Source organism: Melospiza georgiana, chromosome 15, assembly GCF_028018845.1.
Source record: "Melospiza georgiana isolate bMelGeo1 chromosome 15, bMelGeo1.pri, whole genome shotgun sequence".
Classification (NCBI taxonomy): domain Eukaryota; kingdom Metazoa; phylum Chordata; class Aves; order Passeriformes; family Passerellidae; genus Melospiza; species Melospiza georgiana.
Window position 1 is genome coordinate 3,769,785 of NC_080444.1, and position 69,271 is coordinate 3,839,055.

The window sequence follows — 69,271 nt, forward strand, 5'->3', positions numbered from 1 at the left end:
ACTTCAGCTCCAGGCAGAGGAAAGAGCACCTTACTTTAAAAACTGGCTTGTTTGGTGGCCACTGGCAAATCTCTCATTTTTCTGTATCCCAGCTGATAAAAACCAGACACTGCTCCAGGTCAGCCTCTTCAGGCTATGAGGAAATTGGTTCAGTCGGTGTAAAATCTCTGGGAATTGATGGCCAGATACCCAAATGCTACATCTTTGCATGCCCTGATGGAAGGGCAGCACCAGGGGATCTGGGTGCAGTTTGGTGGAAGCTGAGCAGGCAGCACCTCCTCAGCCAGATTTGTAAGGGTGGCTTAATTCCCAAGGTAAGTCCTAAATCAGAAGGAAGACAGTGATAAAACCATGCTTTGGGGGATGTGAGATCCTGGGCTAGGACAGAGAAGCCTGCTGATAAAGGACAAGTTTGTGGCAAGAAAACAAATTCTTGTTTTCTTGCCACAAAAATTCTCATCCCTTGCTTGCTGAGTGTGCTCTGTTGTCTACAACACAAATGACCCAGTTTGAATGGGCTACTTAAACCTTTGAGCTATGCTGATGAAACACTCAAAAAATATAAAGTCTTAAACCATGCAAAGCATCTTTTCATTTAGTTTCATTTAATTTGTGGAGGGCTGGGGTTAAAAGTGAAAAATGAAACTCATGCTTGAGAAGCCAAGTTCATGGATGTCCTGAAGTTATTCAAGCACCTTGAGAGTTCTTTATCCAGAGCAGGGGCAAGATGTTTCCACATCCCTTTGTTCTTGTAGGTTTTTTGTGCTTTTGAGAGCTGTCTTTAGTGTTAGTTTATTAATCCTGCTTGGTGCAGTGGTGCCACGGGAGGCACAGCCGCTGGCGTGAGGAGCTTCAGCCTAATTTGAAACAAGATGTAACAAGGGAGCACAACCCAGAGTGGGAGGCACAGGGTGTAATGAGATCCCAGGTTTGATAACCTCTGTGTTGCTCAATGCGATGTGCTTGGGCACCTTGTTTGCAAACTTGGGCCCCTTTTATAAATTTTGGGGAAAAATATCAACCCGAAGATCAGGATCAATATGTGGAGAGTGAGTGTTAGTTCCAGCTGTGTCTGAACTATTGATTTTAACTTCTAAAGCATTATCACAAGTAATTGATGAGGCAGTAATTTTGGAGATGGATTAGTCCAGAAGAATGTTGTTTTTTGGTTTTTTTTTTTTTTTTTTTTTTTTTTTTTTTTTTCCACAAGGAGTTCTGTGGTGCTGCCTGAGGAGAAAAGTTACAAAAAGAAAAGAACTTCAGAGAGTGCTGGTGCTGTTGAAGCAGTAACACCACATGATACAAAACAGAGTAAGAGCATCCAAGTAGGGAACTACAGCTCGGGGTAAATTTAAAGGTGAGGAGGGCAATGCACTGGTTTTAATGGGAACATGGGGAGTTATTAAAGGAAGGATGAGGGATCAGCATGGATGGAGCTCATCAGCTGCCTTTAAAATGTAGGATGTGGGAAAACTGGGGGAAATGTGCTGGCATCTATCCCAGGCTGTTCTGATTTATTTTTAAATGAGGAATCTATCATTATGAGATGTAAAGACATACAGCAGCTGTTCTCTGGGCAGGGATGTGAAAGTCCTTGGACATCCTGGGAGCCAAGTGAAACTGAATCTTCCCTCTCACTCCCTATTTCTCCAGAGTAAAAGTTGACCAGCCCCTCCCTGCCAAAAGTGAAGTGCCAAGTGTTTCCCCTTGATTTCTTCCTTTTAGGATGAGCTTCCCTCTGTCCTTGCAGCACAATCTGGTTCAAAATGTCTGCAATTACCCTGGTGCTGGGGCTTTGGCATTGGGATTTGGTGACTCACGCAGTTCCTGAGCCCAAGGCAGCCTGCAAGCCAAAGGACTTTGTTAGCCTGGCCTGTGTTAATCTGGGAGCAGGGCTGGCTTTGGGAGCTGGGTTCCTCTGTTGCATGAGATTCTTTGAGCTTCTTCAGCTCACAAAGCTCTAAAGGTAGGAGTGAAACTGCAGGAGGAGGAAAAGTAAAGGATCCTTTGTTAGAAGAACTGGGCTTTGGGGTCAGATCTGAGTATTTCTTCCCAGTCTTGGTGAAGCTGGAGCTCAGAAAAAAGCCAAGTGTGTGATTGTTGGCTGGCTACAGAGAGAAGGGGCTTTGTGGGGAGGAAAGACCATTGCTGGCTCTGCTTTGGCTCCCAGGTGCTGCTCCATCAGCAGCTCCTGTGCATGTCAGGGTTCAGCTCTCCCAGGCACCAGAAAAAGGGATTATTTCCACCACGCATAAAAAGATTGCAGAGTTTGGCATCTGCTTTGAGGTTCCCGCTGCCAGGCTTAGCAAAGAGGCTTAGGAGTGCTCAAACCAGAGAAATAAATCTGCTGCACCTCTTATCAAAAATAATGGATAGTAGGCTTCAAAGGAAGAGGAAGAGTCTTTGTTTTGTAGCCTGCTTAAGTGTCCGGGCTGATCCTCACCCTTTGCACCGGTGTAAGAGTCAGTGTGGAAAGCAAACAGAGCTGATATGTCTAGGAATGGCCTCGGTGAGTGGGTGGGACACCTCAGTGCTGGGGAGGCTCTTCAGAGAGGGAAGGAAGGCTGCCTCCACCTGGGCTGCTGCTGGGGCTGGCCGGGATTGCACGCACTGCCCCAGGGGGATTTCTATGGAGCAATCACGGTCATTAGCAAGCACGAGTTTTTCCACGTACCAAACATTGTCGAGGGCAGTAACTCAGCCCCGTGCTTGTTGTTGTAGTGAGTGTTGGGCAGGAGTGTCCTGGGAATTTGTCGCGTCCCAAGTGGGGGGAGCCCATCAAAGTGTCCTCGGGCTGCTGATGTTGGCTTGCCACCCTGAAACAAAGGGCTGATGAAATAGTGTTAGCCAAGCTGGTCGCTAATGAGGGCAAAAGAACATCTGGAGTCAGACTTTGTTTATAGCTCTTTGTTTTGTCATTGTCAGGGAGACAGAGGAGGAAGTGTCACTCATAGTATAAATCATGACATCCAAACAAAGGGCTGACATCTGGGTGTGATTTTGGATTTCATGTCCTTGGAACCTCCTGAGCTTTAAAGCCCAAAATTTTAGCCTAAGATGTTGGCAATCCACCCTGTGTTCAAAAGATTAATGTCACTTCAGGACAGGGACAAAGAGGAAGTCTAGAACTCCAGACCAGAGCTGGCATGTGCTGAGACCTGAAAATGCTCACTTCAACTCTGGGAGCCAGCCCCAGCTTGGAATAACTTGGAATAAGCCAGAACCTGGGTCCATGGTTGGCTGTGGATGTTGAGGGGAACAAACAGGGCAAGCACAAAGTAAATCCTCCTGTGATAAAGTTTTGTGTGGTTCAGAGACTTGTCAGCCAGAGGCTGCATCTCCATCATCATGTTTAATAGCCACTGCTGGACCTGTCCATGAATTTGTTTAATTGACTTTTGACTCTCTTGAGGTGTTTAGCACCCACAACATCCTGGGGCGATGAGTTCCACAATGCAATTACATCTTGTGGGGAGGGAAAAAAAACACCAAAACCCTTCGCTTTGTTTGTTTAAACCTACTATATTATAATTTATTTAGTATCCATTAATTCTAGTGCTGTGAGTAATCCTGAACAGCAGCCACTCTTTATTTTCTGTGGGTTCCTCCTGATTTTGTGGACTGTCATGAGCATATTCCCTCTATAGCCTGTTTTCCACCGTGGGAGTTGCTGTGAGTTTAGACCAAAGCCCTTCCCATTTCTTCTCCTTTCTGTGGCCAGGAGAGGTGTTCCCTGTGCCCTTTTCCTCTCTAAATCCCTGTTATGATGATGAGGAAGGCCACTGTGCAGCTGGGCAGGCCCAGCAATCATAAGGCACTATGACAGAAGAAATTTGTTTTATCCTTTCCACGTTTCCTAACAGTTCCTATCAGGTGCTAAGCCTTCCTGATTGCTCCTCTGGCAGTGATGTGACATTTATTTGTGACCTTAGCCACAGAACTCCTTAATACACCCCTGACAGTGATGGTTATTGTGGAGCTGTAATGTGCAGGTAGAGCACAGCAAGTTTTTCTCCTCTCCCTCCATTTTTCAACACTGAAATTTTTCTGCTGCTTTCTTGTCCAGCCACTGAGTCCTGAGTGACTTGTGGTTTTCTCTCAGTTGACTTGAAGCTTTGAACTCTCTTGAATCATTCAATTTGTCCCTTTGCTAATTGCCTTTTCATAGTCATTCACAAAAAGCTGAGCTGAAGAGATGCCTGTCAGGTCTCACCTCCACTGGGAGTGCTGACCTCTTATTATTGCTTCCATTTTTAACCATTTTTGACTCAAAGGAACTCTTCCTTCACTTGGCACCTTACTTTCTTGTAACTGGTTCATTAGAAGGAGAAGTTCATGGTGTCAAGCAGTGCCCACCTGCCCACACTTCAGAGGACTCAGATGGAGGATGAGGCAGCACTTGTCTCCCAGAAACCTGCAATGAGTCCTCCCCAGTCTGTCACTCCTCTCTGTGTGCTTTGTTACTCTGTTTTTATGAGCTTTCCTCCCTTTCCCCCAAAGTGCTCTATGGACTGAGCTGGGTGATTGCACATTTGAGCACCTTCAGTGGTGCTGAGAGGGGGATTTAATCCCTGACTGTGGCTGTGTGTTATCAGGATTTATCTGCTTATTGTGAATAAGTTAATTTAGCTTTTCTACTCTGCTGTTATCTTCCTTGGAGGCTCCCTTAGCCCTGTGATCAAGGACTCTTCAATGTGCTTTGTTATTACTGCTGTGGCTTGGAAAATTCTTCTCAGTCTTTGGAGTATTTTGGCACAGTTGTAACTTTATATTTTAGTCTTGGTTTTTACATTTTTGCTATTTGGACAGTGCTTCTCCTTAGTTTCATTTTACTGTTAATTGTCTCACTTAAAGCACACTAGCATTTATTCTGATTTTTTTTTCCCTTAAGCAATACACGTTTACTCTAATGACTTCTTCACATGGTCTTCCCACCTCCTGGGTGTGTTTTTCCTTAAGGGCTTTTCCTTTTTAATTTTCTTTGAACAAGTGCCTGTGTGTTTAGGCAGTAGCCTCTCCAAGCTAAGTCACAGCAGCAGGTTTTCAAGGCTGCCCTCAAGATTTGTCAGTTTTAAGGTGCAAAGAGCCCTTGGCCATATACTTGAAATCAAATCCGCTGGTTCCTGGGTGCTGCTCAGGATGTGCTGGAGAGGCTTTTGTGTCAGAGGTCATAAATTACTGCTGGAGGGAGCAGTAACTTTCCATTTTCAATGTAAACATGTTCCCTCCTGTCAGTGATCCCATCTGTACAGGGACATCTCCTGTTTGTGTTTGTCTCTGCTCATATCCATCACAGCCTCGCTCGTCTCCCTTAAGGTTTTGCTGTTGTTGGTCTGTTCTGGGTGGGTGGAGGATGGAATAACTCCAACACTATAATGTCTGGGCATGGGACTGCAATCCTAACAGCATCAACTATTTGTTGATACAGTTATGTTGGTTGAGCTCTTTGATGAGCTCTCTTTGATGCTCAGCTCCTCCACCTGCACAGCCCACTCTCATTCCTGTTTGGTTTGTACCCACTCATTACCATGTTCTGCTGCTTATCTTGCCCCCACCAGGTTTCCAAGGTGCTGGTTATGTTAATAGCCCCATCTGAAACCAGGGCACTGCTGTTCACTCCCCTGCCCTTTTACACTTGTCTGGGTAGCAATGCACACCTGGTGTCCTGTGCTGTTCCCTCTCTGCAGCCCTGACAGGGCTGTCAGCTGGGCCTGCTGTTTTCCCCTGACTGTTTTTGGCTTCTCTCCTCTCCTTTTCTTCAAGGATACTAAATTTTCATGACTTCTCCACTGGAGACTGCATTTTCCCAAGCCACATGACTTGTCAAATAGCTGGCATCCCCACAATATTTAGTTTAAAATGTGCCAGTAGCCTTGTTCTGTTTTCATTTGGATTTAATATTTGTATCTTTACTGTGCAGGTCCTTACCTATTCAAGCCTATCCTCAGGGTACTACACTCTGCACCTTGGGGTGACCCTGGATTTCATTAAATGGCACTTGGGGAAGCATTTCTGAGCATTTTATTGAGCTGGTCTTGGCCTGAAGCTGAATCTTGCCTTCAGGATTGTTCTCTCCATCCTGCTTTGGTGGTGACCTATATAGACCTCTCCAGGAGTTGTTCCCCAGCTCAGAGAAGTGAGAGATGAGAGATCACCACATCAGCATTCAGCACACAACTGATGTTTTGGTCCTCAGTTGTCTGTCCCCATTGCACTGAGTAGGATGTTTGGAAAAGGCCTTTGGATGTCCACTAAATGTGGAAAGTTTGAGTAAATTACTCCCTTGGACAGTGCCATAACCATGTATAAATACTTAGACTTGTTTCTTCTTATACAAGTTTTGCGTTTTGATGGGTCTGTTGCATTTTGAGGGGTCCCACAAATCTCCAATGAGAAGCTGCAGGGATGTCTTCATCCCTGAGCAGGACTGAGCTGTTTGTCCTATTGCTCAGTGCAAGGTGAATTCATGTCCTGTTACTTAGGGATTCAAAATCCTCTCCATTACATTCTTAACACAAATTCGTGATCCCTTGTGTAGAATGTGCTGTCATTGCTGGGTAATTCCACTAAATCACATAGTCTAAGCATCCCACACATAGCTGAAACATAGCCCCATGGAATGAAAATGTTTATTTTTGTGTGTGTCTGGGATATTGCAGTGATTTGCAGTTGCTGTTGCAGTGATTTGCATCATTTAAGTGAGGTATTTTGGGTTTATGTGAAATGTGGAATATAGAAAACCTCAAGAATGAAGCAAAGCATCTTATTTTGCCTGAAAAATAATTTAACTCCCTTCAAGTCTTTGGGTTTTTCTGGTAAATTTTTTTTTCTGGAACTGATAATGATCAGGAAGTGAATCTTAGCACTATAGCCATGGTGCAGTGTATACATGTTTGCTTACGAGAAATTATTAGAACAGAGGTTGCCCAGGCTTTTTAGTGAGTATGAGGGACTTATTGTTTGTTTGTTATTCATTAAATCTCCAGCCTGAAGATATGCTAATTATCTTAGGTGTCAGTCTAATCTGCGAGAGGGCATCTTCAAAAGCATGTGAGAAAAGGGCACATGCATATGGTAATTTTTTGTTCATTATTTGATGCAATACCTTGAAAACAAATAATAAATTCCATTTAACTCCTTGCTTTTGTAAACCTGGTGATGGGCATAGCACTTAGGGTGGGTTTTAAAGCTGCAGAGGATTCTTTAGAATTAGTTCTTGTTTTGCTCAGAGTAGTGATTATTTTTTTTCTTTTTCTTTCCTTTTTGAACCTCCTCTTTCAGCTTGTTGATTTCTTTAGTGCTGCCCAGGGAAGCTGCAATTCCTTAAAAGATAACCAAACCAAAACCCAACCAAACTTCAGTAACTGTATTGTTACACAGCTGATGGAAACTGCTTTTCTTTGTTGCTGCTCACCAACCATGGAACTGCTGTCCAGACATTCCCAGACTCAGTTTTGGAGCAGAAAACCATGGATAAAATGGTCCTGGCACAGCATTCAGGCTAGACTGAAAATCTGTGGGTGCCCTGGGCAGACCCAGGCACCGTTAAATGGTCACCCCTTGTTTCCAGCCTGGCATCACCTCTGGATCCTGTTATTCCTCTGCCAGATGGAGGAGCCCATTAGCTGTGATAGGCCAATCAAACAGCTCTAATTGATCTAGTGATGTGGTTACTGGTGATGACAAGGAGATGAACTTGATGACCCAGGAGGTCCTTTCCACTTTTGTGCTCTGTGGAGGCTAATGCCAGAGTGAATCACAGATATTTCTGTCCTGCATCTTTGGAACCAGGCTCCATGGCATCTCCAGCTGTGCTTGGCAAGGCTAAGTGTGTTCCCTAAAATCAGCACTCCAGCCAACAGCACATGGACAAAACATGTCCATGATGGATACAAGACAAAAATAGCATTTGGGCCCTGAGTGTTGTTTGCTGTGTCTAATCCTGAACCAGTGACAAGAGGACAGACCTGGACAGGCAATAACTGAGCCAAGGATGAACCTCTGCACTGAGGTGGGACAGGCAGCAGCAGGGATTAAGTGAATGTGCAACAGGTTTAGAAAAAAAAAGGGCTCTGTAAGTACAGGAGACTTACCTTGCTACAAGCAAGGACTGGAGGAAGTGAGATGGAATTCCTGCTCCCATCCCCAGGGCTGTCTGTCACTAAATCAATGCTGCAAAGGGGAGGTATCTCATTATTTTTTTTTTTATTTTTATTCATGCTGTATGTGGAGTGTGCTCCCATTTGTACAGATGTGCTCCTGTGCAACAGCTGGTGTGCAGCATCCTCAGCTCCCTAAAAAACTACAAATACAAGCTTTATGCAAATTTCCTCAATCCTATTCAGAAGGCTCTGTTCCTGCAGCTGAAATGTTGCATTGTGGTTTATTTTCAGTTGGGAAACAAAGGCTAAATGCAATCCCATCCCTGGAAGGGACCACAGACTGGCAGATTACAATGGTCTGTCAGGAAAGACTATTTAGTGGTTCTTGTAGCATTATGGGCAAACACCTGGAATATGTTCAGCCAAAACATTAGATGCTTTGGGACAAATTGATCAAAAGGAGCTGAGCACCTCTGCTGCCTATTTGAAATTTTAGTGGTTTGACCAGTCTGCCAGGCACTACCTGGTGATGAAAAGAGCTGGACCATGATCTGGATGTTCCTTAAAAAAATTGAAATAGCACCAATTCAGGTCTTTCCTTGCTTCAGCTCTAGGATGCTGTTGCCTACCATGTGCCTCTCCTGGTAGCCAATTTCCAAATCACTCAGTGCTGGTGGACATGTTGATTCCTACCAGTCATCAATTATTTGTTAGCTGATCTCCACCATTATCCTGGTGATTCAGCTGCAGTGGGAAATGGGATGTGTATTGGGCTGGATATGGGTGCTCAGGCTACTGTGCTGTGGGAAATGGTTTTTAAATGGAAGCCAAAAGCCCCAGGTAGCTAAATGTACCAAGGTAACCCCTGGGACTTCCCAGGGTGAGCACATTCCTGCTGCAGGGATGAGCTCTGTCACGAGTGTCACGTTTGTGTGCAGGGGGAGCTGTCCTGGCTGGAATCTGTCATGGTGTCCTTGTGCTGCTGCCAGAAAGGGCCTGGCCAACACTCCCTCGTGAGCACAGGGATTATTAGCTCAGTAGTGAGTGTACCAGCTGAAAATCAGTACAAACCTGCAGGGGCTGGGTGGCTGCAGACACGTCCTCTGGGGTGTTTGACTGCAGCACAGGGGAGAAGATTCCAGGTTCATGTTTGCATGAAATTCGGGTTTTTGTGTGTGAGTGAGGACTGAATGGAGATGCTTTAAGTGCATTAGACCTCAAGTGACTCCCCCAAATACTGGTGCATTTCTGGTGATTTCTATCTGCAGCATCAAGGGCTGTGCCATTATTTTTGATAAGGCTGAACTGCTCCTTCAGCAGCCAGAGTGATGCCATTGAATGTACTGATGCTGTTTGGAAAAATGCCACCCATCCACAAAACGTGTGTTTAAAGCTTTTTACATCTTCTGTATAAAAGGAGCAACTGTCCTGTTTCCCAGGTACTGCTGCATCACCAGCACACTGGAGAAAGGTTGTACAGTGACTGAAAAGTGATAATTTTGGATGCCTTTAACAGATTCTGCAGCTTTCAAATTAAAAATAGTGTGTTTGGATCAAATGCAAATATTTATTAGTTCTATGCTCTCCCCTAAATTTGGGGGATATGGAAGGAGGCACAGGTGATCATAGAATGGTTTGGAATGGAAAGGACCTTGAATAGAATCCAGTTCCACCCTCTGCCATGGGCAGGGACTCTTGCCACTCTCCCAGGTTGCTCCAAGCCCCTTCTAACCTGGCCTTGGACACTGCCAGGGATGGGGCAGCCGCAGCTGCTCTGGGCAACCTGTGCCAGGGCCTTGCCACTCTTATGGCAAAGTTTCTTCCCAATATCTGACCAAAACCTACCCTATTTCAGTGTAAAGCCATTCCTCCTTTGTCCCATCACTGCACTGTCCTAAGCTGTTGTAAAAAGTCTCTCTCCAGCTTTCTTATAGTCCTGCTTTAGGTACTGGAAAATCTAACGTATGGAAAATCCATACTTGTCACACAATCTCATTCAACTTCCAGTTGCTGTTGCCTTTTTTTATTTTTCCTGTGAGAAAAGTTGATAGTTTTCTTTGGAAACTCTCCCTTTTGGCTGGCAGCTCCAGTCACAATCCATGGCAGCAGATGCCTCAAGTAATGACACTGTGGTTTTCTATCTTGACCTGAAATGCCTCATTCTCAGTTACCTTCTACAGGGCAAGGGGATTTGGGATCTCATCTTGCTGTGGGCTCTCCTGGAGGAGTACCTGGAGCTTTGGGGGCTGCCATGGGTGGCTCAGGGCCCAGCCACGGGGCTGGCTGTGGCATGGGGCAGAGATCAGAGTTTCACAGCGCAATTAGGAGAGTGGGGCGTGGTGATACTTCAATCTGAGAGCAACCACCACCCACACGGGGCATGTTTTTGGCCTCCTGCTGTCACTGCAGCCATGGGTGCTGGCACTTAGGCCACCACACCCCTTTGGCCAGTTCTGGCACAATGGAGGCTTTGCTGCTGATAAAACATAAATAATAATTTTGCAGAGGGGAAAAAACACTGTGTTCTTGTGGGTTGCTGTTCAGGTGAGGTGGGTGGGGGTGAGGGTTGTTGGGGGCATGGAAGGGCTCAGCCCTCAATGAGCGGGGTAGGTGGTTGGTACCACTCACTGGGGCAGCACTTAGAGGGTCCAGTGGCTGCACAGGATGGGGCAGAGCTACAAAAGTGCAATCCTCAGCGCTCTCCCCTCACTGTCCACAGGAAAATGATCTCAGGACAGATTTTTCTTCCTCTGTTGAAATTCTGCTGTTTCAGTAGCCTAGTGACAGTCATTGTCTTTCATTTCCATGTGTGAGTTGAATCCAGAGTCAGAAAAATTTCTGCTTTGTTCCCAAACAATAGGGCTGTGTTGTTTTGCATGATGGCTCTGGCTTTTCAGCCGGTGTGCTGTGCTGTGCTCTTTGCTGTGGTCCCGCCTGGTGCTCAGCAGAGGCTGGAGAATACCCACAGTGAACAGTTGTGCAATGCTCCACACGGAGCAAAACTCCTTTCTAACCCCTGCAGGCGATCAGTTTACACCCTGAATCATGGGATTTTGATTACCCTTATCTAAGCTACAAATACTGCAAGGGAGGTGAAATCAGCTGGCTCTGGGCAGGACTATCCCAGCACAGATCTTGGTGGCCTTGGAGGCTCCGAGTGCTGGGCAGCTCCAGGGGATGTCGTGGTGCTTTGCCGTGGGAAGTCCTTTCAGTGTGCAGATGTTACTTGCTGAGGCCTTGTAGATCAAACCCCAGCTCCTGCCATCCCCAGCCACCAGTTTTCAATGAGCCAAACCCGCCCAGGAGAGTGTTGACAGCAGGAATGGCAGCTGCTTCCTCAGAGTCGGCAGGAAGAGCCTGCTGCCTCAATGCTGGATCTCCCTCTGGATGCAGAGACAGTCCCAGCATCCCCAGCCCCACATGGCAGCAGTTGCAGCTCGGGGAGGAGCTCTGCTCTCCCAGCAAGACCAGTTTCCCAGGGCAGCTTTATTCTTCTGTGAACAAAAGCTGTTGAGCTGCAGGGAAGCTCCTGGCTGGAAGGTGGGTCCTTTCTACAGCCAGGCTGAGACTGAGGGGTGGAACGAGACTGGGCTGTGTGCTGAACACTCAGATGCATCTCTCCTCTGGGCTCCTCTGTCTTATATTTCTCATCTAGAAGAAAAGTACATTTAAAAAAATTCAATCCAGCTTTAAGCCAGAGCTGCTTGTACTCCTCAGGCTGATTGGAGGGAAGGAGAACTGATAAGTTAATCAGTTTTCAAGGTCAGGAGAGATCAATAGGACCAGTCAGTCTGGTGTGCTGTGCAAATCAGACCCCAGACACAGCAGTGGTTCCTGGAGCAGGCCTGCCTGGGAGACAGCAGAGTTGTTTTTCCTTGTGGGAGGATCCCTTGCACTGCAGGGATGTGCTCCACTATAAGACCAGGGATGAATAGACTGAATTAGGTGTGACCCAGAGGATAATGCAGCATTCTGCATCTTAATGTATCCATCTGTGAAATGCAAATAATAATAGGGGAACCCTGCAGGGATTCATTATTCCTTTGAAGATGGCATGTGTTACATGCTATTATTGTGATCTTCCGAAGTTGGCCTCATCCCTGCCTTTTGGACCTACACCTCTCACTGTTGCTCACTTCCTGATTCATTTCCCCCTCCTCCCTGGCACTGTCAAACCAAATCAGCAGTGGCAAAGGGCTGTCCAGGCCAGTCAGCCACATGTCATGGTGGCTCATGGCCTGGGAAGGGTTGCAAAGAGGAGTCCCATGCTCTGGTTTCCAGCACAGGGGGCTGGAAATTGCTGCCATGGCCTTGATGGTGTGACAAGGACACCTGGGAGATTTCTGTGCTGGAGGATGTTAAAGGGGCATGTGCTCAGTCCATAACCCCAGATGACTTCTGTGACTTTCAGATGAGAGTTAAAAAGGTGGATTTGGGTGTGAAAGGATGCCTGGTGACAGGGAGGGGTGTGACTCATGAGACGCTGGGTTCAGAGGAGGTTGCAGCAGATGCTGGATTTAGGGAAAATTCTTAAATGCTCTCAGTGCACAGACATTTGCAAAGCAATTATTCCAAATTAAGCTTATCCACTTTGTCTCCTTTTGGTAGAGTGAGTTTGCTTGACACAGATTTTTTTTTTTTTAATTTTTTGAATTTTTTTTATTCTTCAGTAAGGACTTGCTGTGCTCTGGGTGTGTTTCTGGAATGTATTTTACTGAGGCTTGGTGGATGCATAGCATTCACTGTGCACTTGACTCTCAGAAGTGGATGAAATCAGGAAATTCCCATCATTCCTGTCCTGGCCTCCAGCAACTCCCCCTCCTTGGTGAGCAGCCAGAGTAGGAGTGCTCCAGGATGAAGGGAGTTAACCTGCAGCGTTTTCAGGGATGCAGCCAGCAATTGTGACCAGCCAGCAGCTGCACACCCATCACCATGCTGGGAGCTCAGCAGCCTCTAGGGAAAGACTTTTTACTGTGTCAGACTGCTGGAGCCCTGCTTTGGGCTCAGGAAACTTGCCTCGCTGAAGGGAAGGGACTGTGGTGGCCTTGGGTACCAAGTGACAGTGGGACTGCCCAGAAACTCAAACTCACTTCCATCAGCTTGGGGTTCACTGGCTTCTTGGCTGATCAGCACCTGGACTTTGGTTTTGCAAGGGCCAGAAAAGCTTTGTCCAGCATCATAAATAATGTTTTTGCATGGGATGTGTGGTGAGGAACCTCCTAAGCTGTTGTGGGATGGGTGAGACTTGTAGCTCCTCTTGCAGAGAGTCTGACCCAGGGTGGGTGCATCAACGAGTGTCTTGGACAGGGAACCACCCTGTGGCTCTCAAATCCTTTTTTTTGGAATGCCTCACTCTGGAGGTATAAGAGGGTAGGTTTGGGTTGGGTATTAGGAAGAAAATCATCTCTGTAAGGGTGATAAGGCTCTGGTAGAGGTTGCCCAGAGGAGCTATGGCTGTCCCTGAATCCCTGGAAGTGTCCAAGGCCAGGCTGGAAGGGGCTTGGAGAAGCCTGGTCTGGTGGATGGTGTCTCAGACCATGGCAGGGGACTGAAATTAGATGATCTCTAAGGTCCCTTCCAGCCCAAACCATTCAGTGGTTCTATGAACTCATGAAACTGCTGAAGTTGAGAGCTCTAAATTCAGCTTTGGCCATGAAGCAAAACAGCATTTAGTCTGTGCTTCCTAAATATGCCAAACAATTCTGTCTCTTTCCTTTTCTCCCTGAGGATCTCTGGATTGGAGAGGGACACAGTGGTCAGCTGGAAAATAAAGCAGTTTCAATATTTTATAGAAATTAGGTGTTGAGCAGTGGTGCTGATGGGGTTCCTCAGAAGAAGAGAGATGGTGGGAGGTAAAAATTGCATCAATCAGGACAGAAAAGTACATCTATGGTGAGAATAGAGGCACGTCTGTAGTTTTATGAGGACAAATGGTGCTGTGGAAGAGACTGGCACTGCTGCCAGGGAAAAAGTGGGCAAAACATGGGCTGCAGATCCTCATCAGGGCTTTTTGTCCCACTGTGTGGTGGCTTTGGTGGCCTGACCCAAAACACTGCCTTGCTTTGGGGTGAGAATGGGACAGCTCATGTCCTCAAGCATTTAGGGCAACTTCAGAGCTGTCTGGGCTGGAGCCTGGCATTCAAACAGTGAAGAGCTACCAAAGCACAGATGGTTTAACAAAACCCACAAACCTAACCAAAAAAATCCCCAAGCAAACCCTCCCTCCACTGCCGTAAAAAGAAATCCCAAACCAAAACACCCTAAAAAACCCCAAACCAAACAGCACCCCCAGCATCACCATCCCAGCCAATTATGCTGGTAAAAGCTGGTACCAGCTTTTCCCTGGTAAAAATATCCCTAAGTGATGCTAAACCCATTAGGAAGGAGGTGATACTGCCTGCAAAACCGTGCCATGTCACTAATGGGAAGAAAAACAACTTCCTGAGTGGACAAGGCATCTCAATTATTTTTCTCTGTCTGTGGATATATTTTTGTGCAGGCACAGGTTGTGAGGGAAAGAAATATGGGAACATCAAAAAAGGGGAGAATGGCTGTAGGAAAAGTGTGATGTTCATCACTAATTAGGGTATAAATCATTTGGCTGCTTATTGGACTCCCTTCCCATTCTCCTTGGAGCCCTGGAGAGGGAAGAGGTGAATGCCCACTGTGGCTGTGTCCTGCCTGCCACAGTGCTGGCCCAGCTTGCTGGCTGCAGGGTGTTGTTTTTGGGTTTTCAGCTGCCTAGGGGTTCCCTACATTTCATGTTATGCTTCTATTTTCTCCTGCATTTTCCTAGTTGCTCCTTCATGATTATTTTTATCCTGATTCCTGTTTTCATAGCAGAATGTGGTGAAAAATAGACCCAGTGAGAGCTGTCCTACCAGGCACAGCATCATTATATGCTGTTTACTTTCCCAAATTTTTTAACTGAGACATGAACAAAAGATACCTTTGCAATATCTCTTCTTGCCCTCACCTGCTTTTCTCTGTGGCATTTTGCACTCTGGCTGTTTGGCATTTATTTGTAAATTAAGATCAGCTAGGTGCTGTGCTAAAAATATATTAATAAAGCATCAGGATCATCTCTCTTCCAGATTAAATCCTATGGGATATAAATTTCTATGGAAATTAATGGGCTGTCTGGTTTCCAGTGCAGGATTGAGACTTCATGGTGTAGATGGATCAATACGGTGTAAATCGATCAATACAGGCAATCAAGGGAGTCAGGCAAGGTTTATGCTTAATACACTCCTGCTGTCATCCCTCATTGTGCCCAGGTTTGTGTAACACAAATAATCCTGCAAACCATGAGGCATTGCTGGGCCTCTCCTTCCCTTCACGTTTCATTCTATTACTGGGTTTTTTTAGGAGGTTGTTGTTGTCCAGTAGTAATTAGGCTAAAAATCCTTTTTATTTTTTTCCACTCTTGACTTTTGTTACTGAGTGTGGATCTGGTTTTGGTATCAAGGTGTGTTTGGGCAATTCTGGGCTTCTCCCACATGTTGGTGTGGGTGTGATTGGTGGAGAGGGGGCTGCATGGTGGGAATATGGGAGAGCAGGGTGGTGACAAGGCCAGTGTGGGGTCAGGATCTGTCTCTCCTTTTCCATGTCACTCCGCACTTCCAGGCTGGGAGCTGCTCTCACCTGGCCAGTCTGACCTGATCTGGCACCCACTCTGCTTCCTTCAGGAACAGGGCAGTCAGCCAGCTGTCTTAAAACGGGGAATTGTTTCGTTTCTCTGTCAGAATAGAACTTTTGGAGGAAAAGAAAATTTTAAGGACAAAACCCTTTTCAAAAATGCGCTTCCCGTTCCCAAACCCTCCCACCTCATGGCTGACTCATGGGCAGACGCCTCAGGAACAAATAGCATCTTTTGTTTTTTGTCCTTCAGATAGGTTTCCAAGCTCTAACCACTTTTAAACTACCATACACTTTATTTTTCTCTTTGTTTCTTCTCTTCAAGGATTTATTGACACATGCTCTGTCAGCTTAGTTTTCCTCTCTTCCTGTTGGCCTTCCCTCCAATTCCACGCCCAAATACGCATACAGGAATTATCTCATGATTCAGGACAATACACAGCTCTTCAGCTCTGCCATGAACCATCTGCATGGCCTTGGGCACTTTGCTACTGTATTGCAAACTCTCCACTGTGAACCTGCACACAGATTTCAGTTTGACTTGAAGAGAAATGTTGGGGTGACCATCCTCCAAATGAGGGCTGTGCTGGCTTGGCTTTGGCTCCAGTTGTGAACATGAGCAACTGTTCTGATCTGAGAAATGTGTGGCAGCAGTTTATTACAAGGATTTATACTGAGCTCTGCTGGCCTGTCTGGCCAGGCACATATGTCATGCAGAAGTATGTTTTCTTCCTCAGATGGTGCTGATCTGCCTCCCTGCACAGCCACAGCCTGTGCTCGAGCCCCTCATTGCTCTGGTTTGCTTGACTGACTCATTTATCCACCCCTTTCAAACCTTGCAAATGACTTTTCTCTCCAAATTCTTCTCTTTTCACTGGAGACAAGGCACACAGCTTCTTCCCACGTAAATCACATTCCAAAACTTTGTTGTCATCTTTATTTTCCTCTCTTGGGACTCCTGAGAAATCCTGCACAGGATGATTACTTTCATCCTATCTTTTCTTTGGGAAAGCCCAGAGCAGGGCTGCTTTGCTGGACCCTTTAGCATCAATAACAACACACCTCAAAGAGCAGCATCTGTAATGGCCTGCCAGGTCCCACCTGGGCTGAAGAATGGTTTTCACTAATAACACTGCCTTTTTATTTTTTTTTTTCTGAAGACAACAGGGAGAAACTAGGAAAACATGAGGATTTGGCAGTATGGTGTTATCATTAACACAGCTGCTATGAGAACTGTAGCATCAAACCTAAAGAATTTCAACAAAGCCTCAAATTTGATGTTTTTCAATGTTTCCTGAATGTTTACTCTTCAGGTTCATACTGAGGTGCTTTAATAAAAGCAGACTGACTTCCAGAGGTTGGAGTGACCTGGCCTTCCTGTCTCTTCTGCAGCCAAGTTATTAAAATCCTTTCAGCTATTTGGTTGAGATATGAAAGGGTGTTTGTAGTGTGGTGGCTGGACTCCCACTGTCTTATGAACCACCCTGAGGGTGGCAAGAATCCCTCTGGTTGTGTGGGGGATCTGAAGTGATCTATTTATAATTTTCTTACCTTGACAAAATGCAGGGAGTGACTCAAATATGTCCCATCCTTATGGAAATTAATTGTGTTAATGGGATCATTAGAATTTAGAGTAGTGTCAAACTGGTTTTTTCAGCTAATGATGGTTCTTGGGAAGGTTATGTCATAAGGAAGGCGGAGAACCTGGTCACCTATATATACCTGATCAGCCCTGAGCCCTTTCTTTGGGTTTCATTGAGCAATGCTCTAGTAGAGTCAACGTAGGCAAACAGCTGCCAGCACCCTCACCATGAAAATAGGAGGTGCCTCGGTGGTCCTTGCTCTGGCATCTTTCTGCTTCTTCTCAGGTCAGTAACTTGTGATGTTCTCTGTGCTGGAATCTGGGACTGGCAGAGGACGCAGCCTGGGAGTGCCCATAAGGACAGAGAGAGGATTAGAGAGCCCTTGCTTTGTAAAAAGCCTGGTGGTATAGCAGAAGACCACAATTTTCTTTGTTGTTCTACATGTATTAGGTTGATATAACCTGTCTTGTTAACTACTCTTTCTTTTTCATGTAGAAATAGTGAAGTTGTATTGATAGATGAAAGCATCTATTTTTAATGGAATTAAAAATCCAAACCCCCATTTAACTTCCATCCTAAGTGGAAGAATACCAATTTCCAACCAGACTGAATTCTTCTGTAAAAAGCCCAACTTTGAACAAAAATGTAATACAATTTTCTGTAAATTCAGAAAAATGGTAATGTCTTGTCAACACTTGCTAAGGAAGGCATTTTCACATGGCTGCAGTAATTTGGCTACAATAGATAGACTTCAGCAGGAGTTAGGTTTGAAGCAATGGTCTTGCAATTTCCTGCCAGTTTCTATTGAAAAAGTGCTAATGGAAGATTTCTTGACAGTTCCTTGCAATGCCACTGATGATACAAAGGAGGATGAAACATAATATACCAGCTTTAAGTGGCTTAGTAAAAAGAAATGGGTATCAGCTACTCACCTGCTGACTCATTATTAATTCGATAATTTGTGTGAAGTACTGCAGATGGAATGGGCCTTGAAAAGGAATTTGTCATTTTGGACAAACAACAATGGCCTAGTATCTGGTATCCCAGTTTTAAGGAGTGGTGAAGAATGCCAAAAATGTTTATGTGGGTTTGATGCAGCTACCCAGGCAGGGGTATAGAATAATGGATAAACAGTTACTGGGCCATCCTTGGAACTTGGATTTTAAGCCTGAGAAAAGTAACGCAGTAAAGAAGGGCACAAAGACACTCAAAAAAAAAAAAGGATGTGATTTTGCATTTGAATGACAAAAAGTGCAATGTTCCAGAAAGGACTGGGCATTAGAGAATTTCTATCAGTGTGAAATAATGCATTGGATTAGCTTTTATCAAGAGGTATTTGGGTGGATTAGGAAACTGCATCAAGTATTTTAATTAAATGCCTTTTGCTTTAAAATTTCCCTTCAAAGATTTTTGTATGGTTTCATTGTTGGTTTTTCTGTCACAGATGTTGCCAGTCAAGCTTCGATTAAGGCGAGTCCAACCTTTTCTATTCTGCTTCTCCCTTTGTTTTGCCAATTTACACTGCTTTAATGCACGCTTTGAGCAAAGTCCATTTAGATGCACTATACTTAGATATTATAAAGCTTTTTCAGTGGTGGAAAAAGCAGTGAATCTCTCCATATTTAGAGACAACACTTAGGTAATATGGCAATGGCTCCAGCTGACAGTGTGTGTTTGGTGCATGATGATGAGAACATATCCAAACAGCTCTGGGCTGGAAATCTCATGAAATGATGTTAGAAATGGCATGAATTATAGTTTTAATGATATTTTAGAATGTAGCTTCTAATCCAGCAGAAACCCCTGCTTCTGATAATTCCTGACTTTCATAATTAAAAGAATTAAGGCAAGTCCTTTGAGTCTCAGAAAATAATGATTCAATGACGTAGAAGTCAGTTCCATTCATGTTTTAATCAAGCAAGCTTGTCTCCTTGGTAAAGATCCTTTCGGGAAACACAGTAGCCAAAAATAACTAAACGGTTCATTGCTTCTCCCTGGTCTGCATCTCAGTTACCCAGCAGAAGATGCAATGGGCTGCTGCAACATTGCACAATATTACTGCTCTCTTCCTGAGAGGGTTGTGCTTTTCTGTGCTTCTCTTGCATGTGAATCACTCTTCAGTCACGCTGGCCCGTTCATTCCTCTTGCATCCCTCTGGCACTTGCAGGACTGTATTTTCTGCTCTTGGCTAACTTTATAACGTGCAGTCCTATGCTGTAGCGGGCAGCAATTTGCAGCTGTATGTAAATTAAACTTGTTCCTTAAATATATATTCCTTTCCCCGCGATTAATGGTTCTTGCAATGGGTTTTGAACTTTCTCATTGTCTTTTCTGCCTCGGGAGGCGCGAGCAGGGCTCTGGGTGCAGCCTGTGCCACGTGTGGTGTGTGGCCCGGGATGGGCAGGAGGAGCGTGGTTTGTGTGAGCAAACTGGTGCTGCTGAGAGCCTGCAGCACACCCAAAAAAGATTCAGTGTGAACAAACAGTTCTCAGGATCTTGCTGGGAGCCTCCACTGATTGCCCTCCTCTGTGCTTTTCAGAACGAATGCAGGAAAATTTGGTCACTCCTGCGCAGCGGGAAGTATTCCTGTCCCATCACCAGGGAGACCTTCAGCAGCCCAAATAAAAAAGGAGACCTCAACAAGTGCATGATGTGCCAAAGGCTGCTGTGAGTATCAGCTGCCTGCTGGCTCCAGTGGCAGCCCTGCCCACCCACAGCATGTCCTCTCCTCCCGTAGCAGGGAGCCAGCTCTCTAGAGGCCCTGTGCTATAAAGTTGTTGTCCCTGGCCAGCCAGACCAGTTTGTAGCTCTTCAGCAAACCTGTGAACCCAGTAGGTCTCCCCAGCTCATCACGTGGTGGGGACTCACCACAGGGCGTGAGGAACAAATGCAGAGTGAAAACTTGCACAGATTAATCTCTTGTTTCCATAGATGGTGTTTCTTAGGGTGGGGAGAGCTGGATGTTGGGCAGGGAGAAAGGGTGGCACAGTGATCGCAGAGCAGAGATGTGTTCAACATCTGGACTGTGTCAGGGAGATGAGCCCTGCTGCTGGTCTGTGCTGCTGCCTTGTGCAATGGGGAGGTGGGGTTGGCTGGACTGGCCTTTAATCACCCCCTGTTTTGGCTTTGTGTCCAAGCACTGCACGCTGCCCCGTCACTCACTCCTCCTTTTCTTGCAGGGAAAGAGACTCAACTACCCAGGGGAGTGGTGGAGAGCTGGACAGGAATGTGAACTCCTTGGGAAAGGTGAGGTGAAGCATGGCTGCTAAAGCCAGTTTTATTGGCGTTGGCATCTCGTCTGCTGCCTCTGACCTGCTGCCCAGGGCACTTCCTTGTCTGCAGCGTGAGAAAGGGCCCTGCAAAAGGGGAGTAGGGCAAACGTGCCCAGCCTTGGGAAGAGTCTGAGGCTTTGTGTCATCCTCCAGCATAAAAGAAACCAAAATTCCTGGCGGCTCCTCCCAGGCAATCATGGCATGTGCCGTGTGTGCCTGACCCAGAGCCTGGCTGAGGAGCATGCCTGCCTGTTTATAAGGCACCCCTGGAATCTGGCAAATATTTAATAGCAAGGTTGGCACATGTGAGCTCTGACTAGGGCAGGGTGTGGGAATAGGCTAGCTCTAATTGTCCCTTGTTTATCTTGTTGATGCACCTGTGGTTTCTTTTAGCCATAGCTGTTTTTCTAGATAGCAGGTCTTTACGTGGAGGGAGCTGTCCTTTTAGCCTTGGGTTTTTATTCTAGATGGAAGCAAATTGGTTTCCATCAGATAGTGTTGGTTGTGGTGATTGATTTATTTATTTTTTTACATCTGGTTAAGCAGGGTAGCTTTCTAGCTCTTGTGTGTCTGGACAAATTAAAGGCTTTGTAAGGCATAGCTGTCCTAAGGGAGATCTTTTTTTTAGACATCTGACTTGCCAAAGTGTGGTCCTGAAGGCATCAGGACAGTTTTACAGTGTCAGGAACAGACCTACACTGAATTTCTTTGTTAAGCCATAGATTTTCTGTCTGGCTTTTGGCAAGTAATTTTCTAGGCTTGACTTCCCCATCTGCAGAACTGGGATAAGCTATCAAACTATCTCCTCTACATGGTGTGAGAGGAAAAATGTATTACAGATCACATAACAGATAAGGTTGTAAGTGCTGCATAAATGAACCTGAAGACCTCACATGTTCCATGTGTTTCTTATGCTCCAAACTTGCCCTGAAACTTATAGGAAAGCTGTTCAGAGAAAAGTAAAGGCTGGGCTGAAATGCTTAAGCAGGCTTTGCTACAAAAGCCTTTTGTGAAATAGAGTGCTTTGGTTCAATTAACACATACCATCATGTTAAGTGGAAGGTAAAAACACCCACCTCTTGCTCTCATATATCTGGCAATAGGAGGTGTTCAAGGATTATATTTTCTTATGCCTGCAGCTTCTTTTTTTTTTACTGTGCATGGGTTTTAAATTTCTTTAATTTTAGTAGCGAGTTCTCTCACGAGAGATGGGAAAACTGACTTTCTCATTTAAAATTCACTGAAGTTGTGGATTTTATACTTAGAGCAGATCTTAGGTCCTTCGGGCAGGCTCTTGCATGTGTTATCTGTTAGAAATAGCAACAAGGCTACCCTGGATGCGAAAGACAGATCTGCTGATCTAAACATACGGATTTATTTGTTTTATGCTGCATGTTATGGTTTTCCACCGAGTTACGCCTCAAGGAAGCAAAACAACATTTGAAATGTAATTCATTGGTTGGATTATCCTTTGTGGATTTGTGGGAGATGTGCCTCTCTGTCAGCATATCTGTGTCAACTCATGCTTTTGGTGTTTGCACAGGACGAGTGTCGGGAGTTTCGGGATCTGTTCAAGAGAGGGAAACTCACCTGCACCAGGGAGAACGACCCTGTCCGGGATGCCTCTGGGAAGCAGCACAGCAATAAGTGCATCATGTGTGCAGAGAAGTTGTGAGTAAAGGAGAGGAGCGTGGGAAACCTCTCCTCCCTCCCTGGAGCACCCTGGTATTCACTTTCTCATCTCTCTTCTCTTCCAGCAAAAGGGAGAATGAGCAGAAGTTATCTAAAAACAGACAAGGAAAAGATAAGGTGAGATTAAAGTATTAGGCAGGTCAATATGGAACTTTATTGGATTTTCACCCAAGACAGAGGAAAGGGAATGTTATTCTACTCCGTTGCTCTTTCTCCTCTGAGTTAATTTTGAGATCCACTTTCTTTACATTCTTTATTTCTTATTCATGCTCTTGAATCCCTCAAGTGAACAACTTGTGCCTGAATATTATGGTCTGTTCCAGTGACCCGTGGATCTAGGCACAGGCAAATCCTGACAGATCAGGAAGCCAGGTGTGCTGTGCTGTCCCAAATTTCAGCTCTCAGGTGGAGAGGTCAGTTCTGCTGAGGCTGCTAATTAGCTGGAAAAGGAAAATGTGTGAAAAGCCCTAAATCTGAACTCTGCACAGTTTAAGAGATCATTGTGTTCTGGGAGATGTCAGCCCTGCACTATCTCCAGGCCTGTGGCTCAATTTTAGCTTTTTTTTGTTGGAAACTTTGCGCTTGTGGAGTTGTGATTTGCCACCTTCTCCCTGGCATGCTGCAGCCTCCATGTTGCTGTGCACTGATGCTTTGCTGGCAAAAGCAGCCCAGTAAAGGGAAAACAGTTGCTTTCCACCACTTTCCTCTTGATTCCTGCTATGGTAGGGACTGGTGCGGCCCCCTTAAGCTTCAGTCTTGGGGATAATCCTGTTTTAGTGCTTTTTCTAATGACTTTGGCACCAAAAAATAGAAGGGTAAGTGAAATTTGCTGATGGCAAAGCTGGGAGGCAGTATCAGCAGAGAAGGATCAGCAGATCACTCAAGACTAATTGGATAGTGCTGAGGCCTGGAGTAATAGAAACAAGATAAAATGTAATGGCAGTGCAAGATCACACAGTCAGTGCTTAACAAGAATTCGTACTCATTGGCTAGAAGTGACAAAGGATAAGAAAGCCCTGCATTTATTAGTGGGTCAGAGATGTTACAGGCCATGAAAAAGGCAAATGCACGACTCAGATGTACTCGGTGAGATTTTTGCAGCTGAGGTCAGGCCTGAACAGGGCTTCAGAAATGCTGGCTCAAAGAGAAAATGTTTGAGAGGCTCTTAGGGAAAGGTAGATCTGTCGGCAGAGGATTGGGCTGCTGAGCTGGGCTGGTCCCAGGGAACAAGGAGAGCTTCCCTGGGCTTGTTGGGAAGGGGAGGCATTACCTGAACTGTGCAGGGGTGTGAGCTGGTGGTGGGGAGATGCAGTGAGGCTCGTGGGGAGCCCCTCTGGAGTGCGTGCAACACTGACTTCTGATGGAACAATGCTTTATGGGTGTTGGCACAGCAGGAGAGGCTCATCCAGGGCCAGATCATCTCTGCTACCTGTGGCTCGGCTGGCTCTAGGGAAATGTGGGGCTTTGTACTCAGAGTGGTTTTCCAGCATATTACCCTCATGGGAAAGCTGAGGAACTGGAGGCTGGAGTGCCCTGGATGGGATGCAGAACAACACTGGGGGAACCTTCCCCTGGTAGAGAGGATGAGGTGTTGTAAACTTCTGAGCAAAGCAAAGGGTGAGTCCAGTGACCTGCCAAGGACCTTCATTTGAGCCAGCAAAACTGTGCACAATATGGGCAGAACATTGCGAGTGTTAAAAGCTGTTTTTAAAAAAAGAAAAGGGTGAGCGGAAGTCACTTCCTTACCTTTGTACTTGCTGTTTGGAACTGCCTATTGCAGTATGTGAAATAGTTGAAATTAGGGGGACTGAATGTTTCCATCCGTGTTACATAACAGGGGCAGGTTAACACAGTTTCTGTACAGCAGTTTTGAACAAGGAACAAATTAATCATCCACTCTCCAAACAACCTTCCTGTGCTCGTGGGCTATTAAGTGTGTTTGCACTGTGCTTTTATGTTTTAACTGCTGCCTCTTGATTGACACGTCCCAAAGTGTGGCTGGTTTTGAGGATCCTACGCGCTTTGTAAAGAAAATTATCTTGAGCTACAATCTGGGAAAAGGCTGTAGCTGTGTATTAAGGATGTTGGGAGAAAAGGGAGTGACTTCATTGCTGTATCGGTCACATCACTGGCATGCTTTGGATAACCCAGCCAGGAGAATAATAATTAGTGGGACCATAGCATAGAAAACTCCCAACACGTGCTGTGCAGGCAGAAGGACCCGGAATTTTTCTGACTCACCCCTCTGTTTATATGCTAAGTGGCTGGTACTGCACACCCTCTTCTCTCACCCCCACCCAGACTCTCCTGTGATGCATTTGTGATGGTTCCATGCTTTCCTGGCAGGAAAACCCCAGGTTTCTAAGGATCTGATCAATAAGGCAAGGAGGACAGAGTGCCCTAACCCTGCCCTCCTTCCGCAGGATGACTGCAGCGAGTTCCGCTCCCAGTTTGAAGCCGGCGGCCGCCTGTCCTGCACCAGGGAGAATGCCCCTGTCCGGGATGCCTCTGGCAGGCAGCACACCAACAAATGCCTCATGTGTGCTGAGAGGTTGTAAGTACCCCTTCCCCTGAGCAGCAGCAGCAAAGAGGGAAATCTCTGGCTGCAGAAGTGCAGCTTCTGCCTGTGGAGCTGCCTCTGGGCAATGCCTGGGGGAGTCCTGACTCTCTGGCCCTCTGAGAGATGCTCTGGCATTAGGGCTCCTCTTCCCCATTCCCTTTCAGCACTAAGGGCAGGTGAAAAGCAGTGTGGAGTAGAGGAGAAGCAAGAATGACAGAGAGCAGCCCCTTTCCCAGGGGACTGTCCTGAGGAGTTTCTCGTGTGTACTCTGACTTCCAGATTCTCTCTCTCTCTCTCTCTCTCTCTCTCTCTAGTCCCATAGAGTGTATGCAGAAGCAGACCTGATATGAAAGCAGCCATTAGGAACCTGGATGTAGCATACAGTGGGAATTTGGAGGAGAAAGGGAGAAGCTTTAGGGGTGGGAATTAGGAACAGAACCACCAGGAACAGGGACTGTGGATGGGGAGGTGGGACCTAGTGCCATGATAATGCCTTACACTGTCTTACACTGACACTGCCCCTGGGTGCTGGTGGCACTCATGCTACCATAGCACTCCATTTTTTTCTCCTCTTCCCTTCTTCCAGCAAAAAGGAAGCTCAAAGAGGGGGTGGAACTCTCCAGCGCAACAAACTGCCTGCTTCAGAGAGGACAAAGCAGGTGAGATGGAGCTCAGAGGCCTCTGCAGAACTCAGAAAGGGCCTGGTGAGAGTCTGTGGGATCAGGACAGCCAGGGAACTGCCTGTGGTCAGCCTGGGGTGATCAAGGTGTTTAGGATTCTGTAGCCAGCTAATCAGGGGGGAGAGGCTTTTGTATTGCAAAGCCTTCCTCATTTGTGGAATGAGCATACAAACTGGACATGTTTGCAGCTGACAGAACTGCCCCTCTCACTTTCCCAGTGATGTCATGCTATATGAAAGATAAAGAGCAGGTTCAGACTTCCTACAATCCTATAAACCCTTGGATGATAACATTTGGTGGATATGGAGTGCATCAAACTTGCTACTTTAAGAACAGAATTCTTTGGGTCTGGGGGGATGAGGGGGCAGGGCAGGAGTTGCTTTAGCTTCTTTTCCCTAGTTGCGTAGAAGTTGTTTCTGTGGTTGTTGAGTGTGTTCTGCCCCTTTTGCAGAAGAACTGTGGTGGCTCAAGGCAGGGTGTAAACGAGAGGCGTCCCTTCTCCTCGGGCAGAGGGTGAGTTCAGCAGCACCTGGGCTGGCAGCCTGTCCCCACACACACCACCAGGCCTGGCACTGGTTTCTGCCCCCTTCCATATACCTGTATTTTTAGGGGTGGTTAGGAGATTAATTGGAGTAAGAATAGTTGGACAGCACAAGAGCAGCACAGCCTGGGATGGAGCAGTGCACATTGTGCTGTTTGGTGCTCACTACAGCATTTCCCATGGGCTGAGCTGGTGCTGAGGAAGAGGCACACACTGGGGGCATGTCTTTCGTGTAACCGTTTTGGCCTTGATGTTCTGTGTATGAAGCACCAGTGATTGCTGTGCTCAGAATCACTCTCAGGACGCTCTGTTCACTAAAACCTGTCTCCTGGCAGTGCACACGTGTGTGCCTGGCCCTGCCTCAAAGGCCCCACGTGCTTTCTGGGCAGGAGCTGTTTGTTTTGTTGCTGTTGGCCCTGAGCAGGACTCAGCTGCTGCTTTTTCTGGGGCACACTGAGATTTTTTGCTTTTGCCTGGTGCAATTCCTTCATGTCCCCCTTGCACCAAGTGCTGGCAGCAGGCACAGGCCTGCAGAGCCCCGGGGTGGTGGTGGTGGTGCTCTCAGGCTGAGCACAGGGCAAGGCCATGTCCTGCTCTTGCCTTCCTCACTTTCAGCATGTGCCTGAGGGGCTTCTCTCCCTCTCCTCTCCTGTGGGTGGATGGATGCCATGGTGCAAACAGCCCTCGAGGGGGTCTGCAGGGAGGGTGGGTTTGCACTCTGCTCCTCATGTTTGGAAGGAGGTGGTGCTGATTTGTATCTCTGCTCTCTCTGCCAGCCCTCAAGTGCAGCGTGGCAGGAACTGCAACCGGCCACCAGGCCGTAAGTCCCAGAGCAGAGACAGCCACGAGGACCCCACGGTAAATCCCCCTCCTGTCCCTCGAGGGCAGCTGTGTGGGCACAAATGGGGCTCCTGCCCCTCGGGGGGCAGCTGTGTGGGCACAAATCCCTCTCCTGCCCCTCGGGGGGCAGCTGTGTGGGTACAAATCCCTCTCCTGCCCCTCGGGTGGCAGCTGTGTGGGCACAAATGGGGACCTCTCCCATGGGGTGCTCCTCTGTTGGTGCTGAGCCTCCTTTCCCAGCAGCTTTTCCTGTTTTTGCTTAAACCCTGAAGCTTTTCACTTGGCTCCATGTCCTTGGAAGAGTTTGAATGAGTGAAGGTATCTGTAGCCTGCTGAAAGCCCCTGTATCACCTGGCACAGAAACAGAGGGAAGGGTTTGGCTCCTTGTGGAAGCCCCCCAGCTCTGGGGATGTGGGTCTTGAGCTCAGGTTGGAATCCTGCCCCACATGTAGCCAAAATAAGGTAAAGAGTGCTACCTCTCCATGCTGAGAAGGTGTGAGATAAAGGCCATGGTCAGAGCAGGGTGGTGAGGGTGACCAGGGGATGAGGACAAGTTTGGCAGAAGGAAGGAGTGCTAAAGGGGGAAACACTGAGTGGTAGATGACAACTGTGTATGGAATACTGTAGGAGGAAGGTGGGGGTGTCTGCTCTCCCTTCTCATGAGAAGAAAATGGAATAGTTCCAACAAAGCTAAAAGTGAAAAATGTGAACTAATAAGAGAAAATAAGTTACTATAAAAAGGGTGACTAAACTGTGGATCTCGCTATCACAGGGTGCTGTCTAGAGGTAGGATGGTTAAAAAAATACCTGATGTTTTAATCCCTTCAGACTTTTCATACAGTAATTTAAATAGCATGCTGGAAGAGATGGGAAATGTTTCTATGGATTTGGAGGCATCTTACTACCAACTGCCGTAACTCTCTCTGAAGCCTTTGCCACTAACCACTCTGAGAAAATTTGAGTTAAAAACCCAAAAGGTAGTTCAGGTACTGCAATTTTGATGCATTCCAGAGGAAGCATTAGGTGTAATAAGGCCGGTCTGCTTCAGGGCTTAGTGGTATTTCCTGGTAGCACCGGAGGGGGAGTGGATGCCAATGAGCCTGACAGACCAGAGGTGATTCAGGGAGCAGATCTGCTCCTCTCCTCTTTGCAGGGCCACTTGTGGGTTTTGTCACAGACAATTCCCAGAGCCAAAGGAGTGGTGGCACTAGCTGCTGGCACCTGTGATGTGTGGGGCTGCTGGAGGGGCGGCCTCCTGCCCTGGGCTGTGGTGCAGGTCTGGTGCGTAGGAAGGCATCCAGCAGAGGATTGCAAAGGTCAGCACTGTCTGCTCTCACGTCACTGATAATTACCCAGATGAGGGAGGAAGCAGCACATTATGGAAATTAGCAAGTGACGTTTAACCAGCAGGTGCTATCACAGCACCCCAACATCACCAAAACCTCCCCTGTGCTGCCTGGCCTGAAATCCTCCTTCCCTGGGGTGCTTCCTGCTGCTGATAAACCATCATTTTTGTGCTGAATGCTGCATCTCCAGGTGGAGGGGGAACTGGAATGTTCTCTCAAACCCATCACACGATTTTCAGCTGTTGCACCACATTTTATAGCACTGGAAAAAGGGCTTGGGAGCCCATTAGTCGCTTCTTCGTCTCGTTTTTTTTTTCTGTTCCTGAGGCTGAGGAAGGGGCTGTGCGTGCCGGGGGCCATGCTGTGCTATCCCTGACCTCTGCTGTCGGAAATCTGCTATGACTGTACAAACACCCTCTCCTCTCCGAGGGTGCCAGAGGCTTTTTGGGGGATCCCTACAGGCCACTCCTTGTCCTGTCGCTGCGTGCTGGCTGTGCCACGTGTGGTTCATAGGGAAAGCAGCGTCGGAGCGTTCCCGTTGCCGTGCTGGGAGGCACAGCAGGGCAGCCCCGTTAGTCAGAGCCGCCGGTGTCCCCGGCGCGGTGGGCGGCGGCAGCGCTGCGTGCCGCACCGCCCGCGGGCAGCCCCGGCCGATGGCTGCGGCTCAATCCCTGCAGATAAACGGTGTCAGCATACCCATAAGGAAGGCTAGTGCAGGTAGGAGATGGATGCACTTTGAGAAAAATAAGTCTTGTCTCAGACTGTGGTGTTGGAGTGGGTTGGTGAGCAGGGAGTGAGGGCTCTGTCCTCCAAGCTTGGCTGGCTGGTCCAACAAGAGACGTGATGTCTTTCCAAGTGTGGCCTGGCAAGGCGTGGTTTGTGAGCACCTTCAGGCCATGTAAAGGAGGGTCTTGCAAGTGAACTGTCACCAAATGTGATTTCTTTCTCTCTTCAGCTGGACTGTGAGCGAATTCTGCATGGGGTAAAGGGTGGAAGGATTTTCTGCAGCGAATCCTCACAACCACTCTGTGGCACTGATGGGAAAACATACAAAAATGAATGTGACTTGTGTTCAGCTGCCATGTGAGTAGGCGGAGAGATTTCAGTAATACAGGGCCATCCACCATTCCCGAGTGTCTTTTGCAGAACAGTGTTTGTTTTGATACATCATGACTCACTATCAAGTGTGTCCTTGGTGCTTTGCTGTTAAGCAAACATAGATCAAAATGCCTGAGATTAATCTGATGACAGCTAATTAAGATACACAAGTTGCCAGGGTCCCCTATTCCCTCTCTGGCCAATCATGAAATTGTTTGGGGAGTAATAAATGCCATCACATTGGAAGTAGCATCAAAGCGTTAAGGAGCCCACAGAGGACTGTCATGCCAGCAGCTGAGAGCTGTGGCATTGCAAGTGAATAATAAGCAATGTCTTGTCCTCCCTTTGCAGGAGAGCTTCAAACTTCATCACGGTAAACTATCGAGGCGAGTGCCGAGAGCCTGGCCCTGCAGTGGTAAGCAGCAAACCACAGCTGGGCTGCCAAACATCAATCTCTGCCTTTCCCCCGGTGGAAATTCCCCATTGGCACCATGTCAGCCTGTGGTGGCCTGATCCAGGCAGCCACAATAGGCAGTGAGGAATGAGGAGTGGCTGGCACTCGCCAGCTGCCCACTGTGCCCTTCAGCAGGAGCTGGGTGTCCACACTGGGACCTCGCTGGCAGGTTAACAGAGTTAGCCTGTTCTCTCAGGTCACAGTGGGATAATTAAAGGCATGCTCTCCAGCTGCTCTTCAGCCATTTTGGCTGGGAGGAAGAGAGGTATTGAGGCTCCTATTTCTATTTTATTTTGTTCCTGGAGTGGAATGATGTCAAGAGGTGAAGAAAAGAAAGTGCCTCTTGGCTGTGTGTAGCATCCCACTTTACTCTAAGTGCCTCCCGGGGAGCCAGCCTGGCTTCTGCACCTGTGACAGGACCATAAGAGCCCTAGGAATGGATTCTCATGGTCCAGATGTTTAAATACAGGTTGAGGCTTGGATTTAATGCATAACCTGGGCATAGTCTCCATGTTTTGCTGAGGCTGCACGGTAGGAGTGTGATGTGTCTGGGAAAACACCTGACTTTCTTCTTGGCACTTTGATGGAGCTAGGAAGATCAGAATGGTATAAACCATAAAGGGCTTGTTCCCCAGATAATATCCAGGGAGATGGTTGGGAAATTAAGATTATTCACTAGGTGGCACACTTTCCGGAAAGGTCTTGAGCCTTGACATCTTGTGCAATCCCACAGGGCAGATGAGTTAAACATTTCTTAGCTGTGCTTTGTCTTTCTACCAGTGGAAGCTGGACAGCCTCCAGCTCTGGGATGTGCAGCCAGTGTCTCTCAGTTTGTGACTCCGTGCATGGGATGTGCTGTAGCACCTGGGGAGGACTGTCCTCATTGGCATGAACTCTTGAGAAACTCAATCCTTATCCCCAGGGAAATAGATCGATTCCCACTCTAAAACTGTAGAGAATCCAAATATTGAACGTACCAAAGAGATTTCTGGGAAGTTTTGGGTGGGAGCATTGGTTTCTGAGTATGGATGTGGTGTCCATGTGGATGTGTGTTTTCAGGTGCAGTGGGATGTGGGCTATGAGAGAGCCATCCTGCCATAGTGTCATTCCATGCCTTCCTCTGCTCAGTGCCAGGACACCAGCAGATCCCCCAAACACAGCAAACCTGGCTTCTTTCCCCCTCTTCTCTAAAGCAGCAGTGTGTTCTAAACTTTGCTTAAAGTCAAAGAAATTGCAGTGCAGAGAGAAATAATTTTGCCTGTGACAGTCTTGGAAGCCTCTGTGTCTCAGTCCTTAGGGAGATGGAGCTGCTGCTGGCCTGTGGGTATAGGGAGATGAGGCACTACAAGAATCTATTAGTGACTGTGTCCAAGTCAGAATGGGACTGGATACACCATGGCAACTGAAAAATAGACAGGATTCCCAAAAAACTGTGCTGGGTCTGGAATTCCTTACTGTCTCACTGAGCTGTTACATCTCTCAAGCCCTTGCAATAAGAGGGAGATGCCATTTACTGGAAGTCAGAGAGCTTGCAGCTGTGTTAAGTATTCCAAGGAGAGATGGATGCAATTAGAAGTCAAAGTGCTAAGCTTTTTTCTTGAGGCAAGAAAAGCTAAAGCCCCCCCTGCACAATGATTTATTCTTTATGTTTATTAAAGTCACCTGAAGAATCAGGCTGGAAATTTATGGGAGCTTATAAACAATGTACAGAGCAATGTTATTTTCAGCACTAAAATTCATGCTCACTTGCAGTATAATGAATTTTTCTTTCTGCTGGAGATTCAGGCACTCAATATATGCTACTAAAACCTGGAGGAAAGCAGCTCCAGCAGTGCTTTTGGCATCAGAAATGGGTTTAGAGAGTTGCAATGTGCAGAATGTGAAATCCTTTGGAAGAAGATAAGAAATTGTTACCCAAAAATTGTAGTATTTCCTTGAGTTGTATTTTTAAATTACCCATGGAGAGTGCTGGGTTGCCTGAGAAAATGTGTGTTACAGCTGCCTCATCCCTTTGCAGCCCAGGGCCTGCAGCCACCCCTGCCTTCAAAGCTCCAGCTGGATTTTCCAGGTGTTTCTGGTGGCTCTGGTGACCTGATGGCCATCAGGGAAGGATGCTTGTGGGAAGGGTTGGGAGCAGTGTGGTTTGAGAGAGATCTGACACTAAATGGTGTATGTGGGCATGGCTGGGGTAGAAAACCTTGCTGCAGAGAGAGCCTGTCCTCACTGGCCAGCACTGGGTCTGGCCACCTTCCCTGGGAGGTCTCTGCCATAACTGAATTCCTTTGATCCTGTTCTGCTTTACTGATGACAAATATAGGTCGGCATCGTGGGATAAGATATCTTTTTTGATAAGTTAACTGCCTGGTAGGTCCTGCAGGGCTGTGTCACGTGGATCAATTGATTGTGGGTCTTTCCTGCACATTTGAATTTTAATCCTGCGTATCTTGCAGTTCCTTTACTTGTTCAAAGGTTTTTCACACTAATCACCTGGGCAGTAGTCACCAGCCTGCCCACGCTGCTCAATAGATCAGGGGAAAAAAGGGGTTATCCAGGGTTTCTCCTTTTCTTTTTTATACCTGTTTCTCAACAGATAACTCCCACGTTTGCAATGGGCAAGTCCCAGTTTCCTTACAATGCTCTGTTTTGCCACACTACTTTTAAAGGTAGTGAAAGGAGGGAAAGAAAAAAAGCAGGACCTTTCCCAGATTAGAAAATAGGTGTGGAAAGCACCTAGCTTGAGGCTGAAATCAGTCTTGTTTTCCTCAGCTGGCAGTGGCCCAACCTGTCTGTCCTTGTGCCAGGCTCTGCTGCAGTTGTCTTGTGTGGCACTGAGCTGGCCTGAGGGGCTGTCACACTGATACCAGTGTCCCACAGATGTGGTCAAGCTTGGGGATGGGCTCATTTTTTCTGCTCTTCCTTTCCAGGAGTAATGGAGTTCAGACTGCCAGCAAACACCAGGGATCAGCTGTGACCAAAGGTATGCACAGAGAAGGGCAGTGACTTGGCCCTGCTTGGCCAGCCTGTCCTTTGGAGGTTGTGTCCCACCTTGTCCACACAAGCTGCAGGGCCAGGACAGAGGGTTCTGCAGATTTTTTTCTCTCACTGCAGCCTTGTGATGGTGGGGTTGATCCTGTGGGGACTTGGGCTCTGCCCACTCCTTTCCCCTGGCTGTCTTTTCAGCCAAGCTGTTCCTGCAGAGCAGGGAGGATGCTGGCAGAGTGGTCCCCCATCACAGAGAGGCAGGAATGGCCCAGAGCCCCTGCAGGGCATGAGAACATCACAGCTTTAAGGTTTCCTCATTGTCCTTTCTGGGATTACAGCAATAAACTGTTTGCCCTCTGTCTCTGCAGAGCAAGTAAAGGAAGCGTCGATGTCGAGCATCAGGGGAGCTGCTGAGCCCCCAGGACTGCCAGAGCTGCCTCCATCCCCTTCTGCAGCACAGGGGGCCTGAGCTGCCTCCATCCCCTTCTGCAGCACACGGGGCCTGTCCTTGCTCAGGTGGAGGGCAGGAGGCTGCGGGGACTCAGTGGTGCCTCCCAGGTGTGCCCCGTGCGTGTGCTGCCGTCCCTGCCGCCTCGCTGTGTCTAAACGTGCTTCTCCAATAAACATAACTCCTCAGCTTCATGTCACTGTTCTTCACTCAGCCTGGGGGGGGACACACCAGTCCCTGCTCTGGCTTTGCACCGTGTTCTCCTTAGGCAATGAGCACCCTGAGGTGCAGCAGCTGCTGTAAATATCTGGCGAGGATGTTGGACCCAAGGAGGAAGAGTGTGGTCTGGGGTTCTGTGAGGAGGGATCAGGGTCTCTCCGGCTCTTTATGGGGACTTGGGTCAATCGCTTCACTGCCCTATCAGCCCTTTTCTCCTGCCTGTAAAACGAACATTAAACAATACTTACCTACCTCAGAGGGTTGTTTGAGATTGTTTGGTTTACATTTGGAAGCCTACAGAGGAAAATTGGTTTTAAAGCTCCCCCCTGTCTTGGGCTGGCAGTTTAGATGATGCACTAAGTGTCCTCTTCCAGGCTTTTCATGTGAGGTGCTGGGAAATCCAGACCTCAGAAGATACATGTTGAGTGGGCATGTTAAGAGATGTGCTGAGCCCAGAAAGGTGTCTGGGATCTGGAGGTGTGAATTTGGCCAGTATTTCTTGCTGTGAGAGAGCAGAAGCACTGATGGCACCCTCAAGGCAGTGCAGGAAGCTCAGCAGTTGTGGTGGCGCATGGACCATCTGCTGCTGGGCCACCCTCTGCCTTGGCCTGAAGTTCTCTGTAGGCTCAAGTCAGTGCCTGTCTCAGGAACCATCTCCTGCAAGGTGAGGAGGATCCTTCCTTTGGGGCTGTGGTGCTGGGGCACATGGAGAAGTGAGAAATTCCATGGTATGGAATGGCTTAAGCATTTAAGGAGAAGTGGTGTTGTTCTGAGATGTAACTGATTATCCTAATTAATTTATATTCTGAAACTGTGTTCAGATGAAGCCAGGCCTCTGAGCCAAGGGTTTCCCTGGGTATTTTTTTTTTTGGAGTCAGTTGATCTGGGGTGGAGTTTGCCAAACAGGAGACACTGATGGTGAGTTAATAGAAATCTGCTGGTGGTTTGCACGTACTTTCTGTACTCTCTTCTATAGCTGTTTCTTAAAGCAAATAGGTTCTTTATTTGTATAAACTTTATTGCAGGACATTTCCAGAAGACCTTGAATGAACATTTGCAGTGTTTGAGTCCACTTTAGCTGTGACCTGATCTGTAAACACTTTTCTCTTGCAGATAAGGTTGAAGTGACTTTCAGATTCTGACAGGATTTTACCTAATATCAATTAATTTCACTCCCATCAGAGACGTAGAATTCTTCCAATTAAGTTATCACATCCTCTGTTTCTACTGCCGTTAATGAAAATTGATTATAAACTCTCAAAATGCTTACGCATGCATCATGTTTTATTGCAGCTGATAATAATAAAAATTGATTTAATTATCAGCAGCCTTTGCCATGAGTGGTTGTTAATAGGTTATATGCTTATTTTAATGTGAGCAAACACTATGATTTAGAAACAAATTATGATTGCCTCTTTGTACATGGAAAATCCCTATACCAAGTAGAGTCATGTAGGGTGAGAGTCACCACTTTGGGGCTGGTTAGTTGTTTTGGGAGATGCAGATTTTGTCTTTGAGCAGAGATGAAACAAGTACATTCTTGAATGTTATTTATGCAGCCTGAGAGTGATGAATATCAGACGGTAAAAGTGTTCTCTGATGATGTCTGCTCACTGATTCCAGCTAACACCATGTGCAGGGACATCTACATGATTTCATAAAAGCAGTGCACAATTTGTGGCTTAAAATAAATTCTTGCAAATGAAAATCAGTGCACTTGAAAGCTACTATGATTTGTAGTGATTTCAGGTATTTAAGTTTTCAAATAATGACCCCTAAAACCTTCATTAACTCTGCTTGAAAAGCAATAAGCTGATGAAGACTGCCCCAATAGCCTCTTCTGTCAGTATTTGAGCACCACCTAAATTTCTCCTGCTGCCAGCAGAAATTACCATCCACAAAAATCACAGCTGGTGATAAGGGATCGTTAATCAGATTCTGAGCCCATCTGCTGAGGAGGCACAGGACAGGGACTTGCTCAAGCTGCCTGGGCTGCTGTGAGCAGCAGGGCTGGCTCTGTCCTGCTCCCAGCAGCCTGCCTGCTCGCTCTGCTCTTGCTTTCAACCCCCTTCTGCAGGTTGTTCCAAGGGCTGCCTGGTGAGGAGTGTCCCTGGTGGCACAGCAGAGCTCCAGAAGGATGCCACACGTCGCTACTCCTGGGCAGGAGGAGGTGAAGGCTCATGAGGTGCTGGAGATTTACCACTTTTTCTTTTCTGTTTGCTCCTGGTTGCCCTTTGTGTTCCCCTTTAAAATGGTAACGAGGCCAAGCCAGTCCTCTATGAAACTGGAAAGGTACCAGAGCTCTGGGGACTCTTGGGTTTGCTGTAAATTACACTTTATTAAGGGTGTTGCTTGCCAATAACCACAGACCCCATGTGGTTCACAGCAGTTCCTGAGGTTTTGCAGAACTGGCATTATGAACTGACTTTGGTCTCCAGCCTCTCAATGCCATTGGATTTTGAGCTAAAATGCCCTCTGCAGGAACCTTAAGTGCCTTAGTATTTTTTCCTTCTTTTTTCATAGAAGGTGTCAGGAGCTTATGCAACTTTTCAGGGCACACAAGTGCTGCTCTTGGTAGAGAGTGAGGACTGTTGACTCTGGCAGATGCCTCAGTAGACCTTGAACTCCCTGTGGTATTTTTCAGTCCTCTGTCCATTTGGAGCCTGGGAGCTCTGCCCAGCAGCTCCCCAGCCACACTGAGGGAGAGCCCTGGCATGGCTCCATGGTGTGCTCTGCCCAGGGCATCTTTTTCAGGCTGCCACAGCAGACAGTACTGGAAATCCTGCAGTTTAGGGGCATTTTCTCCTTTAAGAACTCGGTGAATTGTGACATGGGGAACTTGATGCTGTTTGTGCAGGGAAGCTCCTCTGGCTCTGCTGCAGAGCTCTCTTTTCTGGCTCTCCCTACATCCCTGTGATGCTCAATCCCACCACACAACTTCTGCTATGGGTACCTGGGGATTTCAATGTTATTTGTCCTGATTATCATAATTTCTGCTCCATGGCCCATCTGCTTTCACCTTGGGGACTCATGAATGGGCCTCTCTCTTTTCTCTCTCCAGGGCTTCTGTTTGGCAGCTGTTAGAACATCTGTCTTTCCCTGCAAGGCTCTCCCTACTACAGGGAGCTCTTCAGGCAATTTCCTTGGGATCTCCCTGCTCTATTCTGCTGCAAGATCTCTCATTCTGCCCGCTGCAGCACAAAAACTTCCAGTGCTTTCCTTTGCATGAAGGGTGAGTAACTCCATGTAAGTTGTTCACTAAAAACAAGATGCAACTGTTTGAAAATTAAGAATACAGACCCTTGATGTAGAAGGTCTCAAAAGAAACACTTAGTGCTGGGTGTAGTAACAACCACCCCCGTGGTTTGAGGGTGGGAAGCACGAACAATTTCTGCACATATTTCTGAAGAAAAGATGAGTTGGCTTTGTTGCCTTCTTGCCTCAAAGGGGTTGCTTCCTTTCTTAGCCTGTGTCAGTGAGATTCTGCAGAGATGGAAACAGATGAGTCACAGCTGGGACCAGAGGTAACCTGGAGAGGCAGCAGAAGAAAGGGGTGGAGTACTCCTGTCCTGGGCTGCTCAGCCAGGTGGGATTTGCAGCAAAGGAGAATAAACAGGTAGATGTCAACACAGCATCGCTGCAAGTAGGAGTTGCACAAGCAGAAGGGTGTAAATGCAACCAAAGGTCTCCCTGTCCAGCGTGGGTGGAATGTTCTGCACCTGCCTCTCTGCTCCTGAAAGGCTCTGTCCTAAGGGAAAAGTTCCTAATTCCTGGTGGAAAAAGCTTTGCTGGATCACTCTCTGTGAAGCTGGCAGCTCACTGGTAGGGTCACAGCGTGGATCTTCCTTGTGCACAAGGCAGGAGCCCAGAGCTGAGCTCTGTGTGCCTCAGCCGACGCAGGGGACAGCAGGCACGTGCTGTAGCTGCAGTGTTTTCTAAATCCAAATCCCTTCTCTAGATCCTCGACAGGTGTTTGCTCTTCTGTCCCTTTACTCTGTCTCCTATTGCAAACTACTTCCCAAATTTAATAGCTTGGTTGGAAGAGAATTACTTTGCTCTTGACAGAACATGCTGAGTCAATCCACTTTAACTGCAGATTTGGTTTGCAAATAATATCTCCTTTCCGATAGGGTTCAGGTGTCATCGCTGTGGACATTGGCAGGAGTTTGCTTGACCATGACAGCTTTTACAGAGCCTGGCAATTAAGTTGTCAGGAATCATTTTCCACTGCCAGGAAGCATTAATGGATCCTGGCCTTGGCTGGAATAAGCCCTGGGAGATGGATATTGTAATCGGGATGAGAAGGGGTCCTTGTAGCCAAGGTCTGCATCCATCCAAAGGTCTGGAGTCCTGGACACTTGGTGGAACTGAGATAAGGGAAAGGTCAGGAAACACAGGGCAGAGCATCAGGGGGAAGGAATGAAAATGAGGAATATGAACAGGGACACCATCCCTCTGTTCCTAGCAGAGGAGGAAACGTTGGCATTTGGAGAAGTTTTAGTTTTGCAGATGCACACTGCAAAGTACTAATATTAGCAGAGCTCCTGTATATGAAAGCAAATATTTTTCCACTAGGTAATCCCTAAAATTGTGTTGTTGTGGATTTGCTTTTCAAGTGAGAAAGATGTTGGAAATTTCCTTCTCTTGGAAAATAAAACTCTGATGATTCAACACAAGCTCGCTCTGTTTAAATTGTGTCAAAAAATAGATCTGCAAGCAAGGATTTTGATTACCAAATACAGAATTTGAAAAATGATAAGTTAGTGAGAGATTTGGAGAATTTAGGATTCCCATCTGAGGAGTCTGCAATTGAGATTAATCCAAAGAATTGCCAGAAATCTGCTTACATAAAGGACAAAAAAGCATTCAAGGCCAATTTAAGTTCCATTACCTGAATAGTGGGCAAACCTTGAGGAGATATTTGAAGAAAACTGAAGATATAAAGCGTAAAGAGATAACGTACACAGTGAATTTTCAGGAAGCAAACCATGCGTGGGCTAATACCAATCTCTGCAAAGTTGGCTGACTTCCTAGGTAAAGGAAGTACAGTACATCTAGTCTGTGCAGACATTAAAGGCATTTGGCCTGCTGCCCTGGGAGATGGTGTCACTTAGGCTCAGTGAGGTGGGTCAGGCACTGGCCATGGGGGAGGTGGTAGCAGATGAGCAGAAGGTGCCATGATAGTTTTCAGTGAACAGCCAAAAAAGATGGATTTTTAGGACCAAACTTAGTATTTTTGCTCCTTGCTGTATTACAGGAAAAGTTGGCACGTACAGCAGAGCACTGCTGAGTTTTTTAAACATGAGAAGAGCAGGATTCCTCCCGCAGAGCACAGGGTGACCTTCTGGGCTCAAACTGGGCTGAAATACAGCGGTGAAGAGTACAAAACCTCCCTCTGAGGTTAAATAACGGGGGGTTTGGCTATCAGTTGGCTGCTCAGTTGAAAATTATAGCTGAGGAGAAAGTCCTAATTGCATTTAGGTGGGCACAGGGGAGATGTGAGCCTAGGATGAGGGGCAGCCCAGGCTGGGCAGAGCGTGTGGGAGCAGGGGGGTCCTGGCAGGTCCCCGCTCACCTCGAGGCACACTAAATCCCCTTCCTGGCACACAGCCTTGTATCAATCATTAGCCAGACAACCAGAGCTGGGTAAACACGTTTTTGGCTTTGAGTGGTGATGACAGGCTGGGAGCATTACCTAATGAGGTGGGACCACTTGGTAGCGTGGTGTGCTATATATTCCTGCTCCTCCCTGCAATCTTCCTCTCCCGCACAGAGAGCAGGCTGGCTGCACTGGAGGGGTGTCCCTGGCTGCCATGAAGGTGACAGGACTTTTGGTGAGGGCAGCTCTTGCCCTTTGCTGCTGCTTGGGTGAGTATTCACTGGGGTACTGCAAAGATCGATCTGGCAGAGTCAGAGTTGAGTTTTCATTTCAGTAAAAGCCTTTGGGTCTTGCAACATGGAGGAGAGCCTTGTTCCATGAAGAAATAACCTTCCTGAGAGAGCACAGCAGGGAAATTAGGTTTCAAGATTGAGGTTTCAGCAAACACCATACAGCTGTTATCTTGTTGGTTTGTAGGAGCAGTTCTAGTGCAGGGTAGGGACTTGCACATGGCAGTCCTGTGTATACAGGCAAAATAAAACTGTAAAAATGGCATTATTACCCATGTGAGCAATATAGATGCAAACTTTAACCTCTAGGTTGAAGAGTAAACTCCCTTTGCACTGGGAATTTACTGTGCTACTCCTGGTAACTGAGAATGATGTATTTGGAGATGGACAGTGCTGGTGGCGATAATTGTCTTGAACATGCACATCCAAACTTTTGAAAGTCAAACATAAAAGTCTCTTAGGAGAGATTAAAATCCAAGAGTATAGACTGTATCACTTACCTGTAACATATTAGGGGTGGATAAATATATGTGCTCTCACAAGGTTTATCTCCCCTCAGAAATACAACAAAACTGTATTTACTAACTTTTAATACATTCTATGGCCATTTACTGGAATATTGTAAAACTCCATGTTTTCCTAAAGAAAATAAGTGAGTGTTAACTAATCACTGAATTAACTTGTTTCATGAAAATATTTACATATGTGTTCTCTGCATATTAATAATTTGGGGTTTTTCTTCTGTCTCCATTTTTTTATTTCAGGTACTGCCTTTGGAGTTCAGGTGAGCTACACATCTATTTGTTATGTTCTGTTCAGGCTTCTGGTAAAGTAGAAGCAGTATGTAGCTACCCAGCACATGGGTTAAACCTAATGAAATCTTTGCAGTTAAAATAATATTTCCCAGTGCATGGTTGAACGACATTTCCAATTTCATGAGAAAGTAAAAGATCCCCATTTTTTGCAATATTTTCGGTTCATTAAATAAAATGAAAAAACAAGAAGTAATTGTACACTCTTATTATATTAACTCTTAGACATAATTTAGTTACTTCCAGCCAAAGGCAGTAGCTTGCCTCCTTGTGAGGAAAACTGTCTTAGGATGACACGCTCGAAAACATCAAACACCGTGACTCTGATAATTGCTTCCATACAGCAAGGCGCAAAGATTTCCTTGCATAAATGTCTCTACCTATATCACAGAGAGAAAACCAGCAGGGCCTGAGCTGTGGATTTGTCTGCAGGTTCCTCCCACGCAGCTAGGAGCCTCCCAGAACTCTCTGGAGTGCAGCACGATCTGGAAGGATCCGCTGCAGAGCCGAGGGGCTCCCAGTTACCACTGCCTTCATTAGGCACTGTCTCACCCACAGCCAGCCTGCCTCCCTGGACCCCGGCAGAAGTGCATAATCAGAAATTTCTGTAGGGAAGATTCCCTCCTCCTGATTGCCTGAGCAGATTCCCAATAATGGCTCTAATTTGCCTCCCAGCAGCAGCTGCAGGCGTGGTGGTGGTGGGAGGATGCTGGGGGGTTTCATTACAAAATCAGGGCTGATTCTGAGCTGCTTCCACAGATTGACTGCAGCAAGTACTCTGGTGGCATTACCAAGGATGGGAGGTCAGGGGTGGCTTGTCCAAGGGACTTCCGTCCAGTGTGTGGCACAGATGGCACCACATACGCCAACGAGTGTGGGATCTGCCTCCACAACGCGTGAGTCTGGCTGGGAACCCCAGAGGGGCGGGGGTGGCAGCTTTGTACCCCAGGGATGAGGAGCATGTGCCTCTGCAGCTGGGTGACAACACCACCAGCCTTGAGGTGATGCTGTTCCTTGATCCCTGACACAGCTCTGCTTCCTTCCAGGGAGCACAGCGCCAGCGTGGAGAAGGAGCACGATGGAGAATGCGACCCAAAACCTGTTGTGGTAAGACAAAGTCTGTAATGGGGACAACTCAAACACCATGCAGATGTGGGACAGGATGTGCGCAGCTGGTCTGCACAGCCCAATATAAAATCTGGTGATAACTAAAGCTGAGAGGGTTTTTATAGGTTATCTGATACCATCTCTGTTATTTTCCACTTCAGACTTCAAACCTGTTTAATTGGGAATAAAATGAAAGTAATGTGTTGGCTGAAGGTTGGATCTCACCACCTGGATACCCCCAGTAGGATCCTATGAAGGACCTCACAAAACCCAAATCACAGTCCTTCTTAATATCCCATTTGTTTTTGTTTTTATTGGGAGAGAATTCCCACAGAATTTCTGGTTTCTGCTTTTGATAGTGAAATTGGTTTGATGCTGGATTTGTCCCCAAAGGCTGAGGGAGAGTGAGAAGACTATGTAAGAGTGTTATATTTCATATCAAAAAAGTGTGGGTTTTTTTCTCTCTCTATTCCTGCTATTTTTACAGGTGGATTGCAATAATTACCGTAGAGCTGTGGTAGATGATCACGTCCTGGTAGCGTGCCCAAGGATAATGAAACCAGTCTGTGGCTCAGACAGCTTCACTTATGACAATGAGTGTGGGATCTGTGCCTACAATGCGTAAGTTGTGTGCATGGAATGTCCTTCTGGATAATCAGCAGGTTGAGGCTCTCAGAAGCACCTCTGTAAAATACCAGTTCCAAGGCAGGTGTCTCTGTAGGTCTCCTTGTTTCTGGCTTCTCATGATTCTTCAGCCAACTTGAGTTTTCTTCCCCATTTCTTTGTCTGTGCTCATTAAGGGAATCACAAAAAGAAGCAGAGCAGAGACATGAGCAGATCAAAGTGTTGCTTGTAACACCTAATTATTCCTAACACTTAATTCCCATGGGAGAGGGAAATATCTGTACTGTTAGCAGCTGCCATCTGCAGGGCACATTCAGAGAATTCAGGCAGTTGTAATGTCCCACAGGGTGGGTAGGACCCTGCTTTGCTGTCCCAGTGGCTGCAGGGTCTTGGGGAAAGTTATTCTCAATGCTCCCTAACCAAAGCTTTTCTTCCTTTCAGAGAACATAACACCAACGTTACCAAAATACATGAAGGGCCCTGCAAGGAATCTGTTGCTGTAAGTGCAATATAAGTCAAAAATCCATCTCTTAGGGCTGCTGATAAAATCCTGAGGACCTCACAGATTTTGCTAGGAAGCTGAAAGAGGTCCATAGGACAAATTGTACAAGGGTCCAGTCCATTATTTGCTTTTCTGCATGGTGGGAGTGGATTTGGCATCCTCTCTGCTCCAGAGAGAAGGTCACCCCATGCTTACCACACCAAACTGAGGAAAGAGGAAGGAGATGGATATGAGATGAGGAGCTGACTTGTGTCCCCAGGAGGAGGTGGAGGGACAGAAGATTTCTCTGGCCAACATGCTGTGCAGGTTGGCAGTTTTCTCTCTGGAGACCACAAGTGTTTCCACCCTCAGCAGTAGGGATTCAAAACTCCCATGCTGGTTGTATTCACAGATGTAGTGAGACTCAGAAGAGCCCTAACCATAAATATTTATAGAGCATAGATTATTGTATCTTTGTCTGAGGCCAACAGGCTGATGCCTCAGAAGGAGAAGCTTCTGTATTTTAGCACTAAAATTCTGGGATGTAGGAAGTCCATTCTCCAACAGGTAGATAACTATTCTTTCCTATCCTTTCAAATCCTGTACTGAACTACAGGGAATCTGATGTGAGAAGTAATCACAGAGTTAGAAAAGTATGGAGAAAACCAACACAAACTGAAACAGTATTATTCAGATATCCAGCTGTTGAAAAATGTTTCTTACTAAAAATCAAGATTTTTTTTTTTTTAATGAGACAAGACCAAAAGTTTAGCACATGTTCTTGTGCCTGAAGGATCTCTTCTCCAAGTCAGTCCTTTTTCTTGACTCCTGGAGAACTAGGATAATATTCAGAAGTGTAATTTCTGATTGGAAGTTTAGCTTCAGTGTAACAGGGCTTTGTTCTGTTACAGAAACAGTTGAGGCTGAAATACAGAACAAAAAGTTTTTGAACAAAATTTCTTGCATAGCAAGGGCTCCTCCAGAGTGATCTGTCCTTATTTTGCCAGGTTGACTGCAGCAGGTACCGAACAAAAACCACCGAAGATGGAAAAACCCTGGTATTCTGTCCAAGGGACCTGAACCCAGTTTGTGGCACAGATGGCACCACCTACGACAACGAGTGTGCGATCTGCGCCCTCAACGCGTGAGTGCCCTGCCCTGAGTGCTCCTCTGGGTGCCCAGCACTGCTGCGCAGTCTTGAGACCTGTCCTGCTGCATTTCTGATCCTGCCTATTTCTTCAAGTCTCTTAGAAATGGGATGGTTTTGGGTTTGCCTTGAGTTTCTTTCTGGTGCCTTCTGTGTGCTCACAAAGAGTCATAAGGCATCTCCTTGGATGAGTCTGTGGGCTGGGCAGAGGAAGGAACGATTCAGAATATTGCTTTAAATTGCACATTGTAAGAAGGTGAGATGGGCTTGGTAATGAGTGAATTAGCAATTCTGAACACTTTTTAAAATTCTGAAGCCACAGTTTGCTTCATTTTGCTCATGACTTTGACCAAGAGGTTAAGCATTTATTTTGTTTCCCTCTTCCAGGGAGAAAAGGACCCATGTTGGCAAAAAGCACGGTGGAAAATGCAGAGAGAAGACTGATGAGGTAAGTGTTCAATATATGGTTACTCCTCTTAGCTGCATCAACTCCAAGGTTCCCTGAGGTGACATCTACTCTGAAATTGAGCTGGCCTGAGGTCTGGCTTTCTCCACCTGTCTATAAAGTCTTGTCAGCTCCTTGTGTTGAGGATGCTGACAAATCCCACCTATCCTGAGGCAGGTGTCCTCTGGGCCCTGCTTGCCCAGTACCTCTGGCAGATGGGCTGGATGAGAGTTATGCACAGGGTCCTCATGATGAATTCACACCTGCAACAGCCTTTGGGGTGGGGACATACTCTGACATGTGGAGCACACCTGAAGTTTTGATTGGAATGTATCAGCTGCTGTGTAGGACATGCTAACACACAAATGTGGAAGTCATTCAGTTTGGGCTTTGATCTTCCTTTGATGATGCCCTTCAAATGCAAAGTCCAATTTCTTTCACTGCACAATTAAAAAGGGGCCATGTTTAATTTTTTTTTTTTCTTTTCTGACATATCTTCTAGTGGGGACTGACCAAGGTGCTTAAGCCAGGGATTTGGCACTTTGCACACAGTGCTGTGTAGTTCCACCATGTGAGAGGGTTCAGGCAGAGCTAACTCAGCCTGGTTTAGTAAGAACTGAGTTGTGGCACTGGTGCTGTTAGAGACACGGCAGGAGATCATGATGGATTTTTTTTTAAATTGGAGAACAAGGTCTACCTCACCTTTGATGCTGCTGCTTTTTTGTAGCTTGACTGCAGCAAATTCCCAGCCAGAAAGGTGAAGGGTGGCAAAGACCTGGTGAGGTGCCCCAGGATCCTGCTCCCGGTGTGCGGCACAGACGGGTTCACTTATGACAACGACTGCAGCATCTGCGCCCACAACGTGTGAGTATTGCAACAGGACTCTCTTCTGGAGTGGCAAGCCAGGGTTAGTGCTCCAGATGGCTTTTCTTTTGGTACTAATCTATCTGTGCTCCTCTGAAGCCCTTGTCACCTGGATTTTGTTCCCTGATGCTCTTTTTGCTCCTTGGGGGAGTGTGGGTGAGCCAGCTCTCAACCTGAGCACTCTGTGAGGGCTGGGATATTTAGGCAGGAGAAAAAGTGGATGGGACTGAAGTATTTGGGCAGAAGAAAGAGTGAATGCAGCTGTTATATATCACATAACGAGGAGAACTGACTGGTCTGTTAGCACTTAGAATTACATTTTCTAATGATAGGGAAAAGCTGATTCATGAGGCAATCAGATGCCTCCTTTATCATATAGTGGTTATGGGTTTGGTTTGTTTTCTGTGGCAACTGGGTGTCCCAGGACTCAGGTGGTGAGTGTGCTGACCCCAACCTCTCCCTTTCAGACAATATGGAACTGATGTTAAGAAAAGCCACGATGGAAGGTGCAAGGAGGAAAGCACTCCTGTAAGTGTTCTTTTAGCTGTTAAATAAGCACCATTCAGTCTCTCTGCAGTCTCCAGAAGGTCCTGGCTGGGCTCAGTGCACCCAGGGATGGTGCCCAGGGCTCATGCTGATGCTGTGCTTCTCCTCAGCTGCTCACAGCTGACAGTGTGCTGTACAGGAGGGAAAGAGAGGATGAGAACAGGCCGGGACTTCAGAAACAAAATGTCCCAGTACTGCCAATCTCTGAACAGAAATCATCAGAGGCAGCCCAAGAGCCATGCAGCCCATTTTAGCACAGTAGGAGAAGAGGCAGAGAGCTGTGTTAGATGTCTGTGTATTTATTCAGTGCTAGGATTTCCATTGCACTAGACAGGCAGGTTAAAAAAATCCTTGTACTCTGGTCAGCCAGGACAAATCTGCTCTCAGGTATGTGTACAGAAATAGCTTTATTATCCTGCACAGTAACAATATGTGCTGATAATATCTCAACACATTTATTCTGCTTATGCAGAGCAGCTCTGAAGCACCAAAAATAATTTCATGCATCCTGAGGGACTGCAATATATTTTCTGTAGAAAAGGCATGTTAAAATGTGGTCTTTGTTTTAATTTGTTCTTGGACCACATGGGAAATATGGATAATAAGAGACAGTGCATTGGGGAGACTGTGAAAAATGACAATGAAGTGTCAGTGATGCTTAGCTAATGTAGAGTGATTTCCAATAGGTGTTTGTCTATTGATCTTCAAATATTTAACCATTAGATTTTATATATTGTAAATATTTTTGCAACAGAAGTTGGTGAAACACTTCTTGCTGCTCTTGGAAATGCTGTAACAAAATCTTGGGTATAGTAAACTGTGTCAAGCTGCACTCAATGTCAAACACTTTAAATCAGGTTTCTCAGGCTGAGTTAGGGTATGTTTAGTTTAGAAATCAGGGGGAAAAAAAATCTTCAGTGAAAGTCTTGTCAGTAATTGGAACAGGCTGACCAGAGAATTGGTGGAATTCTCTTCAGCTATTTCTTGGAGCTGATCAAAGGGCATGTGGAAGTGGAACTTGGGCATATGGTGAACATGGGGTTCTGGATTAATGGTTGAGCTTGATGATTTTAGAGGTCTTTTCCAATCTTTATGATTTTATGAATGCTGGATTTAAAACTTGTGTATGTTCTGCTCTAGCAGAATAATCTCTTTTACCAGCTGTTCCCTCTGCTAGCAGAAAACACAGAACTACAATTACATAATTAGTTTCTAATGCAAGTCTAAACTTTAAAAACCCTCTGATTTTCCCCTGACAAAAACCTCTAAAATCAAGAAGATCAGAGTGGGCAAACTGTTGCCCTGTTCTTCTAAGTTCTTCTAAGCCTTCTGAGGTTTACATTTTTCTAATGCAGTTTCTCACATGCTTTTCATGTAAATAATGATTGTTTTGCATTCTTTTCTGGAGGAAGAGAGAATTGATAGACTGTTAGTTTGACCAGTGTGGTTGGAGAGGTGGCAATTTCATCCTTCAATCCATGGTCACTTGTGAAGTTCTATAAATATCGGAGTTCGGAAATAAGCTGCCCCTTTTTTACCTTAGACATCTCAGTGTGCGCATGTCATTCATTAGGGGTTGTGCTGTGACAGGCAGACTGCAGAGGGGACTCTGACCCCAAAAGTGACCATGGTTGCTGTTTTACCTGCCCAGGTTGACTGCAGCACGTACCTGAGCGGGGCCAAATCCGGAGAGGCCATCGGAGCCTGTCCCTTCATCCTGCGCGAGATCTGCGGCACCGACGGCGTCACCTACAGCAACGACTGCGCCCTGTGTGCCCACAACATGTGAGCCCTGCAGGCCCCCCCCGAGAGCCACACTGGGCTATTTGCTGAGCATTCTTAACTCTGCTTTCTCTTCCAGCGAGTATGGAACCCAGGTTGCCAAGAAGCACGACGGAAGGTGCGTAGAGGAACCTCCCCAGGTAAGTGACACCCGAAGGAAAGGAAGAGTTTGAGCAGGTGCCAACTGCACAGCCTGAGCAAATGCTGGGTGGCTTGGCGGGGGTGTAGCCTCCACTTGTGCTGCCCTTCCTTCTGTGGGTGAATATCACCCTCCCATGAGCAGGAACATTGTGCACTTCCTGCACACTGTCAGGGAAAGAAAGAGGAGAGGACAGGTGAGGGTTGAGTTATGAGACAGGGAGATGATAAATGATTAAAGACTTTACACAGAGAATCCTTTTCCCACAGCACTCATTCATAGCTGCTGCAGGAACTTAGCAGAATATTTTGGCAATATGGGCAGGGGATGCAGAGGGCCCAGGGAACCCAGTGCTCTCTCAATGCTTGTGTTTTACAAAAGGATGTTTTGCAAAGATTAGAAAATTGCCTGTGTTTTGAATGCTGATACCTAAGGTATCAGGGGATTCAAACCCACCTCTGGTTTTTGGTTTGGTGTAGGTTGGGTTGGTTGGGTTTTTTTTTGGTAAATGCAATGTAATCTAATATGTACCAACATGAATCATGTAAAAATACCAGATTAGCTATATTTGGCCAGCTCTAAACCATTTACTCTCACTAGGGAATAGAAGAACAAAGCCACCTCATTAGCATGTGTTTGAAAGAGTCAACATCCCGAGTCAGATATTTCATTTCTATACAAACAAACTATGAAATGTCATTCCTTTGTTTCCTGAGTACGCTCTGTGCTCAGGCCGGTTGAGATACATAAATCAGGAATGAGGAGTTCACACTGGAGAAACTGGGAGTGCTAAAACACAAGGCCAGCTCCTCAGCTGACGTAAATCAGCTTCCACTGCTGTCAGTCCTGCTGGCAGCTCTCAACACTGGGAACCATCCCATTGCAACAAAAGACCTGTCAGCACATCTCCCTCCATTCTTGTGGGCCTTGAAAAACACCTTGGTCACAGCCAGCCCCCTTGCAGGAAGTGCATAAATCGTGCCATTTTGATTTACAGATTATTTCTGAGCTGCCTTTTGTAATATCCTGGTGGGTTCAGTAAGGTATAGGGGCATAGTGATGAATGCAAGGCTCAATGAGTAATGTCTACCTTCCAGCCTTGATTCAGTCTTCTCCAGGGAAGGCTGTGAAAGGAAATTGCTGGTTTTCCATGAAGAATGAGTTAATATATAACCACAATTTGTCATCTGGCAGAGGCATAAGCAGGGGGGATGTGTTGGGGGCTCCCTTGCACAGAGTAGAGCCGTGGCAGAGCCTTTGCTGTCCTTGTTTTCCCCAGCTGAACTGCAGCCGGTTCCCCAGGAACACGATGGAGGATGGCAGGGAGCTGATGGCCTGCACCATGATCTATGACCCTGTGTGTGGCACTGATGGTGTCACCTACGCCAGCGAGTGCACCCTGTGTGCCCACAACCTGTGAGTGCTCCTCTTCCTCCCTGTGTGCCCACAGCCTGTGAGTGCTCCTCTTCCTCCCTGTGTGCCCCACAGCCTGTGAGTGTTCCTCTTCCTCCCTGTGTGCCCACAGCCTGTGAGTGCTCCTCTTCCTCCCTGTGTGCCCAGCCCATGTGAGTGCTCCTCTTCCTCCCTGTTTGGCTCTGTGGGAGCTGGGTGATCTGCAACGGCTCTCTCTGAAACCTTTGCTGAAAGGATTCTGTCTGCCCCCGTTTTCCTGCTTGCCTTGCTCAGTGTTTGATATGGGTGTTCAGCCCCACAGAGGGGTGCACAAGGGGGGACAGCATCTGGTCTGTGAGGGCAGGTTTTTGTTAGTGCTGGGCTGGGGAATCTGGAAATGTCTGTGACTCCATGGGAGTGAGGTTTGTTCTTGCTGTCTGACTGTAACAGGGAAGGCTGTGGTTAATAACAATCTCTCCTTCCTCCAGGGAGCATCGGACCAACCTTGGCAAGAGAAAGAACGGGCCCTGTGAGGAGGATACTACAAGGGTGAGTGGGAAAGGATGGGAATGAAGAATGAAATTCAGTGTCTGTTACACTCCTGGGGGACTGTCTTCTGCTCTGGGCTACAAATCAGGTGGTGGTGCTGTGCACACCTGAGGAGATCCCTTGGGAATTTCACACTACTCATAAAACAGCCAACATCCATCACACTGCTCTGCAATAAAACAGCAACAGATGTGGCATGAGCAGAAACAGTACAAGATCACGTCTGCCATCAGGAGGACTCTTGGAGTTGGTTATGATGATGTTACAGCCGGTTTCATTTCTCACTGGGGTGTCATTCCTTATGCTGGGGCGGGGTCACAGTTTGATCTCAGGCACAAGGACTCAATCCCTACCTTCTGTGTGCAGGCCCTTTGCAAAAACTTCAAAGAAGTCTCTGGTGTGTGCACCATGGAATACGTGCCCCACTGTGGCTCTGACGGCAAAACCTACAGCAACAGATGTGCTTTCTGCAACGCCTACCTGTACGTATAGGAGTGAAACCTTTCCTTTCCTGATTGATTCCTGCACCTGTGTGAATGCAGGGCTGTCTCATCATGCCTTCTGTCTAACTGTTTGGGGCATATACTGGACATTTACAGGTTTTTTGCATTGTAAGGGAAATGAGAAGGGCCCATTTCTGTGATCTGTACGTGGCCTCCTGTTTGTTAGCTTTAAAAGTATTTTATTGATTTTCAGCAGCCCTCAATCTGTTCCACAAGCTCACAAGGGTGTGTGGAAATCACTTCACCAAACCAACTGGATTGTACCAAATGAATGAAACCAATAATCTTTCCTTAAATGAGAATAATGAAAGGGAATATTTGGGCTTTTAAGGCTGTTCTTTATCTCCAGTCAACCCTAAGCCAATGCTTGGGCCAGTGAAATGAGGAAAGGGGCATCAGCCATGTCTAATTCTGCTCTCTCCTTTTCTCACCAGGGAAAGCAGGAGAACTCTCAACATCATGAGCTTGACTGAATGCTAAGTCTGTGCTGGACTTCAGCCCAGGAAGACAAACTCCCTTCCACATGTCTTCCCATGGGCTGACCTTCCCCATGAAGTAACATCCCTTCAGCCTGCTTTGTTTCCTTAGCTCCTGAACCACTTGTTCAATAAACTGACTTGGCAACATTCCTCTGTCTCAATGCCACATCTCTTCCCTTCTGCCTCATCTCTTCCCTGTCATGGTTGTTCAGTTGATGGATGTCTATTTTTCTATTGATGTTCTCCACTGCCAACCAATGTGGATATAATTTTCTGACACATTTCTGTGTCAGTGCCAGCCCTGCTCTGGTGAGGATCTGAGGTCCCCTTGGAGCTCTCAGTCCTTTCCTTACTCCTCAGAGTCTTCTGGTCAGTGTTAATGTTCTCAAACCATGATATCTCTGTGTGACCTGAGCACAGAGTCCCTCTCTACAGTCAGTGCAAGGAGGCCTTTACCTCCAGAGCAAGGTCCACCTCCTCCACGGGGACATGCCAAGGATGTAGGTGGTGATTTGCTCTTGAGGAGAGCACTTTTTGCTTGGGCTAGAAAGGGAAATTGGCTGTCTGGGCAAGAGGTGCCCTGTCCTTGTTCCCACTGCCTGTGGAGCCTGTCCCATGGCAGAGACAGCAGCTGCTGCCAGGAAAGAGGATCCCAGCCCCTCTGCACTGAATTTGTTCACATGGTCGAGTGCACTTTAAGGATGGGGAATCTTGAGCTCCATTCAGGGTCATAGCAGAAGTGTCCACTCATGAAATACCTTCATTTATTGATGCAACAGAATATCTCCTGGACAGCTGGGCAGTGATCACCCTTGAGGTGGGGGATAGCCCTGGTGCATCACTGAGCTGCTTTTTTAAGTCATTTGGGAAGGAAAAAGATGCAGAGGTTCACTTGTGACCAGTGTTAACCAAATGTATAACAAGTCATAGGAAAAAAAATTCTACCTGTTTGTCATTTTTCCTACTTTTTTGAGGCCAAGTTGCTCAGGACCTGGTGATATAATTATTGTCATTGTGGTGGTCTGTATGGGTGGCAGGGGGACCTTGGGGCTGCCCTTCATCTGTTGGCTGTGCCATTGCCTCCACACGAGGTCACCAAAGCTATTGCAAGTCTAATATTTCAGGGATTCTTCTGGACTGCAGTTTGTGCCTCCCTGATTCAATGTCCCATTGTAGTTCACCAGAGAATAACACAATTATTTGAATTGGTTTGGAAAGTCACTCTTTGAATTGTCAGTCTAGAAGAATAGGCTGAAGGCAAATGTTCCTGATTTGGAGGTATTGGGGGTATTGTACCAGGGAATGAGGCCACAGTACCTCTGTGCCATTAGTGTCCATTTTCAGGATGATTTGTAACTAACAATGGCCTATTGTGCTTCTCTTGGGTCCGTGTCCTAAAGCAAACGTTCTTCTGGTTTATATAACCTTTTTGCCATTTTCTGCTCAGGTGTTTTTGCAGAACATGCTGTTTTACTCTTGTTTAAGTGTTACTTGGTTATCCTCAGGGATAAGACCTGGATAAGTTTTTTTTCTTGTGGACTTTGGCAGCCTTTCACTTGGACTGTGCTCTGACCGCTGGCTTTTGCAAGCCTTTGCAGTAAAGCTGTCAAGAGCCAGCCCAATGGCATTATCTTGGCACAGCCAAAGCCTCCTCTGTGGGGCTCATTGTCTGGTGACACCAAAGGCAAACAAGAATTCAAGGAGGCACGAAGTTGAGATTAGGTCAGAGCCATCCAAGGAAGCAGCCAAAGGGGTTGAAGGACAGAGGTTTCCACACAGAACTCACCAGTAGGTTTTATGTCGAAGTACATAATGGAATAAATCACTAAAACTGGGCCAGGAAATGGGAAAAGCCTGACATTGGAGTTTAAATATCCCCCAGGCTCAGGGGGTGTTTTATGAGGCAATATAACTATAAAAATAGGGCAGCCTTCTCAGGGACAGCGTGGTTTTCTGTGCCTTGGAGTTGTTTTTCAGCTGTTCCATGGTTGCTGACTGAGTGTGTGTTACTTAGATGATTTCTTTCTGCTTTGTATTGGAAATGGCCTCAAGTTGCACCAGGGGAGCTTTAGATCAGATGTTAGGAAAAATTTATTCATGGAAAGGGCTGTCAAGCACTGGAAGAGGCTGCTCAGGGAAGTGATTGAGTCACTTACCCTAGGGAGATTTAAAAGATGTATAGATGTGGTGCTTCAGGACGTGGTTTAGTGGTGGCCTTGGCAATGGTAATGGTTGGACTTGATGATCTTAAAGGTCTTTTCCAACCTGAACAATTCTATGATGAGGCAAAGGCAAGCACGTTCCAGAGAGAACATTAAATTTTTGTGGCTTTGGAGAGAGATGGAACAATACCAGGGTTCAAGTGCCACTAAGAGACTTGAAAGGTGGTGTCAAGGCACAGTGGACTGAGCTGGGTCCCTGCTTGGGCACAGACAGGAGTGGCTGGATGGGTGGATGCTACTGTGGTGGGAAACAGAAAGAAGTGACAGAATAGTTAAAGCTGGAAGTGAGCCCTGGAGGGCATCTGGTCCATCCTCCCCTGTCAAGAAGTCCCCAATCTCCTTATGAGCTCAGTGCTTGCCAAACTGCAAACAGCAGCCATGGCTGTGTGGGTGACAGATGCTTTAGTGCTGCTCAGCCTGCTGCTCCATCCCTGCTCAGGTGCAGGATGCTGCAGAGCACTGGGGCTGTCTTACTCACCTTGAGCTGCCTGAGCAGCTTCAAAATAGTCAGGTTTTCTCAAAAACCATTCCACAATCGTGCTGGGAAAGCTTGGTTTTTATCCTGAAAAGAGACACTGAAAGGATCAGCTGCAAGCACGGACTTAGTCCTGCTTTGGTGGACTTTTATTTTTGCTCTCTTGCCATGACCAGAAGCAGCCTTATATCCTCATTCAAGGATGAAGTGAAGGAAAAAAAGGCTCTGAATTTGCAGAGCCTGCTGTGGCTGCAGCACGAGGCATCTGAAATGCAGCTGGTGCCACTCCAGAGGCTGCCTGGCAGCCACAGCCCTGGGGATGGGGACGGAGCTGCCAAGGCTGGACCAACTCTGACGTGTCTCACACTGCTGACCATCCAGCCTCAGGATCTGTGACCTGTAAGTGCACCAGGGCATATCACAGAGGCCGTGTTTTAAAAATATAAATGTCCTCCCTCTTTCCGTGTTTGTCTGACTTATCTTTATAGCGTTATCAATGTTTTCTGAGTCTACAGTCATTTTTCTTGCAACACAAAGAGGGGGAAGAATGAGGCGAATCATTTAAATTTTGATTGATAAGTGGAATGTAGAAAACAGTACTTAGTCCTTTCATATTGAGCTGGGAATTTTTTTTCACCTTTTATCAGCACTCATACATCTGCAAGTTGTAAAAAAAAAAGCCCACAACTTTTCCTTGAGTGTGGTTGTACCTAAACTTCCTTCAAACCCGTTATCTAAAAATCTGTGCCTTTCAAAATTATGTCTGCTGATAATTTGCCTTGGTTTAGCTATTTTTTCATGTGCTGCATTTGTTAGTGAGGCGTGTGGATGGGCTCAGACACTCTGTCACTCTCTTGAGGGATGCTGGAGAGTGACAAGGCTCATCCCACTGATTTTTAAATATTCATTTCAGAAGAATATTTAAATTATTTTTAAAGCATTTTTATAACCATATGTTCCTCAAAAAAAAAAAAAAAAAGAAATCCAGAAATAATTATTCAAACTCATTGTATCAATTGCACCATCCTATTTAACTGACAACTGGCAAAGAAAATAGTTTGGGAACTTTAAAAATTTCCTTGGACCTCTGTGTTTAAAGAAATATATAGCCCTGTTATGCACCCATTTCATCCATCAATGTGTTCACACTCTGGCGTGTTCATTCTCTTGCTGTAATTTAATGTTTGATACAGTTTTATTTGATTCTGTGCCATGCCCTGGGCTCTGGTTTTGTGCTCTCTGCAGATCAGCGAGTAGAGAGGCAAAAAGCAGCAGTGGAAGGAGCCTGTCTCCAGCTGGCAGACATCCACACAGCCCAGGAGGGCTTCCCACATTTTCCCCAGCTGAGGTGAGGCCCCATGATTTTAAACTTGACATGAAACTGCAAAGAATGAGTGTTCATACAGCGTGCTGCTTCCTGCCTATTTTTCATGCGTAGAAGTAAAACATTAATTTTGTTCAAGCCCCCTGAAGGACGAGGCATGTTTGGATGAATTGCTGTGAGCTCTTTCTTGCATTCCCTCTAAAGCTGGGCTGCTGCCCGTGCCCCAGGGCATTGCTGGGGATGGCCAGTCAGGGCCCCCTGACCAAGTGCTGGAGCAGATCCGTGGCACAGATGGTTCCACTTACACCAGTGAATGTGGGATCTGTGCCTATAAAGTGTCATTCTGAAGGAAAGAACATGCTTTCTGAGTGACAGTTCCCTAGCCCTGTGGCCTCTCCCTGTGCTTTTCCAATTTATCCTCCTTTTCTCCATCTCCACTTGCTGTTTGTGCTTGGGGGTAAATCACGAAGATTTAGCTGAGAAAAAAAAAAAAACAGCTGAAGAAAGTATCTGGGGTGGAAATTCAAATGATGCAGCACATTCAGATGGCAGAGGTTTGTTGACTGATAGGTTTATAATAGTCAGAGACAGTAAAACCCCTTCATTGTTGGTGGTTAACTCGGGTGAACTCCCCACCACTTGCATCGTTTGGGAGTTTTATGTACATTCAGCACTCGTGTCCCTTTGGGAAAAGGGTCATACTGAGCCTCTAATGGCAGACTTTCAGAGAGCATGGGGCACTCAGGAGCAGCAGTGAAGGCAAAGGAAGCAGCAGCCTGAACTCCCATTGCTCTTGGTGGCAGCATCCCAACGGTGTCAGCCGGGCGCTGAGCAGGCAGCGCAGGATTGGACGTCAGTGATGCAGATACCTTCTGTTGACATTTTATTTGGCAGTGATTTAACACGAGCTTTCTAATATTGCTGTTCTCCACAGGCTGCATTCCAAAGTAGGAAGGGAAGGAGTGCAAAATGATGCAAAATATGAGACAAGTAGGAGAAATATTTCTTTGCTATAGAAGCATTCGCAAGCAGCCTCCACTGACAGCAGCAGGAAAGTGCAGAATAACACGTTTCAGGACCAGAAAAGGAGGCACACAAAGCCTCTGCAGAGATCAGTGCATTCAGTTCTCCTGAGATAAGAATGTTTTGTCAGATTGCAAATGGGGCAGTGCCCAAACCAGGGGATGTAGGGACCCTATGATCACGTATAATATAGCAGTTGTCAAGCATATATAACTTACTAAGTAAATACCTGGTTATTTTGGGTTGCTTTGCTGCTGCAATAGTTCAGAGAGGGTAGAATTCCTGCTGTCTACCTCAGTTTTACTGTAAAATGGTAAAATCCTGTAATTTGGCATCCTGTGCCTTTCTGTCAGCACCAACTGTGCTTCACCCATGTCCAGATGCAAAGAATCAGCCAGTGGTCTCATTAAAGCTCAGCTCTGCGGAATAAATGAAATTGTTGCCCTTTCTTTTGATGTTAATAATGAGGATGTGTTCAGTGGTTATGATGCTAATAGTTCTTCAGCTGTAGAAGTTCTTTCCATCCAGTTCAGCCTCTCCCAGCCAAGTGTGGAAGCTATAGCACCATGATATATCCTGCCTCTCAGCCTCTCCTCCCTGCTGTTCCCACCAGGAAGAGCAGTGAATTTCCATTCTAAGCCTGTTGCACCTCTCTCTTGTTGCTCCTTTATTTGCAAGATCATTCTTAAAAACCAAACCCTCCTTTATCCCGTATCCAGGGGCTCCTGGTTTTATTCCCACACAGGAGAGCAAGCACCTTCACTTGTCTTTTCCAAACATTGTTCCTCATTTGCCTTTTTGCTGGTTTGTTGGCTGATAAGGTGACACCTGGGGGCATGTTTTTGCTTGGTGCTCTGCTTCTTGCTTCTGTTCTGGCTCACCCCATCCTGTGGTTTCACATGGAAAAAGAGTTTGCATGGGGATGTGATCCCCTGGTTTTTCCTGGGGCAGAGTGATGCCTGCAGGTGACAGTGGCACTCCGGGTTGCTTCCTCCCACATGGGGTTTGTGCAGGGGGACATACCCTTGAAATGTTTATCTAACTTAACCACCCCCTTTACAGCAATTCCTTGGCTACATGTCACTGTCTGTGCACAAACTTCTTCCCCCTGGTTCTCCTAAGTTGGGCAGAGCCTCAGCTCACCCTGATCTGAGCTCACATAAAGCAAATCCCAGACCCAAAGGGTTCAGTTTCAGATTTATGGGTGATTGCAGACCTGGTGCTGGTCCAAAAGCCCTGAGTCCAAGGCTTTGGCCATTTACCCAGGGAAATTCTCCCTTGGTTACATACTGCTCCATGTAGAGCTTAGGAAAGTCACTCCTTTTGGGCTCTGATCAAGAGCATGAAAGAAAACTGTAACTCATTTACAGCCAGGCCTGCCCAAATCCCCAAATTGTGTGTTACTTACCAAAAGGAGGGAGATGTAAACATTGAAGGTTAATTACCCTTTTGTCAAGAACACTTTGTGATCTATAGACATATCTGTCAATCTTACAAAAGAGAACTGAGGGGAGTGAGCACTGCAGGCATGTCCCCATGATAAATTAATGAGACTTGGCAGCTCGCTGTGAAGAGATGATCCCTGTGCTTTGTGAGACAATAACCTGGCTCCCCAGCCAGCCTGGGCACAGATTTTGTGCTGCAGTCACATCCGGGGTGGTTATCCCTCTGTAAACAAGCTCTGCAATGCAGCTGTCCAGGGATCAAGCCATCTTCCTTGAGGCCTTCACTCTGCTGCTCAGTGTGCAGCAAGCGCTCATCCCAGACACCCCAGTGCTTTTCCCAGTCAGTTAAAATATCTGACTTGTGCCTCTCTCAGCAGTGACACGCCTTGGTGGGTCACAGAGCTGCCTGCAATCCGAGGGACACGGCCACATTCCCCTGCTGTGCGCTGTTCTGGAGATGGGAGTGCTGCTGCATGACTGGTAGCTTGAAAATGGGTTCAACTATTCCCTGGTTTATATAACCTCAAAGCAATTTGCTTTCATAGCTGAACATGCTTATTCATTCTATTTTAACTGTGCATTGAGCTATAAATAATGTCTCATTGCAGATAAGAATCTATTGAATTTTATTATTTGTTTTTGTACCTCGGGAAGATTTTCTCCTGAAGGAGACTTTGCCAGCCCTAGCAGTGAAGCTGCCTGACTGACTCTGTCCTCTGTCAGCCACGAATGGTGTCAGGCCCAGGTCAGCTGCCACTTCCCTGCAGCCACCTCCTCATTGCTCCTGCTTGGGCTGTGGCAAAGATGAGACGAGTGCTCAGTGATGCAGAGCTGAGATCACTGAAGTGTTAGGGAAGCTGATTGAACCAATGATTTCCTGTTCCTCTGATCAGCTGCAGGTTAATACCTCAGTGTTACCTCCAGCCCACCTCCCCTGCAGTGCATTCACTTCAAAGAGCAATAACCTGGGTCAGTGTCCAGCCAAATTGTGTGGGTTGCTGCCTCCTTTTTCTGGTGTTCATTGCAGCATTGTCCTGCTTCTCATGAGTTACTCCTGTCTTCTGCAGTGGAGCCCTGGCCTGACATCCTTGTCCAGAAACTTCTCTGAGCTGGAGCACAGCCTGAGCTGGGCAGGTGAGGGATGGAGATGTGTCCTCAGAGCTGCTGCTGCTGCTGAGACCCTCATCTGGTCCAGGTTGCACACAGCAGGGAAGTGGATGATATTTGGGCACCTGATTTTCCCTGGTGCAGGTAACTTTTCCTGAGATTCAAATGCTGATGCTCTTCTGGAGAAGGGTCGTGGTGGCAAAGTGCTGGGCTCCTGCAGAACTGAGGAGACTTTGAAATCATTGTGAGCTAATAATGTCTTGAAATGTGGATGGTTTAGTGTGTTATGATGCTAATAGTGGTTTAGATGGTTTATTTTAACAATTATTACAATCCACTCCTTCTGTTGTACATGTTACTGGTCACCCCTGTAAAAACATTCTGGGAGTACTTTGTAGAGCTGTGACTCTTTAGTAAAGGCTGGAGGAAAATTCTGAGAAGACTCTCCTGGGTCATAGAGAAATATTATGATTTTTTTATTAATAACAGCTATTTATAGGAGAGAGAATTATATAAGTACAACATAAATAAAATAATTCAAGTTGTAAGAGATCTCTGGCTCAAACCCTGATCAAAGCAAGGCCAAAGTCAGAGGCAGGTCAGGGTGCCCAAGGCCTTTCTTGTTCAGTTGGGTTCTCAATAGCACTGAGGAAGGACATGCATGGCCTCTCTGCTCTCTGTGCTTGATCATACTTGTGACAAGGAATAATTCCTCACATTCATTCAGAATTTAATCCTTTTGCCATACAGCTTAGAGAAGACTTATCTCTGACCCCATCAGGGAGCTGCAGACAGCAGAGTGATCCCAGTAGCCATCTATTCCCCATGATGAACAAGCCCATCTCCTTCAGCTTTCCTGGAATGCCCTGTGCCCTGTCCCTGCCAGCCTGCCTGCCTCTGCTGGACTCATTCCCATGTATCAACATCTGCCCTTGTAGTGGGGCCAAATTCATTCAATTCATTGCACAAGTAACGTGAAACCATGTTAGCCTTCACCTGCAGGGTACAAAGTTCTGCCCATGGTTTTATTAGCTCAGGAAAACGTCCACTGGCATTACCCGGATCAAGCTCTATTTAATAAGTTCATAAACACATGGATATGTTTTGATGGTGAGATGTTTTTAATCATATCAGTGACTTTGTTTGCTTTATTGCTCAGTTCAGATGAGGCCTTCAAGCACTGGGTGAGAGGCAGAGCTTCCATTTGTGCTGCATTGGTTTCTCCAGGCATGAGGCTCAATGCAAACAGTTATTGGCCACACTGTGGCCAAAAGAAAGCCAGAGATGAAAACTGTAGCCTGAATTGTGTTTAGCAGGCATTTTGGAGTGATTAGAGGCATTTTCATGGAAGAGCTGCAACCAATTGGTATTTCCCACCTTTACAGCAGTTATTTGTTAATTAAATAATGTGTCAAACCCCCGGAGTGTTTAGAAAAGTGTATTAAATGATTTGCCATTAATTTATCCATGTGTTATTTATGCTGGGGAGTTGCATATCTGCTAAGAAAATTCTTCAACCTCAGTTTTGATTTTTTCAGAGAATAGGAAATCGATACTGGAAAAAAAACTGTAATGGGAAACGTAAAACAAGGATTTACATGAGTAAGTCAGAAAGGATATTGTATAATGGCCAAATCCTGCCCTGGTCTCAGCACACAGACCTTATGTGCTCAGGACCACAACAGGCAGCAAGCACCCTGAGGTGTGGCACTGCCTTTGCTTACCTGCAGAATACAGAATCATAGAAATTTTTGGGTTGGAAGAGAGCTTAAAGATAATTTTGATCCAACCCCTCTGCCATAGGTAGGGGCATTTTCCACTGTCCCAGGGTGCTCCAATCCCTGTCCAGCCTAGCCTTGGACCCTTCCAGGGATGGGGCTGCTCTGGGCACCTGTGCCAGGACTTCCCACTAAAGAATTTCTCCCTAATACTCAATCTAAACCTTCCCTCTTTCTGCTTAAAGCCTTTCCACTCCCCCTTGTCCTCTCACTCCATGCTCTTGTCCAGAGTCCATCTCCAGCTCTCTTGTAGGATCTCTGCCCCCGTGCTGGCTGCTGCTCACAGAGGATTTTCCTCCAGCCAAATGGTCATTAGCCATATGCTGCATCTGACTTTGAGGATTAGAGGGCCATAATGAAGTGGATTACAGCAGATCAGTGGCAGGATTGCAGACCAAATCCTCTTTCTAACTGTTCTTCCAGGAGCAGCTAAGGCCTGAGAGACCCGTCCTGCAGCAGGAGCTCAGCCAGCTGTGGCGTTTTTCCATGCTGTTACCAGAGGTGGGATAATCTGGAGCTGTAACCCTGGGTGGGGAGGCTGTGGATGCTGAATGGCTGTGCAAGCGCCTGAACCTGGGGATTTCTGGGTGAAATCCCCCACTTTTGTGGCTTGCCTAGGGGGATACCTGTGGGGCTCAGGTGTTGCCCAGTCACCATTTAATTGCTGCAGATTTCAGTCTCCCTGAAGTGTCTGTAGGTGAGAGAGTGAAATAAGGCACCTGCTGGACATCCAACAGGCATTGTGGTGGTCAGAGAAAATCTGAGTTGCCTGGGGCCAGTGCCAGACCTAGAGCTGAACCCAGGAGTTGAAGTGGAAAATTTTTCAGTGGTGTAACACGTGCCAGACTTTGGCAGGAAAATGCTCTCCACTCATCAGGAGATGAGGTCTTGCCCAAAGGACAGCACTGTCCATGGCTGGGGCTGTGAAGGCTGGTGAGGATCGTTTGGAGAGGTCTTGGTTGGATGAGGGAGCGGCAAATTCCATATTTAACCCAGAGGGGTGTAGCTCCCTCCAACTCTGCACAGGAAAAATCAGCAACTGTGACATGCAGGGAGCAGCTTCAGTAACTCCTGCACATGCTCAGGGAAAAGAGTTTGGCTTCCAGAGATGCTGCTCACAAGGCACATCAGGGCAATATATCCTGAAGATGTGCCAAATCTGTCTGAAATATTCATGCATGCTCCCTGTAATTTACAGAAACAATCACAGCAGCATAATTATTTCGATGCTTCTGCCTGTGAAGAATCTCATCTCTTGGATGTGAAAATGTGACCTGCATATCCACACAGCCATGCTGTGGCCTTCTGGGTGTGCCAGGAGAGGTGATTCCATGCAATATCCAATATATCCAGGTAAGGATCAAAATATACCCTTTAGACTACTGTGATGGATCAGACAACAACACACTTGCTTGGGGTGAATTTCAATGATTTCAGATGAATTTCATTTGTCTTATGGGTGGTGCCTGGTTCATTAAAGGCAGCACCTGTAAAGCACCTTTTGCTCTGCACATCCCAAAATTCTGAAGTTACCCTAAGCACAATGCTTAGCTCCAATGACCCCCCAAAAAACCCCAATCCTTGACATTATGAACCTGTGAAAGGGATGGGCAACAGGTTACAGGCAGAACTCACTCCTGCAAAATTACAGCTACTAAACCAGCAGAGGTGCAGACCTGCTCCTAGGCAGGAGCAATTTTGAGATGACACAAAGGCTGGTGGTGTGACACAGACAGGGAAATGGGGACAGATTCTATATTTTAAGTACCATTTTATAAAATACCTGCAAGAGGAAAGGACCTACTGTACTTTCAGGTGTAGCTGGTGCAATGTAAATAGGTTCCCAAACCCTCAGTGTCTTTTGTTCTTCAGCTGGCTTGGCAGAACACCCTGAATCCTTGTGTTTAACTGGGACCAGGTCTGTAAATAAGTGCTCCCTGTTGCTAAGGTTCAAGTGACATTTTTAGTGGCATTTGACAGATTTTTAATCTGCTTTCAAGTCTTCTACTGAGCTCTTCTATACCCAGGCAGTGAAACTGTCATGAAGCCTTGGCTTTACTCAAACTGGTGCCAAAAACCTTTGGATCCACAGGCTGGACATGGTCCTGCCAGACCTGCCTGATGAAGCTTAGCTGGTGCTGCTGATGGCAAAGCCACACCTGAGCTGTGTTTGTACCTAGAGGTGATTATTTGGGAATTTGGGGAGAAAAACCCACCCAAAAGCAGAAAGGAAAGCAGAGACTCAGCCTGGCCTGCAGGCAGGGTGGTACTGCTTAAGCTGTCCCTGATGGGAGATGTTGCTCTACAAGAGACAAATCAGCGGCCTGCTCTTTATTCCCCTCAGTATCTTGTGCTCCAAAACATTTCCACCAGAGTCCCAAAGAGGTTTCTTTTGTCCAAAAGGCTGTTTGTTTTCTTTTGACCACTCAGAACTTGTGATACTTGTCTTGATCTATTAACCAGGTGTCCAGCCAAAATCAATTGCCTGGCAGGCTCAGACCATTACCCAAAAAGTCAAGACCTCCATAAATATTCCCAGCCTCATTGTGCTGCTGACAGATTCTGCAGGTTGTTTTATGTTACAGTTGAACAGTTTAGACATTGCATTTGTATATATTTGCAGGCAGCCCTGCAGGGACCATCTCTGAGCAGAGTGGGAGCAGCAGCCTGCAGACTCCAGCACCTCCAGCATGACCAGGGCAGGAATTCTGGTGCTCCTCTCCTTCGCGCTTTGCTGCGCCCCAGGTGAGTGATTCCCCAGGTGTCTCTGAGTCCTGGCTGCCTTCAAAGGGATAAGGCAGAGGATCCAAAGAGAGGAAATCTCCTTCAGAGGGCTCTGCTGCCTCGGTTGGCATCGTGCAGGTTGCAGGAGTGTTTTTCAGGGTAGTCCTCAGTGGCTCGCTGCTGTAGCTGGTGGTTTGTCATAAATATAAATAACAGCAATGGAGTTCTGTGCTGGCAACTCGTGCTGTTACACTTTGTACACTGATGTTCTCACACCATTACACTGCTTAGGCTTGTACAATTACAGCAAATGGATGAATACTTGAAATAAGGCCATGAGAAGGGGGTCAGACCTCTGGTAACTAGTAAGGAAAATATTGTAATGGCACAGGCAAGTTCTCTGCAAGACCCTGGCAAATTTCCTGCAATGCTCTTTCTGCTAATGGAACAGCAAGAGATGAAAACAAGCCAGACTCTGATGTTCTCACTGCATATTCACAACTTATGAAATTACAAAGCCAAAGATATTTTTTTCACACTCACCTTCTTTCAAATGCATATTTCTGTCAACAGATGCTGTATGTATTTGCTTATCCTGTAGGTGACTATTTGCATTTGTCTCTGTTGATTCAGGTGTATTTCCAGATACATAACAGCAGCGCTTTAGGGTCAAAGCGGATATGTAAAAAGATAAGGAAGGAAAAGCTGTTCTGTTTTCAATTAATAAATCTACATGTCTCAGAACAAAAAAAGAACAAAGCTATTCAAAAAGGTGTTTCATCATAGCCAGCAATAAGCAATGCTATTATGCTTATCAACATAGAGGAAAAAAATCATACATAGTTTATTTAGTTCAAAAAACAATCACTGGAAATCATTTGGCTTGGTCCTGCACACAGGAATTTTATATCCATATTTCCAGCTTTAATTGAGGTCTTATCACATTGGCTTTTGTTCATACTTTTTGCCTCTCTTTTCTTTTCCAGATACTGTCTTTGGGATTGAGGTAAGTGGAAGATTTCTTTCTGTCACCTTTCTCAAGTATGTGGCCTGATAAAGGTATAACCAAAGGAATGGGAAAAACCTCCAGCCTGTAAATGCTCAGCTGTTTTTCACCCAAGTGTCACACTCGGGTCACTGTAATCAGATCCTACAGGGTAAAACATGAAATTATACTGCCCTGGCCTGTACATCTATGCTGTATGTTAATAATGTTTTAGTAGTAATGTTATAATGTTTTTGGATTAATTAATTTTTCAGCAACTTTACACTGGTCTAAGCTTTAAACTGAAAATACATAGCTGGTTCTAAATTAAAGCAATAGGCTAGCATCAGAACCTACCTGAGAGCAACCTACTGAAATACTAAAATACTCTGAGCTGATCCAGCTTCCTCACAGGTCTTGGTCCTCTGAAAAAAAAACATGATCAGTGTATTAAGAATGAAAAAGTAAAACCAGAGGTGCAGTGGAGGGGCCACAAGAATAGAAGACCTAGGGACCAATGGAGAGCCTTTATAAAATCATGTCAAGTGAGCATGAGAGACCAGCACTGGTTTATCCCATCCAAGAGGCTGCATGGTTATAGCTCTTCCCTCCTCCTCCTCTTCTCCTGCTCTTCTCTGCAGGAAGGATTCTCCTGAGGGACCCACAGCAGAAGTTTGTGCTGTGGCAGTGAGGACTGGTTGTACCAGCCCAGTGTCCCACACACAATGAGAGCTGTGAACGTCTCAGGTTTTCTCACCCTGTTGCTGTGATTGCTGTGGCAGGTGGACTGCAGTACCTATCCCAACACCACAAACGAGGAGGGCAAAGAGGTGCTGGTGTGCAGCGAGGCCGTCAGCCCCATCTGCGGCTCCGACGGTGTCACCTACGGCAACGAGTGCCTGCTCTGCGCCTACAACGCGTATGTTCTGCTTGGGGACACGTGGGGACAGCGTGGGGACAGCATGGGGACCCCAGGCAGCACAGCTCAGGGCTCCTGGCACCACCACAGCTCACCAATCTGTCACACATCACCTGTGTCAATTCCTCCAAAATGAGCTTGGCTATCACGGCACAGCGCTCAGGCTTTAGCCGCCGTGTCTTTCTTTTGCTTCTGTAATTTATTCAGGTTTTTTCTTCTCTGTCTCAAGGAGTGGCCAGGTGATGGCTCTGAGAGCACATCTCATCGCAGCAAGAGGATAGAGATGCTCTGCTCAGGGCTGCCCAAAATGGCCCCAAAGCTTCCCAGGGTTTTACATCCCTGCCAGCTACTCAGCTGATGAGGGAGGGTGGCTCTACCTTCTCAAATACAGATATAAAAAAAGCCTGACTGAGAAAGTCAGTTTTCCCTTGTGTTAATTTTAGCACCTAGAATGTTGCAAGACATCTTTGCTGAACTTCCTAACATTTGTCTTTCTCCCCTGCAGAGAATATGGAACCAATGTCAGCAAAGACCACGATGGAGAGTGCAAGGAAGTTGCCCCCGTAAGTTAAACCAAGGGCAAAACAAGGGGTGTGTCCCGCTTCTGAGTGTCCAAGGGTGCTTATTGAAATAATTCAGACCCTAAACAAGAACACAGATGAGCTGCCACAATCTTGCAGTGGTCACCTCCAAGTGAAGTGTCATCACTGAGACTGAGAGAAAAGCTTTTCTCCCGCTGTGGTGCTGTCCTGTGTGGCCAGGCAGACACACCCGATCCCCTTGTGTGCTGTCAGCAAGGCCTTCACCAGGGCTTTGTTTGTTCCCTCCCCAGGTGGATTGCAGCAGGTACCCCAACTCAACCAGCGAGGAGGGCAAAGTGGGGCTGATCTGCAGCAAAGACATCAGCCCCGTCTGCGGGACCGACTGGGTCACCTACGACAATGAGTGCCTGCTCTGCGCCCGGAGCCTGTGAGTGCTGAGCACAGGGCCTGGGGCTGCTGCTCCTGCAACTGCTCTTTTGGACAGCAGGACTTCTAACAAGACCTCCTCTTTTCCTCCTGACTAAACCTTGCTGTCCTCTGTCATTAGAAGGAGAGCCATGCCTTTGGTGTAGGCAGAGAAGGGGAGGGCTGGGTGGGGATCTCACACAGGACAGGATGCTGCTCTTAACTAAGTCAAAAGGGTCCGTGTGGGAGATGCTGCCTTGCAGAGGATAACAACTCACCCAGGGGGCATTGACATTGTCACACAGCCTGTCTCCTCATCCACCATGACCCCTGTCCCTCACATCTTGCTGCAAACCAGCTCCCTGGCAGGCAGTGACACCACCCGAGCTGGTCCCTGGAGCCACATGGGCACAACATCAGCTGGTACCTCCTGTATCCTTGTGCCTGGGGCTGCTCAGCATTGCTGGTGATGGCTCAGCAGGACAGGCTGCTTGCAGGGCTCCCTAATGCAGGTCTCTTCCCTTCCCAGGGAGGCTGGAACCAGCATTGGCAAGAAGGCTGACGGTGAATGTAAGAAGGAAATTGTCGCAGTAAGTGATTTGGGTGATCAGGGGCTGGGTTTTGGTGCTGCTGCTGTCAGGGGAAGCACTGCCAGTGTCTGCAGCAGCCCCCAGACCAGCAGAAGTGAAACAGCTGCAGAAGGGGAGAGGTTTTGCCTTCTCTACATGCAATAAATGTTATTTGTGTGAATGCCAGGAAAGGAGCAGGTGACTGCTCAGGAAGGGATGAGTAAAAGAGTAGTAGAAATAATCCATCAGGGCAGAACTGTGAAAAGGAACAGAGAATGGCTTTTGGGGTCTGACCAATGCTCCATCTAGACCCTGGCAACTTAGTGCAGAGCCTAAGCCTAGTACAGTCACTCAGCCTTGATAGATTTCTCCTCCATGAAATTCCTCAGCCTCCTCCTGCACCCAGACACATTTTTAGCTCTACAATTCTCCTCAGCAAGTGCAACACCATTGCTCCAGGAAACAGAATCCCACTCTTGCAGTATCCAGCCACCTGCTGATCTTCCAGTTTTAAGACTCCAGGAGGGATAGTGGACCTTTACAGAGGATCAGCACTCCATTTCTCCAGACACCAGTGTTTTTCCATTTAATTTCCTGGCCAGCTTGGGAACACAGAGCACGGCACCTTCACCGAGTGAACTGCTGCTGCTTGGAAATGCCATGACCAGGTTATGAGATACATCTCTTCAAACAGGAAATTATGATCTATTTTTATATTATTAAATTCTCCTGGCATGGGAGAAACTGACACCTCAGTTTATATCAGATGTGCAAGGAAGTTAATTACGTTTGGTGAGATTGGTATCACTAGCACTGCAGCTCTAGCTCAGAGTTCAAGCCCTTGTGCTACTGACTCCTCCACATCAGACTCTTTTATTTTTATTTATTTTTTACAGGTTGACTGCAGTGACTACCCCAAACCTGTCTGCTCACTGGACTACATGCCTCTCTGTGGCTCTGACAACACAACATACAACAATAAGTGTATCTTCTGCAATGCAGTCGTGTATGTACAAATATCAGTGATGTCTGTTTTATCAGTTGCCTCCTGTGGGCACAAGTTTGCACAGTTACTGCTTTTTTTGTTTGCTGGATACTGTTGATTAGGGATTTGGGGCAGGAGGGAATGCCAGCCACCGTGTCAAGCGTTCATTTATTTTTTTCATTAGAGCATAAAAAATGCTACGGCTGCTTTGTCAGTGTGAATGGTTTGAAGAGCATTTAACCTAAATGGAATTTTTCTTGCATGCTGCAAAGGAAATGAAATTCCTTTCCTTTTGAAATTCCACTGTAGTTTCCCCACAGATATTTTCAGTCTTAAGAATGGGTTAAATTGTTTCACTCATGTCTTAATAATCAAATAGCAAATGGGAGTCTGCAAGTTCCTTGGCTCTGGGGCAGGATCCCATCTGACACCATCTCTAGGAGCCATCAAAAAGATTATAGCAGGCAGGACTCTGTGTTTAATTCATTCTTTCCTCTCCTTACTTCAGGGACAGCAATGGGACTATCTCTTTGAGCCATTTTGGAAAATGCTGAGTATAGTGCCAAGAGAATTCACCACGGGATCCCCACTGGAAAATCCCAGATAAAGATCTGACCTCAGTCCATCTCACCTTCTGGGGAATTCAGCTCACTCCTGATTTTCTTTCTCAATAAACTAAATCAGCAACATTTCCCTGTCTTCTTTCATGTGTTGGCTCATGAAACATTGCCTTGATTTGTTGGATGATGATACTGGGCAGAATAGGTTACGTGCTCAAAGCTCTGGGATAGAACAAGAACATAATCTTCCTCCCCTCCCTCTCATAAAAGACAAAAAATTAAATACAGATGCTCCAACCCCAGAGCTGTGTGTCTTTGCACATAATGACAATAATGTCCCTGCATTAGTGCTCACACCCTTTAATGTTTGACGTTGGACAGGGCTGAAGGGGTGGCACAGGACGGTCCCTCCTCAGGTGCTCCTGGTGCATTTTCCCTGTCAGCAGAGCCCAGTCCCACCTTGGTGTCACTGCCCAGAGCTGATCCCTGGCTCTGTGCTCCCCTCAAGTGCTGCTCTCTCAAGGGCACCCTGCTGGCAAAGCCCATATTGTTCAGACACCTGCAATGTCCCTGTCTATTTGTCCAAGCCCTCCAGCTGACTTATTACCAGATTTTTCTCATCCTGGAGTCGTCCTTTAAAACCTTTCAAGTTTTGAGATTAATGCCTTCCTAGGTGTGGTGCCTACTCCTGCCTGCTTGTCTTCTCTCAGTCTTCAATTACACAGTGTTCTCTGCCAGCCCAAGGAGTATTTCAGCAGTGTTTCAAAATCCAAGGACAAAACATCCTTCTGTTTCTTGAGAGTGTGACCTGTCATTGGCGTATTGTGCTTGAAATTTATTTTGCTTTTGTCTTCTGTTTGAGTATTGAATTGGTTTTGTTTTTTTTTTTTTTTTTTTTAAATCCACACAAGAGAGTCATAAATAAGTTGGGCTTATCCCTTCCAAAATGTAATATCTCCCACATGCATTTCTTCTGGGAGTCAAAGGGAGAGGGGTGCTTGTTCTCCTTGATGGAGGTTGTCCCAAAAAGCAATGCTTCGGTGGTAAAACAAAGGATTTATGTAGAAATGGGCAGATGGATGAAACAGTGATTTCCAGATTGGGTTCAGCTTTTCTAGGATCCATGCTAGGGTCCCAAATCATTCTGTCATCATCATACTAAAAGTCTATTACTGCAAAGCTAATGGCTTTTAGGGGAAATAGCAATTGTAAATTATTTTTTTTTTTTGCATAGTCCCATAAAATTTTCTCCATCCCTTGTCATTTTCCAGGATTCATTTCAGTGTCTGGGATGCCCTCTTGCTTGCCTTCCTGGTCCATTGTTTTCCTGCTTTCACTATAACTTAGTGATGTTTTACTTGGGAAGCCCAAAAATAAAAGGAGAGCCTTTCTGCTATGGAAGCATTTCATTCAATGATTTTCTCATGAAAAAGCACTGCACAAAAATAAGCAGTGATAGGTGAACACACAGAAAACCTGACAGCACTTTGCACAGTGGCTCTTTTGCCTGCAGGAATTTTCTGTGGTCCTTCAGGAGGAAACTGTCACATATTTCACTTAAAATAAGGACTCAGAGGGTGTATCTCACACATCTAAACTCCCCGTGACTCCCGTTGATGAAGAAACACCACTCCTGGCTTCCAGCACAGCTTACCTCCACTGATATTACCACTGAGACAAAAGGCTGGAAGTGTTGCCCCAGGATAAGGGTGGATAAGGCAAATATGAACATGCACAAACACACACGCCCCCCCAGAGGTGCAGGCACACATATAAGCGTGGTTGGCACCTGAGGACAGAACCCAGGCTGTGTTTCCTGAGCAAAAGCCCAGCTCTGCTGCTCGCAGCTCATCCAGCCACCATGAAGATCACGGGGGTGCTGCTTCTGCTCTCTCTGGCCCTTTTCTGCATCTCAGGTGAGTGCCTTGGAGTAAGTGCTGGCTGTCTTCAAAACCACAAAAAAAAAACATCCTCAGACTGGAAAGAGCTCCGTT

The 69,271-nt window shown here is 46.5% G+C and overlaps 4 protein-coding genes across 4 annotated transcripts in view; all 4 read left to right on the forward strand.

Annotated features, from left to right (window-relative positions):
• The first annotated feature begins 19,719 nt into the window (after positions 1-19,719).
• LOC131090016 (serine protease inhibitor Kazal-type 5-like) lies at positions 19,720-33,567 on the forward strand. The gene is made up of 11 exons (XM_058035087.1): positions 19,720-19,743; positions 19,863-19,990; positions 20,503-20,569; positions 22,139-22,266; positions 22,353-22,404; positions 24,711-24,841; positions 25,434-25,506; positions 25,979-26,040; positions 26,845-26,926; positions 32,731-32,783; positions 33,157-33,567. The coding sequence occupies exons 1-10, from the start codon at positions 19,720-19,722 to the stop codon at positions 32,734-32,736; spliced, it is 753 nt and encodes a 250-aa protein (XP_057891070.1). The 3' UTR covers positions 32,737-32,783; positions 33,157-33,567.
• A 5,667-nt stretch (positions 33,568-39,234) lies between these two features.
• On the forward strand, positions 39,235-50,359 carry LOC131089880 (ovoinhibitor-like). Its single transcript, XM_058034888.1, has 16 exons — positions 39,235-39,323; positions 40,109-40,128; positions 40,916-41,052; positions 41,203-41,263; positions 41,751-41,884; positions 42,329-42,386; positions 43,376-43,512; positions 43,903-43,963; positions 44,688-44,824; positions 45,292-45,352; positions 47,022-47,155; positions 47,232-47,292; positions 48,571-48,707; positions 49,172-49,232; positions 49,599-49,714; positions 50,170-50,359. Exons 1-16 carry the CDS (start codon positions 39,269-39,271, stop codon positions 50,213-50,215), a joined length of 1,416 nt encoding a protein of 471 aa, XP_057890871.1. The 5' UTR covers positions 39,235-39,268; the 3' UTR covers positions 50,216-50,359.
• Positions 50,360-62,275: 11,916 nt separating this feature from the next.
• LOC131089883 (ovomucoid-like) lies at positions 62,276-67,294 on the forward strand. The gene is made up of 8 exons (XM_058034891.1): positions 62,276-62,333; positions 63,299-63,318; positions 64,080-64,216; positions 64,722-64,779; positions 65,049-65,185; positions 65,693-65,753; positions 66,629-66,738; positions 67,226-67,294. Exons 1-8 carry the CDS (start codon positions 62,279-62,281, stop codon positions 67,269-67,271), a joined length of 624 nt encoding a protein of 207 aa, XP_057890874.1. The 5' UTR covers positions 62,276-62,278; the 3' UTR covers positions 67,272-67,294.
• Positions 67,295-69,081: 1,787 nt separating this feature from the next.
• Positions 69,082-69,271, forward strand: part of LOC131089882 (ovomucoid-like) — a 2,141-nt gene continuing 1,951 nt past the window's right edge. The window contains exon 1 of the mRNA XM_058034890.1: positions 69,082-69,193. Within this exon, the coding sequence (XP_057890873.1) occupies positions 69,139-69,193 (55 nt within the window). The 5' untranslated portion in view covers positions 69,082-69,138. The remainder of the gene's footprint in view (positions 69,194-69,271) is intronic.

Coding starts and splice junctions, on each gene's coding strand:
- LOC131090016 (XM_058035087.1), top strand. CDS start 19,720: ATGGGCAGGAGGAGCGTGGTTTGT. Junction 25,507..25,978: donor CTTCAGAGAGGACAAAGCAG/GTGAGATGGAGC, acceptor CCCCTTTTGCAG/AAGAACTGTGGTGGCTCAAG. Junction 26,041..26,844: donor CCCTTCTCCTCGGGCAGAGG/GTGAGTTCAGCA, acceptor TCTCTCTGCCAG/CCCTCAAGTGCAGCGTGGCA.
- LOC131089880 (XM_058034888.1), top strand. CDS start 39,269: ATGAAGGTGACAGGACTTTTGGTGAGGGCAGCTCTTGCCCTTTGCTGC. Junction 39,324..40,108: donor TGCCCTTTGCTGCTGCTTGG/GTGAGTATTCAC, acceptor TTTTTATTTCAG/GTACTGCCTTTGGAGTTCAG. Junction 49,715..50,169: donor GCTTTCTGCAACGCCTACCT/GTACGTATAGGA, acceptor TTTTCTCACCAG/GGAAAGCAGGAGAACTCTCA.
- LOC131089883 (XM_058034891.1), top strand. CDS start 62,279: ATGACCAGGGCAGGAATTCTGGTGCTCCTCTCCTTCGCGCTTTGCTGC. Junction 62,334..63,298: donor CGCGCTTTGCTGCGCCCCAG/GTGAGTGATTCC, acceptor TTTCTTTTCCAG/ATACTGTCTTTGGGATTGAG. Junction 65,186..65,692: donor CTGCTCTGCGCCCGGAGCCT/GTGAGTGCTGAG, acceptor TTCCCTTCCCAG/GGAGGCTGGAACCAGCATTG.